This window comes from Lonchura striata, chromosome 27, assembly GCF_050655825.1.
Source record: "Lonchura striata isolate lonStrDom1 chromosome 27, ASM5065582v1, whole genome shotgun sequence".
In the NCBI taxonomy this organism is placed as follows: domain Eukaryota; kingdom Metazoa; phylum Chordata; class Aves; order Passeriformes; family Estrildidae; genus Lonchura; species Lonchura striata.
The window spans coordinates 4,713,223-4,784,917 of NC_140729.1; positions in this window are offsets into that span (position 1 = coordinate 4,713,223).

The following is a 71,695-nucleotide window of genomic DNA, read 5'->3' on the forward strand; positions in this document are numbered from 1 at the left end:
ATCTGTGCCAGAGGGTCTGGCAGGGCAGGGAGGGCAGTCACCAGGGATTGGCAGACGTTGGAAACTCCTTATCCCTCTCTCTGGCCCCTGGTTTTCCTTGTTTTATGGAATGGAAGAACACATGTCCAACTCCTCCCAGTATCTCCTTCACTGGAAATCCTCCGTGCTTTGATTCCTTCTCTGACATTCTGCTGCACCTGGGGAATGCAGTGGGAAAACCCAAGGCTTTGTGTGAAGGTCACTCCCTCAGCACTTCACCTGAGGTGCACAGGAAGGCTGCCCTGGCTCTACCACACCTCATCCAGAACACCTGGAAGCTCTTCCCTCCCCATTCACACACTCCCCTGCCTTGTCCTCCTCATCCCACAGGGATGCACAGAGGGGCTACCACACTTCACGGTTTGGTAGCCCTGATACCACACTCCTGACTGGAATGGGGTGACCCTGGGGCAGTTTTGGCCTGCATCAGTTCCATGTCCTGCCTCAGCACACCCAGGTTCTCTGTTGGCGTTTGTGCTCATCTCTGCAGCTTTGCTGTCCTGCACCAGGAGTTTGCTGAATAAAATCATCCTCTAGAAAGGACATGTGACACAAGCCCAGGAGTAAGCAGCACCATGGGAGAGTTCAGCAAGGTGCCCTGGGGACAGCCAGGCCAGGCAGGGGAAGGTGGGGGGACCACGGCCTCACTGAAGCAGCCACATTGTACAGCACAAAAAATAAAGCTAAATAAATGCTGGGATGAAATACAGCACTGCTGGGACTGCTCCATTTAGCAAATAACAGTTGTGGGGGAGATTTACAGATGTACTGGGTACATCTGGGAACTGGGGCTCCTGCTGGAAGTCTTCAATCTTGAAGCTCCCAGTTCCCAAAGCTGGTAAATCCTTCCCAGCAATGGCTCCTGAGGCAGGGAGAGGGGTGGAAAGCCAAGGATGGGGCAGAGATCAGAAGGAGCTGGGGAGCTCAGAGAGGTCTTCAAGGGGAAGAGGATTTGTCTGAAAGGCCCTCACTTTTCTGGTCATCTTGGCAACTCTGGCAGGTTTAACAGGAGGTTTGTCTGGAAACAAGACAGGGACATATTGGCATGATGGGTGCTGGCATATTCCAGTCTTAGGCTTTGCAGAGAGAGATTTGCTGTTTCCCCATAGGCCACAGAGGATTTTAATATGAGGTGAACTCCCCAAGCTTGCATCCACCCTGTTCCATGGCCTCTGGCTCTGAGAAATGCTCTCCTGTGCACCCTGCTTCATTCCCTCAGATCAATGGCTGATGTGCCAGCAGCTCCTGCTCCAGAAGGGCAGCACATGATGAAGGTGCCACCCCTGCAGCTGAAAAGAAGGTTCCTTTTGCCATGGCATTCCAGGAGGTCATAAGACACATCATCAATGGAGTCTGAAAAAAAGAAAAATTAGAAGTTGAGGCAGCTGCATTTACCAGTGTGGGCAGTCCAGAGAGAACTGCCTGGACCTGACCCAGTTTGTGGATCAGAGCCAGAAATAGGTTCCCTTAGCTAGAAATGAGACCTCTCTACCCAGAGAGCCAGCTGCTTGCCATTCCATTGCTCCCTGGCCACAAGCAGCACTTCATCCATGAGCTCTCACCCCACAGAGCCCCTAGGTAACCCTGAAAAGACTCCTTCAGTATCAGGGGCTGCAAGAGACCTCTAGATGAGCAGCTAGAGGATTAGGTGAGGAGAAGAACTGAAATAAAATGCGTGTTTTTCCCTGGATTTGTGGAAGACAACAAGAAAGAAATACAGGACCCCAAAAAACAAACCCACTCGATGGGAGAGGCAGGTGAGCACCTCTGGTTCAGGAATTACAGAATGCACTCAACTGCAGCTTGCAGGCAAGGATCCTGGCACGTTCCAGCAGCCAGCACTGCCACCTGATCCCAGCATCCCTCTGCCCCATGGATTTACACAGGACCCCAAAGCCCCAGTGGTCAGTGAAAGGAAAACATCCAACTGTCCACACTTGGCAACCTACTCCTGGGTTCTGCAGCCTGTGGAGAAAGACAAATTCCCTCACTAGAAAACTAAGCAGGTTTGAGCTGGGCTTTCTCAAAGCACACTAAAGGCAGAGGTGGGCTTCTCCGTGCTGTTTGGGAAGTGGCACATGAACCACACGGGAATCAGAGAGAGATTATCAACTCCAGAGGCACTGCTGAGCGCAGCCTCTCCTGACTCCAGCTGGGCTCCAGCCCCGAGGTGACCTGTGCCTCCAAACAGAGGGGCCAGAGTGACCTGCACTGACCAGGCTGGCCACAGCTCCGTGTCACACTGACCACTGCAGCGTCCAGCCAGTCCCTCCAGAGGCTCTTCCAATCTCCACCTCCACCTTACAGGGGCATGGAACGCCGCTGATCACACCCGCTGCTCCCTGACCTGCAGCCAGAGGAAGATTTCCTCATTTGCTGCTGTGGCCAGTGGCACCTCTCTGTAGCAGGTTTTGCGTCCTGCTCGGTGCCCCAGTGCTCCAGACAGGCTGGCTCCGTGCTGCTGGGCCTCTCCCGGTCCCTCTGAGCAGGGCTGCAGCCGAGTCTTCAGAACAGCCCCAATTCCCCAAAACAGCCCCCAAAACAGCCCGGCGCTGTCTGTGTGGGGAACATCAAACCCACACCAAGGAATGGCTTTGCCCAGTGCCCCGGGATGGAGCAGCCCCGGCCTGCTCCACCAGAGCCCAGGGCGGCTCTGGGAGCCCTGAGGGCACGAGAGAAGGAAACTTCAGCGTGAGGGTCTGCAGCGGCCAGGGGAACACCAGCGCCTCCGAGCCGCCCTGCCAGACACGTACGGCCCTCCACCACCCTCGCAGTGGTGCGGGAATGTGCTCGCTGCTGAGGGCGGCCTCGCGGCTCGGCGAGCAGCTCGGGCAGGGCCGCCGCTGTCCGCTCCGTGCGGAGCGCAGCCTCCTCCGGACGCGGCCGTGAGGCGGTCTGGGCCCTCGGGTGTCGCCTCCGGCAGAATCAGCGGCTCGGTGGAGCTCACACGAAGCTCTCCCTGGGGCGGGACAGCCCTTGCCCGTGGGGTGTCGGGCGGGCCCCGGGCCGGCCGAGGGTTGCCCGGCTGAGCCCGGGGCCGCCCCTGACGTGGGGCTCTGGGGCAGAGTCCGGCCCGCGGTGCCCAGCAGGGATGCGCGGTTCTGTCTGTGCTCGGGCAGCACCAGAGTAGAGTTTTTCCCTGCTACAGTACCTACGCTACCCCGCGAAAGAGCATCGCTCAGGTTTGACAGGAGGAGAAATCTGTGTGGCCGTCAGCTATCACCTATGGCCCGGTCAGGATACTGATGGATTTTCTGACCTATTCGCTAGGGTCGTGTAAAATGTTAAACTGCAGATGCTTTCTGAAAGCAACTAGTGCTTTGAATGGTACAATCTGGATTACAGAAGCTTTATGTAGTGTTAGGCTGTGAACCACAATAGGTTTATTCTACAAGTTAATAGGGATATGCCAGATCATGTTACACTTCTGTTTTATCTTCTGTTTTGACCCTATGGCAAGCATCAGTTGGGTTTATTTAGCTCTTTATTAGCCCTTTATTTAGCTCTTAGCATTTTTCACATTTTGTGTGAAAAATGAATTAACTTTTAGGTAGATATTTTTAAAGAGGAAAAATGTATTTGTGCCTATTGATGCTGCAGTGATTTGTGGTTTTGAGACCCATCTTGCAAAATACCACATGCTGAGGCTGATTGTCATAGCTCTGAAGCCAGCCCTGGGTATGGAATGCTTTTCATTCTTTGGAGTGTTCATTCCAGGCAGTTCTGTGTAACGAGATCTTTACAGAGCATGGAAGATGCCTCTAGGGGAAGTCTCCATTTTGATTGCTGTGCCTAGACTAATTCTGATACTCCTGAGTTTGCTGTCAGGTTTTTACGATGCTGAAATGTGTGTTTTCCAGGTTCCTGTGTGGGCTATTTTTCACTAAGAATCTAGAAAATATCTTGGCTTTTCGTGGGGTTTAGTGCAAAATAGGTTTGACTGTAGGAACCACATTGTTGCAAAGATGAAGCATGCAATTAAAGTTCTTTCTAATAATTTGAGATGATTTAAATATATGTCAAATGAAATGCCATAGTCAAGGAACCAAAGCAGTCGAATGAATTGCCTATAAATTCCTTTGGCATGAAGCGTGTTGAGTGAAATGTTTATTTCTTCTAAGCAATAGGTCATAAGAGTGTTTAAATAAAGGTATAGTATATATAATGCACTGGAGCACAATCCATGGATTAGAGTGAAATTTCAACACTCAGTTCCTTTACTTAGAGAAGTCCACCTATGCCCAGATGGATTAATTAATTGTAGTGGTAGAAAATACAGGGTGTAAAACACAGCTGACTGTTGAGCTTAGTATATCACTATGTTGTAGAGAAACTCAAGAATCAAGAAAATTCTAAATAAGTAAATGCTAATTTGTCATGCAGTACTATGGTATTTTCAGGCAGCTAATCAAGAAAATTTGAATTGGAAGACCGTCAAACTTGTTTCATACAATAAAACTCTGAGAGACTTATCTACAAATAGAAACACAAGGAGCATCCTTTTTTGTACTCAGCAAAGAGCTGGAGTATGTTGTGCTGTTACGGAGGTTTATTTTTATAAACTACTCCAATGAATTTTATAAGCATGTAAAAGATTGTAAGTGCCCTGAAACATGTTTATTCTTGGACTGGCAATTACATACATGGATTCAGTTTTGATTTTCTTTAAAATAAAAATAAAAATATTTCTCTGGAGTAATTTGCTCTCGGTAACAAGAGTCATCTGCAAGAGAAATATCCAAACCAATTTCTGGGCAGTGGAAGTAGCTTTATTTTTTATAACATTCTTAGTACCTGTGACCAGGGTTGGTAGAGTGCCAGTCCTGCCAGCTTTAAGGAGCTGCATGTAAGTGTACCCTCGTTTCCTCAGAATCCCAGGGATGTGGACATTTCTTTGAGATGAGCTTTTAGGAAGCCCCAGAACATCTGGTGGTGTGACATCTTCCTGCATGCTCTGTTTCTGCACGTGATGTTTTCCAGTGCTTTCAAACATCCCTTCCCTTCTGTTTTTTCAGATGGTTATTTAGACCTATCTTGAGAGCTACTCTCTTCAGCCTCAGCTTTATCCAAGATACAATATGGTTATTATATAACCTAGTATTTTTTCATTTTACTTCCATTTCATTACATAACCTAGTATTTTACATTGTTACTTGCACAGCAGAATAACTGCAGAACTCTGCTCGATCCAGGTTATACTGAAAACTAAAACAAATGCTATTTTTACATGCCTGACATTTTTCTTGCATATTTGAGCTTAGGTATTATGTTTGCTCATTTCAGGAGTGCTTCTGAACCACAGTCCAGAAAGAAGAAAAATCTTCTTGGTTGAAGTTGAACATTTGTCTCTAAGAGTAAGAACAAAGCCATGCCAGTGCTTTCAGAAGACTCAGGTAATTCAGCTGCATGCTTTCAACAGAGCAGTGACTGAAATCTTGTCATACCTGTTTCACACATAAAAATAATTTAAATAGGAGTAAAATGTAATAGAATTAAGATAATTCAACTGAAGTTTCTGAGCAATTACCTACAAGAAGGAAGGTGGAATGTAAAAGGTGAAAATTAATAAAGTTTGTCAGGATCAGTTTCCTACTAACCCTAGAGCACCCAAATATACTCTGATAGACCTGAATATACTCTGATAGACTTGAATATATTCTGATAGATCTGAATATATTCTGATAGACCTGAATATATTCTGATAGGCAGAATTGGACCCCTCAGTGTAACAGTGCCTTCTACATGTGCTTACTAAAGATCAGCCCATATATCTCTGCTGCTTGCTGTGTCATTTCTTAATATTTTCTGAACAGGGGTTGATAAACATTGTAAATATCCTTCCTTTTAACTTAAAATAAGTGTCTTTGTTCAAGGCTACTTTACTAGCTTCTCCAGTATGCTGCCCAGGAGAAGTCACAGATAATAAATGATGCTTAGGATTAAAGCAGGAGTGAGTTTGAGTCTCCTGGATCAAAATCCACTCTAAGGTTCGTGGAGAGAATAGCCACAGGAATAGATTTGAACCCCCTCCACCTTTTTATATTTCCTGTTTTGTTTTGGTCCTGTGTTCCCAGACATGGTTCACCGGGAAAAATCTGGCCTTTGTCTGGCTCTGTGTGTTGCAAAATTGGGATATTTAAATATTTTTTTAGAAAACTAGCCACAAGCTTTGATTCCACCACAATGGAAATCTACACTTTATCCTTTCTTCCTCTGGTCAGGCCTGGCTTTTTATAGGTGCCTCAGAGTGGAAGGGGCAGGATAACACTTGTAAGCAAAGCTGCTGGGGAGGTAGAGCTGCTACCTGTGCAAAAAAAGGTCATTCAATCAGTTTGAGAGTCTGCTGTGGTACTAAAATTTCAAATTTGTAAGAGGGGAAACAAAGGGTTCTGGAAACAAGGAGTAATAAACATGAAGTGTTAAATGTGAAAGATAATTTCTTAAGAAATATATATTGCTTTGTTAGATTTTGCCTTAATATGATGGTGTGCTTGACACTTATGAGGGGAGTGTTGCAAAATGAGCTGTGGATAAACACGAGATAATCACAAGTCTCTGCAAATGTGATGATCATCAATGTGATACCCAAATAAATGTAGTGACTGTTAAGACTGCAGTAGAAGGTCCTGTGAGAAATGCTGTGTAGAATGTTTTTGTTCTGTCCTGAATCTAAATTTAGGGTTGCATGAAACTTTGGCCCTTTTGACATCTCAGCTAAGACCTGATTCAAATCATAAAGAGGAAATGGGATTCCTTAGGGATGTCTTCAGTGAAAGAAGTCTCAGCTACCTGATGAAGGTAAAAGTTTGTATTTATTTATGTACATTCTCCTTACAGTTTACTTTTTCTCTGTTCCCTTGATTTATCAACCATTTACTTTGCCAAACCTTTTTTTTAAGAATTCTGTACTGACCAAAGCATATGTGTGCTTAAGAACAAACACTAATAATGTTTGACAATTAATATGTTGAACATATTAAAACCGAGATCAAGGAGTAGAATGTTGCTGGCAGAGGTTCCAAAAAGTGCAAGAGGCTCCAGGGAATGGGGAAAATATGCAGATGGGATAGAAAACCTAATATCCCATTGAGTATGGGATAGAAAACTTCATATATGGGATAGAAAACCTCACATGCCATTGAATATGGGACAGAAACCCTCACATATGGGATAGAAAACCTCACATTCCATTGCATATGGGATAGAAAACCTAACACCCAACCTATAATAAAATCCCCTAATATAACTTTAGTTGCCAAGTATTGGTTATGCAAAAGCCAGATGATGCCTCTTCACAGAGATAATCTAGTTTATGAATGTATGGGAAATTAATTCAATAGTCCAGTTTTAATTTTTTAATGTGGAGGTGGGTTTTTTTGGGGGTGTTATTTGGTGGGGGTGTTTTGTTTTAATTTTGGTTCTGAGTTTCTTTGGGGTGGGTGTGCTAGGGAAGAAGTAAAGGGTTTGGGTTTGGGTGTTTGCTTTCCAGCCTTAGCACAGGGATGTGGCTTCCTCAGAGAGGGTGGTAAGGATGCTCAGTAGGGGAACATGAGGCACTTTGCCAAAATATTCCTTATGTCTTTGACAGATGTGGAGTCAGTCTGAGTGCCAGCAGTGTCTGCAGGGGAGCTGTGGACAGTTCATCTATCACAACACTGGGGGTGGCACAAAGCTCTTCTGGTCTGCCCACTGCTCAGAAATCCTTGCTCCTGGCTGTGGAACTTCTGGCTGTGGAACTCCTCCTCAGCCTGTGTCCGGCCAATCTTCAGCCTTGAGACTTTCTAGAACGGTGTTCCCTGAGTCATGAGAGTTGAGTTTCAAGTCCCGCACCCAGGGATTCCACTGCTGGGCAGCATAAAACAGTGTTCCCAACTGCTGTCCTCAAGAGCTGTAGCCCCCTGTGACCTGTGTCCCTTCTCCCATCAGAGCTTTGTTTTGCTGGTGCCTGGCTTGGGAGTCCTTGCCTTGCACAGGAGACTGGACTGGACTACAAACACATGCTAACAGTGGTAACAGGCAACTTTATTTACACAACTAAATAAATTTCAGCATTTGTGCATGCAGAGGAGGAAGATTGGCAGGACAGAGGACGCCTTTGACCTGAGGCTGCCTTTGGACGAGCAGGCACTGCCCCAGTATGTAATGGTCATGGTCCACTGCAGCCTGCAGTGGATCCTGTTCATCCTGCTGCCCATGTCTTTTTTCTCATGAGGCCCAGCAGTATCTGGTGCACCCGAGTTAAGAATTTCACCACTATCTGGTATGGATGTGGAGCAGGCAAGAGAGGTTGCCTTGACATTGGCTCCTCAGAGGGGTTTGAGGTCGACTCTGGCTCTGGTGTGGCTGTTGCAGTTGAGTGATCAGGAGTGGGAGTACAGCAGCCTGACTCTGTTGGTGCTGACTCTGGCTGCTCCAAGGGGGCTGAGCTGAAGGTTGGCTCTGGTCTTGGAGTAGCTGTTTCAGCTGACTCAGGATATGGAGTGGGAGTAGAGCAGCCTGACTCTGTTGGTGTTGGCTCTGGCTGCTCAAAAGGGGTTGAGCTGAAGGTTGGCTCTGGTGCTGGAGTGGCTGTTTCAGCTGACTCTGGACATGGAGTGGGAGTAGAGCAGCCTGACTCTGTTGGTGTTGGCTCTGGCTGCTCAAAAGAGGTTGAGCTGAAGGTTGGCTCTGGTGCTGGAGTAGCTGTTTCAGCTGACTCTGGACATGGAGTGGGAGTAGAGCAGCCTGACTCTGTTGGTGTTGGCTCTGGCTGCTCAAAAGGGGTTGAGCTGAAGGTTGGCTCTGGTGCTGGAGTGGCTGTTTCAGCTGACTCTGGACATGGAGTGGGAGTGGAGCAGCCTGACTCTGTTGGTGTTGGCTCTGGCTGCTCAAAAGGGGTTGAGCTGAAGGTTGGCTCTGGTGCTGGAGTGGCTGTTTCAGCTGACTCTGGACATGGAGTGGGAGTAGAGCAGCCTGACTCTGTTGGTGCTGACTCTGGCTGCTCAAAAGGGGTTGAGCTGAAGGTTGGCTCTGGTGCTGGAGTGGCTGTTTCAGCTGACTCAGGATATGGAGTGGGAGTAGAGCAGTTTGACTCTGTCAGTGTTGGCTCTGGCTGCTCAAGAGGGGTTGAGATGTAGGTTGTCTCTGGTGCTAGAGTGTCTGTTCCAGGTGGACGCATGCCCATCTGAATCAGGATCCAGTTGTAGAAGTACTGAGTGGAGGTGTAGACTCCCGGGCGTTTTGTTCTGACACAGCCTTTTCCCCAGCTGGTCACTCCAACAAGCCAAAAGTAGCCAGCATGGTTATCTTTGCACACCAGAGGCCCTCCACTGTCACCCTGCAACAGAGGAAAGAGGATTAGGGTGCTGTTGGGTGGCTGCTGTCAGCACTAGAGGCCTGTTTCTCTCTTGCAGCCCCTGCCACAGCTGTATTCATGGTACAAAAAGGCTTTGCTCAGGTGCTGGAGTCTCAAGAACCTTAGCTGGGAACAGGGTGGGTGTCTGTGAAGGCCCCCTTTTGTATCTGCACAGTGATCCTGGATGGGCAGAGCATAGATCATCCAGAATCTGGATCTGTGGGCTGCTGAGAACACTGGATGGGCTTTCTGGGCAGAGGGGCAGGCCTGGGGAACACGGTCACTTGGCAAGGAAACTCCAGCAGTGGAGGAAAAGTGGTTTGCCAGACAAAGCCCATGGTGACGGGGTACCTTCGCTGCTGGCTCCCAGCACTCATACCTGGCAGGTGTCCATGCCACCCCGTGGGTAGCCAGCACACAGGTTGTGGGTGTGGATGGCCCCAGCGTACCGACGGCTGCTGTTAACCAGCCGGATATCCAGGAGACGGACCTTGGCTTCCTGCAGGACATCACTCGGACCCTGAGCTGCAAGCACAGGAAGGAATGGGCACCCAGCAGCTCTTTGCCAGTTCCACTCCCCTGTCTGGGGGTGAACTCATTCCCTAGGGCTTGGCTTTGCCTCTGGAGCAGTTGTTGAAGCGCTGTGTCCTTTCTGTCTGCCTTTGGGGAGCAGGCCAGGCCCAGCTCTCCAGAGGCATACATCCTACAGCCTGACTTTGGTTTGTGCTGTCAGGAAGCCAAACCCATCTTGCTGGTGTGCCCAGCTCACCCTCAGGGCCCTTTTTGGGAACTCACCTTTTGCAGTGGCAGAACCCCAGCCAGCAATGTAGCAGGTTTTCAGCTCTGACACTGTGAGCGAGGCGTTGGGCACGCAGGCAAGCTGGACGTAGTCACTGCACTCCACGGGCTTGTCCAGCTCCAGCAGGGCGATGTCGTTCTGCTGGGAATCAGCCGTGTACTCCTGGTGGGCCAGGAGCCGCTTGATGTGGCGCACCTGAGTTTCAGGGCCCAGATGGGTCAGCTTGGTGGCCCCGATCAGCACACGCCACATGGTGACATTCCTGCAAGGCAGAGAGGGGTCTGAGGAAGAGCAGAGCCGTGTGCTGTTGATGCCTTAGGATTTTAGCTTTTGTATTTTTCATCCATTTGTAATCCTGCAGTTTTTTACTGTATAACTAAATTCTGCACACAGTGTGAGCTGCTGCTGCTTTCCCATTCTGGTCACAAAAATTCCTCTCCAGGCCTGGCAATCAAGGATACCTCACTGCCTCAGGCCTCGAGAGATGGAAACAAAAGTGAGTTGAGGGGAGCAAACTGGGGGTAAATGACTTCATTACCTGAAGCTGTAATTAGAAGATTAACCCTAAATATGCAAATGGACCAAATTTATAGGTGTGAAAACCTTTGACCCGTGGTCAATTTTGGGTTGTAGCACTTGGGGGGGTCTTTTGTTTTGCCTAAAATGGACCTGGAGGCCCTTCAATAAATATAATCACTTTTTATTCCTTGTCTGGCCTGTTTTTAGGTAGTCCTGAAAAGGCATCACTGTGGCAGCTCAGCACTTCCCTTCCTTCTGCTTCTCAAGGCAGAGAGGAAAGCAGGGCAATGAGGAGTGTGACTGCCCTAGCATGCCTTAGGCTCCAGGAATGCCACACTGGAGGCTGCTGGGCAGCAGTGGCACGAGCCCAGCCTTCTGAGCAGTCCCTCAGTTGGGCCCCGTAGTATTGAGGTGCTGCAGGCTGGGCAACTGTTTGTGTGGTGAGGATACCCTCATTCCCTGCTCCTCCTTACCTGGCCTGGAGGAAGCAATGGGCTGCTGTGAGGACCCACTGTGGGCTGATGAGGGACCCTCCACATGTATGGCCGGTGCCTATTTTCCTGGGGTCCTGGATGCTGACAATCCAGGGCCAGGCCCCTGGCAGGGCACCTGTGCCAGTCACAATTCGGTAGTCAGCATCTATGGAGTTGTAGTCAGAAGCCATGGGCCGGAGCCCACAGGTCCCTCTGGAAGCACAAAATCATTACTGTCCTTCTGTTCCAGTACCTGGGTGCTGGCAAGGAGGCTCCCACATGGGGTTTGGGGTGTGGCAATGGGGGACAAGCACCCTCCTAGAGCCTGGGGCCATACCTGCAGTTGCCCCAGGTACCATGTGCAGGTCTGTACACAGCCAGCAGGATGAAGAGGTACAGGTACAGAAGATTCATCGCTGTCAGCAGCATCTGTCAGCTGAAAGAGACAAAAGCTTGTCTCTTCCAGTGCAGTCTCTGACGAGTGCTGCAGCAACTGCACTGTCCATGGCACCTGGGGCTGATGTCACAGAGTGGGTGGTTCCAGGTTCTGGGCACAGTGTCCTCAGAGGGCAGGGAAAGGCCACAGCCTCACAGAACCACAGAATGGTTTGGGCTGGAAGGGACCTTGAAGGTTGTGAAAGGCAAAAGGGGTCCCTTGCCTCGCACATGCAAAACGACACCATGGGCAGACAAATCTGGCACAGAGGGAAAGTCACTCCAAAGGCAGTGTTTGGTCAGAGAGGGTGCTCAGAGCCACCACACGATGGAGAAAACTAGCACATCAAAGCTAGAAAGAGGACAGGAAGGAACAATGCCATGTGCAAACTACTTGGGGGGATGCTTCAAGGCACATAAGCCTTAGCTGATGGAACAAACCTGGAAACTCCTGAGTGTTGCAAGAGGAATTGCTGACCATGGCAGAGTGCGAGAAGCTGACAGGAGTTTCAATGCCATGAGGAAGCCCTTCTGAGTCTGTTTATACATTCTCCATGTCTGGAGCAGGGTGAGTACTGCAAATGCCTCAGTGCTGCCTCTTGCTTTGGAGACTGGTGCTGGAGGTCATGGCTGCAGAAAACAAGGGACTGAGATGGAGAGTGCTCATGCACTCACTTTTGTGGTTTGGGAATGGCATTCCCCAGTCTGGTGTTTCCACTGGAACACTGCAAACCACTGCTCCTCACTCCCTTCTCCCTCTCCCCTCCCTTCTCTGGTGGGCTTGAGAATAGAACTGGAAGCACAAAAGTTAAAGACTGTGGGTTGAGACAAGAACAATATAATGGAAACAGCAATGAAACAAGAAAATGAGCAGTAACCGCAACAATATTAATAATGGACTGGGACAATTCACATGCAACCATCCACCCCATAGAGCCTGGCAGTACCCAACCAGGCTGTCATGCATGTTATCCAGCGGAGATTTCTTCCCCTGTCCCTGGAAAATGTTGTGGAGTGGTTCAGAACAACCTCCACGTCCTGGCCATGCCCTGTCCTGGTTATGGCAAAAATTTACCCCATCCTGGCCAGAACCAGGACATTCACCCTCATGATCTGCCCCACAGCTTTGGAATCTGTGCCAGAGGGTCTGGCAGGGCAGGGAGGGCAGTCACCAGGGATTGGCAGACGTTGGAAACTCCTTATCCCTCTCTCTGGCCCCTGGTTTTCCTTGTTTTATGGAATGGAAGAACACATGTCCAACTCCTCCCAGTATCTCCTTCACTGGAAATCCTCCGTGCTTTGATTCCTTCTCTGACATTCTGCTGCACCTGGGGAATGCAGTGGGAAAACCCAAGGCTTTGTGTGAAGGTCACTCCCTCAGCACTTCACCTGAGGTGCACAGGAAGGCTGCCCTGGCTCTACCACACCTCATCCAGAACACCTGGAAGCTCTTCCCTCCCCATTCACACACTCCCCTGCCTTGTCCTCCTCATCCCACAGGGATGCACAGAGGGGCTACCACACTTCACGGTTTGGTAGCCCTGATACCACACTCCTGACTGGAATGGGGTGACCCTGGGGCAGTTTTGGCCTGCATCAGTTCCATGTCCTGCCTCAGCACACCCAGGTTCTCTGTTGGCGTCTGTGCTCATCTCTGCAGCTTTGCTGTCCTGCACCAGGAGTTTGCTGAATAAAATCATCCTCTAGAAAGGACATGTGACACAAGCCCAGGAGTAAGCAGCACCATGGGAGACTTCAGCAAGGTGCCCTGGGGACAGCCAGGCCAGGCAGGGGAAGGTGGGGGGACCACGGCCTCACTGAAGCAGCCACATTGTACAGCACAAAAAATAAAGCTAAATAAATGCTGGGATGAAATACAGCACTGCTGGGACTGCTCCATTTAGCAAATAACAGTTGTGGGGGAGATTTACAGATGTACTGGGTACATCTGGGAACTGGGGCTCCTGCTGGAAGTCTTCAATCTTGAAGCTCCCAGTTCCCAAAGCTGGTAAATCCTTCCCAGCAATGGCTCCTGAGGCAGGGAGAGGGGTGGAAAGCCAAGGATGGGGCAGAGATCAGAAGGAGCTGGGGAGCTCAGAGAGGTCTTCAAGGGGAAGAGGATTTGTCTGAAAGGCCCTCACTTTTCTGGTCATCTTGGCAACTCTGGCAGGTTTAACAGGAGGTTTGTCTGGAAACAAGACAGGGACATATTGGCATGATAGGTGCTGGCATATTCCAGTCTTAGGCTTTGCAGAGAGAGATTTGCTGTTTCCCCATAGGCCACAGAGGATTTTAATATGAGGTGAACTCCCCAAGCTTGCATCCACCCTGTTCCATGGCCTCTGGCTCTGAGAAATGCTCTCCTGTGCACCCTGCTTCATTCCCTCAGATCAATGGCTGATGTGCCAGCAGCTCCTGCTCCAGAAGGGCAGCACATGATGAAGGTGCCACCCCTGCAGCTGAAAAGAAGGTTCCTTTTGCCATGGCATTCCAGGAGGTCATAAGACACATCATCAATGGAGTCTGAAAAAAAGAAAAATTAGAAGTTGAGGCAGCTGCATTTACCAGTGTGGGCAGTCCAGAGAGAACTGCCTGGACCTGACCCAGTTTGTGGATCAGAGCCAGAAATAGGTTCCCTTAGCTAGAAATGAGACCTCTCTACCCAGAGAGCCAGCTGCTTGCCATTCCATTGCTCCCTGGCCACAAGCAGCACTTCATCCATGAGCTCTCACCCCACAGAGCCCCTAGGTAACCCTGAAAAGACTCCTTCAGTATCAGGGGCTGCAAGAGACCTCTAGATGAGCAGCTAGAGGATTAGGTGAGGAGAAGAACTGAAATAAAATGCGTGTTTTTCCCTGGATTTGTGGAAGACAACAAGAAAGAAATACAGGACCCCAAAAAACAAACCCACTCGATGGGAGAGGCAGGTGAGCACCTCTGGTTCAGGAATTACAGAATGCACTCAACTGCAGCTTGCAGACAAGGATCCTGGCACGTTCCAGCAGCCAGCACTGCCACCTGATCCCAGCATCCCTCTGCCCCATGGATTTACACAGGACCCCAAAGCCCCAGTGGTCAGTGAAAGGAAAACATCCAACTGTCCACACTTGGCAACCTACTCCTGGGTTCTGCAGCCTGTGGAGAAAGACAAATTCCCTCACTAGAAAACTAAGCAGGTTTGAGCTGGGCTTTCTCAAAGCACACTAAAGGCAGAGGTGGGCTTCTCCGTGCTGTTTGGGAAGTGGCACATGAACCACACGGGAATCAGAGAGAGATTATCAACTCCAGAGGCACTGCTGAGCGCAGCCTCTCCTGACTCCAGCTGGGCTCCAGCCCCGAGGTGACCTGTGCCTCCAAACAGAGGGGCCAGAGTGACCTGCACTGACCAGGCCGGCCACAGCTCCGTGTCACACTGACCACTGCAGCGTCCAGCCAGTCCCTCCAGAGGCTCTTCCAATCTCCACCTCCACCTTACAGGGGCATGGAACGCCGCTGATCACACCCGCTGCTCCCTGACCTGCAGCCAGAGGAAGATTTCCTCATTTGCTGCTGTGGCCAGTGGCACCTCTCTGTAGCAGGTTTTGCGTCCTGCTCGGTGCCCCAGTGCTCCAGACAGGCTGGCTCCGTGCTGCTGGGCCTCTCCCGGTCCCTCTGAGCAGGGCTGCAGCCGAGTCTTCAGAACAGCCCCAATTCCCCAAAACAGCCCCCAAAACAGCCCGGCGCTGTCTGTGTGGGGAACATCAAACCCACACCAAGGAATGGCTTTGCCCAGTGCCCCGGGATGGAGCAGCCCCGGCCTGCTCCACCAGAGCCCAGGGCGGCTCTGGGAGCCCTGAGGGCACGAGAGAAGGAAACTTCAGCGTGAGGGTCTGCAGCGGCCAGGGGAACACCAGCGCCTCCGAGCCGCCCTGCCAGACACGTACGGCCCTCCACCACCCTCGCAGTGGTGCGGGAATGTGCTCGCTGCTGAGGGCGGCCTCGCGGCTCGGCGAGCAGCTCGGGCAGGGCCGCCGCTGTCCGCTCCGTGCGGAGCGCAGCCTCCTCCGGACGCGGCCGTGAGGCGGTCTGGGCCCTCGGGTGTCGCCTCCGGCAGAATCAGCGGCTCGGTGGAGCTCACACGAAGCTCTCCCTGGGGCGGACAGCCCTTGCCCGTGGGGTGTCGGGCGGGCCCCGGGCCGGCCGAGGGTTGCCCGGCTGAGCCCGGGGCCGCCCCTGACGTGGGGCTCTGGGGCAGAGTCCGGCCCGCGGTGCCCAGCAGGGATGCGCGGTTCTGTCTGTGCTCGGGCAGCACCAGAGTAGAGTTTTTCCCTGCTACAGTACCTACGCTACCCCGCGAAAGAGCATCGCTCAGGTTTGACAGGAGGAGAAATCTGTGTGGCCGTCAGCTATCACCTATGGCCCGGTCAGGATACTGATGGATTTTCTGACCTATTCGCTAGGGTCGTGTAAAATGTTAAACTGCAGATGCTTTCTGAAAGCAACTAGTGCTTTGAATGGTACAATCTGGATTACAGAAGCTTTATGCAGTGTTAGGCTGTGAACCACAATAGGTTTATTCTACAAGTTAATAGGGATATGCCAGATCATGTTACACTTCTGTTTTATCTTCTGTTTTGACCCTATGGCAAGCATCAGTTGGGTTTATTTAGCTCTTTATTAGCCCTTTATTTAGCTCTTAGCATTTTTCACATTTTGTGTGAAAAATGAATTAACTTTTAGGTAGATATTTTTAAAGAGGAAAAATGTATTTGTGCCTATTGATGCTGCAGTGATTTGTGGTTTTGAGACCCATCTTGCAAAATACCACATGCTGAGGCTGATTGTCATAGCTCTGAAGCCAGCCCTGGGTATGGAATGCTTTTCATTCTTTGGAGTGTTCATTCCAGGCAGTTCTGTGTAACGAGATCTTTACAGAGCATGGAAGATGCCTCTAGGGGAAGTCTCCATTTTGATTGCTGTGCCTAGACTAATTCTGATACTCCTGAGTTTGCTGTCAGGTTTTTACGATGCTGAAATGTGTGTTTTCCAGGTTCCTGTGTGGGCTATTTTTCACTAAGAATCTAGAAAATATCTTGGCTTTTCGTGGGGTTTAGTGCAAAATAGGTTTGACTGTAGGAACCACATTGTTGCAAAGATGAAGCATGCAATTAAAGTTCTTTCTAATAATTTGAGATGATTTAAATATATGTCAAATGAAATGCCATAGTCAAGGAACCAAAGCAGTCGAATGAATTGCCTATAAATTCCTTTGGCATGAAGCGTGTTGAGTGAAATGTTTATTTCTTCTAAGCAATAGGTCATAAGAGTGTTTAAATAAAGGTATAGTATATATAATGCACTGGAGCACAATCCATGGATTAGAGTGAAATTTCAACACTCAGTTCCTTTACTTAGAGAAGTCCACCTATGCCCAGATGGATTAATTAATTGTAGTGGTAGAAAATACAGGGTGTAAAACACAGCTGACTGTTGAGCTTAGTATATCACTATGTTGTAGAGAAACTCAAGAATCAAGAAAATTCTAAATAAGTAAATGCTAATTTGTCATGCAGTACTATGGTATTTTCAGGCAGCTAATCAAGAAAATTTGAATTGGAAGACCGTCAAACTTGTTTCATACAATAAAACTCTGAGAGACTTATCTACAAATAGAAACACAAGGAGCATCCTTTTTTGTACTCAGCAAAGAGCTGGAGTATGTTGTGCTGTTACGGAGGTTTATTTTTATAAACTACTCCAATGAATTTTATAAGCATGTAAAAGATTGTAAGTGCCCTGAAACATGTTTATTCTTGGACTGGCAATTACATACATGGATTCAGTTTTGATTTTCTTTAAAATAAAAATAAAAATATTTCTCTGGAGTAATTTGCTCTCGGTAACAAGAGTCATCTGCAAGAGAAATATCCAAACCAATTTCTGGGCAGTGGAAGTAGCTTTATTTTTTATAACATTCTTAGTACCTGTGACCAGGGTTGGTAGAGTGCCAGTCCTGCCAGCTTTAAGGAGCTGCATGTAAGTGTACCCTCGTTTCCTCAGAATCCCAGGGATGTGGACATTTCTTTGAGATGAGCTTTTAGGAAGCCCCAGAACATCTGGTGGTGTGACATCTTCCTGCATGCTCTGTTTCTGCACGTGATGTTTTCCAGTGCTTTCAAACATCCCTTCCCTTCTGTTTTTTCAGATGGTTATTTAGACCTATCTTGAGAGCTACTCTCTTCAGCCTCAGCTTTATCCAAGATACAATATGGTTATTATATAACCTAGTATTTTTTCATTTTACTTACATTTCATTACATAACCTAGTATTTTACATTGTTACTTGCACAGCAGAATAACTGCAGAACTCTGCTCGATCCAGGTTATACTGAAAACTAAAAAAAATGGTATTTTTACATGCCTGACATTTTTCTTGCATATTTGAGCTTAGGTATTATGTTTGCTCATTTCAGGAGTGCTTCTGAACCACAGTCCAGAAAGAAGAAAAATCTTCTTGGTTGAAGTTGAACATTTGTCTCTAAGAGTAAGAACAAAGCCATGCCAGTGCTTTCAGAAGACTCAGGTAATTCAGCTGCATGCTTTCAACAGAGCAGTGACTGAAATCTTGTCATACCTGTTTCACACATAAAAATAATTTAAATAGGAGTAAAATGTAATAGAATTAAGATAATTCAACTGAAGTTTCTGAGCAATTACCTACAAGAAGGAAGGTGGAATGTAAAAGGTGAAAATTAATAAAGTTTGTCAGGATCAGTTTCCTACTAACCCTAGAGCACCCAAATATACTCTGATAGACCTGAATATACTCTGATAGACTTGAATATATTCTGATAGATCTGAATATATTCTGATAGACCTGAATATATTCTGATAGGCAGAATTGGACCCCTCAGTGTAACAGTGCCTTCTACATGTGCTTACTAAAGATCAGCCCATATATCTCTGCTGCTTGCTGTGTCATTTCTTAATATTTTCTGAACAGGGGTTGATAAACATTGTAAATATCCTTCCTTTTAACTTAAAATAAGTGTCTTTGTTCAAGGCTACTTTACTAGCTTCTCCAGTATGCTGCCCAGGAGAAGTCACAGATAATAAATGATGCTTAGGATTAAAGCAGGAGTGAGTTTGAGTCTCCTGGATCAAAATCCACTCTAAGGTTCGTGGAGAGAATAGCCACAGGAATAGATTTGAACCCCCTCCACCTTTTTATATTTCCTGTTTTGTTTTGGTCCTGTGTTCCCAGACATGGTTCACCGGGAAAAATCTGGCCTTTGTCTGGCTCTGTGTGTTGCAAAATTGGGATATTTAAATATTTTTTTAGAAAACTAGCCACAAGCTTTGATTCCACCACAATGGAAATCTACACTTTATCCTTTCTTCCTCTGGTCAGGCCTGGCTTTTTATAGGTGCCTCAGAGTGGAAGGGGCAGGATAACACTTGTAAGCAAAGCTGCTGGGGAGGTAGAGCTGCTACCTGTGCAAAAAAAGGTCATTCAATCAGTTTGAGAGTCTGCTGTGGTACTAAAATTTCAAATTTGTAAGAGGGGAAACAAAGGGTTCTGGAAACAAGGAGTAATAAACATGAAGTGTTAAATGTGAAAGATAATTTCTTAAGAAATATATATTGCTTTGTTAGATTTTGCCTTAATATGATGGTGTGCTTGACACTTATGAGGGGAGTGTTGCAAAATGAGCTGTGGATAAACACGAGATAATCACAAGTCTCTGCAAATGTGATGATCATCAATGTGATACCCAAATAAATGTAGTGACTGTTAAGACTGCAGTAGAAGGTCCTGTGAGAAATGCTGTGTAGAATGTTTTTGTTCTGTCCTGAATCTAAATTTAGGGTTGCATGAAACTTTGGCCCTTTTGACATCTCAGCTAAGACCTGATTCAAATCATAAAGAGGAAATGGGATTCCTTAGGGATGTCTTCAGTGAAAGAAGTCTCAGCTACCTGATGAAGGTAAAAGTTTGTATTTATTTATGTACATTCTCCTTACAGTTTACTTTTTCTCTGTTCCCTTGATTTATCAACCATTTACTTTGCCAAACCTTTTTTTTAAGAATTCTGTACTGACCAAAGCATATGTGTGCTTAAGAACAAACACTAATAATGTTTGACAATTAATATGTTGAACATATTAAAACCGAGATCAAGGAGTAGAATGTTGCTGGCAGAGGTTCCAAAAAGTGCAAGAGGCTCCAGGGAATGGGGAAAATATGCAGATGGGATAGAAAACCTAATATCCCATTGAGTATGGGATAGAAAACTTCATATATGGGATAGAAAACCTCACATGCCATTGAATATGGGACAGAAACCCTCACATATGGGATAGAAAACCTCACATTCCATTGCATATGGGATAGAAAACCTAACACCCAACCTATAATAAAATCCCCTAATATAACTTTAGTTGCCAAGTATTGGTTATGCAAAAGCCAGATGATGCCTCTTCACAGAGATAATCTAGTTTATGAATGTATGGGAAATTAATTCAATAGTCCAGTTTTAATTTTTTAATGTGGAGGTGGGTTTTTTTGGGGGTGTTATTTGGTGGGGGTGTTTTGTTTTAATTTTGGTTCTGAGTTTCTTTGGGGTGGGTGTGCTAGGGAAGAAGTAAAGGGTTTGGGTTTGGGTGTTTGCTTTCCAGCCTTAGCACAGGGATGTGGCTTCCTCAGAGAGGGTGGTAAGGATGCTCAGTAGGGGAACATGAGGCACTTTGCCAAAATATTCCTTATGTCTTTGACAGATGTGGAGTCAGTCTGAGTGCCAGCAGTGTCTGCAGGGGAGCTGTGGACAGTTCATCTATCACAACACTGGGGGTGGCACAAAGCTCTTCTGGTCTGCCCACTGCTCAGAAATCCTTGCTCCTGGCTGTGGAACTTCTGGCTGTGGAACTCCTCCTCAGCCTGTGTCTGGCCAATCTTCAGCCTTGAGACTTTCTAGAACGGTGTTCCCTGAGTCATGAGAGTTGAGTTTCAAGTCCCGCACCCAGGGATTCCACTGCTGGGCAGCATAAAACAGTGTTCCCAACTGCTGTCCTCAAGAGCTGTAGCCCCCTGTGACCTGTGTCCCTTCTCCCATCAGAGCTTTGTTTTGCTGGTGCCTGGCTTGGGAGTCCTTGCCTTGCACAGGAGACTGGACTGGACTACAAACACATGCTAACAGTGGTAACAGGCAACTTTATTTACACAACTAAATAAATTTCAGCATTTGTGCATGCAGAGGAGGAAGATTGGCAGGACAGAGGACGCCTTTGACCTGAGGCTGCCTTTGGACGAGCAGGCACTGCCCCAGTATGTAATGGTCATGGTCCACTGCAGCCTGCAGTGGATCCTGTTCATCCTGCTGCCCATGTCTTTTTTCTCATGAGGCCCAGCAGTATCTGGTGCACCCGAGTTAAGAATTTCACCACTATCTGGTATGGATGTGGAGCAGGCAAGAGAGGTTGCATTGACATTGGCTCCTCAGAGGGGTTTGAGGTCGACTCTGGCTCTGGTGTGGCTGTTGCAGTTGAGTGATCAGGAGTGGGAGTACAGCAGCCTGACTCTGTTGGTGCTGACTCTGGCTGCTCCAAGGGGGCTGAGCTGAAGGTTGGCTCTGGTCTTGGAGTAGCTGTTTCAGCTGACTCAGGATATGGAGTGGGAGTAGAGCAGCCTGACTCTGTTGGTGTTGGCTCTGGCTGCTCAAAAGAGGTTGAGCTGAAGGTTGGCTCTGGTGCTGGAGTGGCTGTTTCAGCTGACTCTGGACATGGAGTGGGAGTAGAGCAGCCTGACTCTGTTGGTGTTGGCTCTGGCTGCTCAAAAGAGGTTGAGCTGAAGGTTGGCTCTGGTGCTGGAGTAGCTGTTTCAGCTGACTCTGGACATGGAGTGGGAGTAGAGCAGCCTGACTCTGTTGGTGTTGGCTCTGGCTGCTCAAAAGGGGTTGAGCTGAAGGTTGGCTCTGGTGCTGGAGTGGCTGTTTCAGCTGACTCTGGACATGGAGTGGGAGTGGAGCAGCCTGACTCTGTTGGTGTTGGCTCTGGCTGCTCAAAAGGGGTTGAGCTGAAGGTTGGCTCTGGTGCTGGAGTGGCTGTTTCAGCTGACTCTGGACATGGAGTGGGAGTAGAGCAGCCTGACTCTGTTGGTGCTGACTCTGGCTGCTCAAAAGGGGTTGAGCTGAAGGTTGGCTCTGGTGCTGGAGTGGCTGTTTCAGCTGACTCAGGATATGGAGTGGGAGTAGAGCAGTTTGACTCTGTCAGTGTTGGCTCTGGCTGCTCAAGAGGGGTTGAGATGTAGGTTGTCTCTGGTGCTAGAGTGTCTGTTCCAGGTGGACGCATGCCCATCTGAATCAGGATCCAGTTGTAGAAGTACTGAGTGGAGGTGTAGACTCCCGGGCGTTTTGTTCTGACACAGCCTTTTCCCCAGCTGGTCACTCCAACAAGCCAAAAGTAGCCAGCATGGTTATCTTTGCACACCAGAGGCCCTCCACTGTCACCCTGCAACAGAGGAAAGAGGATTAGGGTGCTGTTGGGTGGCTGCTGTCAGCACTAGAGGCCTGTTTCTCTCTTGCAGCCCCTGCCACAGCTGTATTCATGGTACAAAAAGGCTTTGCTCAGGTGCTGGAGTCTCAAGAACCTTAGCTGGGAACAGGGTGGGTGTCTGTGAAGGCCCCCTTTTGTATCTGCACAGTGATCCTGGATGGGCAGAGCATAGATCATCCAGAATCTGGATCTGTGGGCTGCTGAGAACACTGGATGGGCTTTCTGGGCAGAGGGGCAGGCCTGGGGAACACGGTCACTTGGCAAGGAAACTCCAGCAGTGGAGGAAAAGTGGTTTGCCAGACAAAGCCCATGGTGACGGGGTACCTTCGCTGCTAGCTCCCAGCACTCATACCTGGCAGGTGTCCATGCCACCCCGTGGGTAGCCAGCACACAGGTTGTGGGTGTGGATGGCCCCAGCGTACCGACGGCTGCTGTTAACCAGCCGGATATCCAGGAGACGGACCTTGGCTTCCTGCAGGACATCACTCGGACCCTGAGCTGCAAGCACAGGAAGGAATGGGCACCCAGCAGCTCTTTGCCAGTTCCACTCCCCTGTCTGGGGGTGAACTCATTCCCTAGGGCTTGGCTTTGCCTCTGGAGCAGTTGTTGAAGCGCTGTGTCCTTTCTGTCTGCCTTTGGGGAGCAGGCCAGGCCCAGCTCTCCAGAGGCATACATCCTACAGCCTGACTTTGGTTTGTGCTGTCAGGAAGCCAAACCCATCTTGCTGGTGTGCCCAGCTCACCCTCAGGGCCCTTTTTGGGAACTCACCTTTTGCAGTGGCAGAACCCCAGCCAGCAATGTAGCAGGTTTTCAGCTCTGACACTGTGAGCGAGGCGTTGGGCACGCAGGCAAGCTGGACGTAGTCACTGCACTCCACGGGCTTGTCCAGCTCCAGCAGGGCGATGTCGTTCTGCTGGGAATCAGCCGTGTACTCCTGGTGGGCCAGGAGCCGCTTGATGTGGCGCACCTGAGTTTCAGGGCCCAGATGGGTCAGCTTGGTGGCCCCGATCAGCACACGCCACATGGTGACATTCCTGCAAGGCAGAGAGGGGTCTGAGGAAGAGCAGAGCCGTGTGCTGTTGATGCCTTAGGATTTTAGCTTTTGTATTTTTCATCCATTTGTAATCCTGCAGTTTTTTACTGTATAACTAAATTCTGCACACAGTGTGAGCTGCTGCTGCTTTCCCATTCTGGTCACAAAAATTCCTCTCCAGGCCTGGCAATCAAGGATACCTCACTGCCTCAGGCCTCGAGAGATGGAAACAAAAGTGAGTTGAGGGGAGCAAACTGGGGGTAAATGACTTCATTACCTGAAGCTGTAATTAGAAGATTAACCCTAAATATGCAAATGGACCAAATTTATAGGTGTGAAAACCTTTGACCCGTGGTCAATTTTGGGTTGTAGCACTTGGGGGGGTCTTTTGTTTTGCCTAAAATGGACCTGGAGGCCCTTCAATAAATATAATCACTTTTTATTCCTTGTCTGGCCTGTTTTTAGGTAGTCCTGAAAAGGCATCACTGTGGCAGCTCAGCACTTCCCTTCCTTCTGCTTCTCAAGGCAGAGAGGAAAGCAGGGCAATGAGGAGTGTGACTGCCCTAGCATGCCTTAGGCTCCAGGAATGCCACACTGGAGGCTGCTGGGCAGCAGTGGCACGAGCCCAGCCTTCTGAGCAGTCCCTCAGTTGGGCCCCGTAGTATTGAGGTGCTGCAGGCTGGGCAACTGTTTGTGTGGTGAGGATACCCTCATTCCCTGCTCCTCCTTACCTGGCCTGGAGGAAGCAATGGGCTGCTGTGAGGACCCACTGTGGGCTGATGAGGGACCCTCCACATGTATGGCCGGTGCCTATTTTCCTGGGGTCCTGGATGCTGACAATCCAGGGCCAGGCCCCTGGCAGGGCACCTGTGCCAGTCACAATTCGGTAGTCAGCATCTATGGAGTTGTAGTCAGAAGCCATGGGCCGGAGCCCACAGGTCCCTCTGGAAGCACAAAATCATTACTGCCCTTCTGTTCCAGTACCTGGGTGCTGGCAAGGAGGCTCCCACATGGGGTTTGGGGTGTGGCAATGGGGGACAAGCACCCTCCTAGAGCCTGGGGCCATACCTGCAGTTGCCCCAGGTACCATGTGCAGGTCTGTACACAGCCAGCAGGATGAAGAGGTACAGGTACAGAAGATTCATCGCTGTCAGCAGCATCTGTCAGCTGAAAGAGACAAAAGCTTGTCTCTTCCAGTGCAGTCTCTGACGAGTGCTGCAGCAACTGCACTGTCCATGGCACCTGGGGCTGATGTCACAGAGTGGGTGGTTCCAGGTTCTGGGCACAGTGTCCTCAGAGGGCAGGGAAAGGCCACAGCCTCACAGAACCACAGAATGGTTTGGGCTGGAAGGGACCTTGAAGGTTGTGAAAGGCAAAAGGGGTCCCTTGCCTCGCACATGCAAAACGACACCATGGGCAGACAAATCTGGCACAGAGGGAAAGTCACTCCAAAGGCAGTGTTTGGTCAGAGAGGGTGCTCAGAGCCACCACACGATGGAGAAAACTAGCACATCAAAGCTAGAAAGAGGACAGGAAGGAACAATGCCATGTGCAAACTACTTGGGGGGATGCTTCAAGGCACATAAGCCTTAGCTGATGGAACAAACCTGGAAACTCCTGAGTGTTGCAAGAGGAATTGCTGACCATGGCAGAGTGCGAGAAGCTGACAGGAGTTTCAATGCCATGAGGAAGCCCTTCTGAGTCTGTTTATACATTCTCCATGTCTGGAGCAGGGTGAGTACTGCAAATGCCTCAGTGCTGCCTCTTGCTTTGGAGACTGGTGCTGGAGGTCATGGCTGCAGAAAACAAGGGACTGAGATGGAGAGTGCTCATGCACTCACTTTTGTGGTTTGGGAATGGCATTCCCCAGTCTGGTGTTTCCACTGGAACACTGCAAACCACTGCTCCTCACTCCCTTCTCCCTCTCCCCTCCCTTCTCTGGTGGGCTTGAGAATAGAACTGGAAGCACAAAAGTTAAAGACTGTGGGTTGAGACAAGAACAATATAATGGAAACAGCAATGAAACAAGAAAATGAGCAGTAACCGCAACAATATTAATAATGGACTGGGACAATTCACATGCAACCATCCACCCCATAGAGCCTGGCAGTACCCAACCAGGCTGTCATGCATGTTATCCAGCGGAGATTTCTTCCCCCGTCCCTGGAAAATGTTGTGGAGTGGTTCAGAACAACCTCCACGTCCTGGCCATGCCCTGTCCTGGTTATGGCAAAAATTTACCCCATCCTGGCCAGAACCAGGACATTCACCCTCATGATCTGCCCCACAGCTTTGGAATCTGTGCCAGAGGGTCTGGCAGGGCAGGGAGGGCAGTCACCAGGGATTGGCAGACGTTGGAAACTCCTTATCCCTCTCTCTGGCCCCTGGTTTTCCTTGTTTTATGGAATGGAAGAACACATGTCCAACTCCTCCCAGTATCTCCTTCACTGGAAATCCTCCGTGCTTTGATTCCTTCTCTGACATTCTGCTGCACCTGGGGAATGCAGTGGGAAAACCCAAGGCTTTGTGTGAAGGTCACTCCCTCAGCACTTCACCTGAGGTGCACAGGAAGGCTGCCCTGGCTCTACCACACCTCATCCAGAACACCTGGAAGCTCTTCCCTCCCCATTCACACACTCCCCTGCCTTGTCCTCCTCATCCCACAGGGATGCACAGAGGGGCTACCACACTTCACGGTTTGGTAGCCCTGATACCACACTCCTGACTGGAATGGGGTGACCCTGGGGCAGTTTTGGCCTGCATCAGTTCCATGTCCTGCCTCAGCACACCCAGGTTCTCTGTTGGCGTCTGTGCTCATCTCTGCAGCTTTGCTGTCCTGCACCAGGAGTTTGCTGAATAAAATCATCCTCTAGAAAGGACATGTGACACAAGCCCAGGAGTAAGCAGCACCATGGGAGAGTTCAGCAAGGTGCCCTGGGGACAGCCAGGCCAGGCAGGGGAAGGTGGGGGGACCACGGCCTCACTGAAGCAGCCACATTGTACAGCACAAAAAATAAAGCTAAATAAATGCTGGGATGAAATACAGCACTGCTGGGACTGCTCCATTTAGCAAATAACAGTTGTGGGGGAGATTTACAGATGTACTGGGTACATCTGGGAACTGGGGCTCCTGCTGGAAGTCTTCAATCTTGAAGCTCCCAGTTCCCAAAGCTGGTAAATCCTTCCCAGCAATGGCTCCTGAGGCAGGGAGAGGGGTGGAAAGCCAAGGATGGGGCAGAGATCAGAAGGAGCTGGGGAGCTCAGAGAGGTCTTCAAGGGGAAGAGGATTTGTCTGAAAGGCCCTCACTTTTCTGGTCATCTTGGCAACTCTGGCAGGTTTAACAGGAGGTTTGTCTGGAAACAAGACAGGGACATATTGGCATGATGGGTGCTGGCATATTCCAGTCTTAGGCTTTGCAGAGAGAGATTTGCTGTTTCCCCATAGGCCACAGAGGATTTTAATATGAGGTGAACTCCCCAAGCTTGCATCCACCCTGTTCCATGGCCTCTGGCTCTGAGAAATGCTCTCCTGTGCACCCTGCTTCATTCCCTCAGATCAATGGCTGATGTGCCAGCAGCTCCTGCTCCAGAAGGGCAGCACATGATGAAGGTGCCACCCCTGCAGCTGAAAAGAAGGTTCCTTTTGCCATGGCATTCCAGGAGGTCATAAGACACATCATCAATGGAGTCTGAAAAAAAGAAAAATTAGAAGTTGAGGCAGCTGCATTTACCAGTGTGGGCAGTCCAGAGAGAACTGCCTGGACCTGACCCAGTTTGTGGATCAGAGCCAGAAATAGGTTCCCTTAGCTAGAAATGAGACCTCTCTACCCAGAGAGCCAGCTGCTTGCCATTCCATTGCTCCCTGGCCACAAGCAGCACTTCATCCATGAGCTCTCACCCCACAGAGCCCCTAGGTAACCCTGAAAAGACTCCTTCAGTATCAGGGGCTGCAAGAGACCTCTAGATGAGCAGCTAGAGGATTAGGTGAGGAGAAGAACTGAAATAAAATGCGTGTTTTTCCCTGGATTTGTGGAAGACAACAAGAAAGAAATACAGGACCCCAAAAAACAAACCCACTCGATGGGAGAGGCAGGTGAGCACCTCTGGTTCAGGAATTACAGAATGCACTCAACTGCAGCTTGCAGACAAGGATCCTGGCACGTTCCAGCAGCCAGCACTGCCACCTGATCCCAGCATCCCTCTGCCCCATGGATTTACACAGGACCCCAAAGCCCCAGTGGTCAGTGAAAGGAAAACATCCAACTGTCCACACTTGGCAACCTACTCCTGGGTTCTGCAGCCTGTGGAGAAAGACAAATTCCCTCACTAGAAAACTAAGCAGGTTTGAGCTGGGCTTTCTCAAAGCACACTAAAGGCAGAGGTGGGCTTCTCCGTGCTGTTTGGGAAGTGGCACATGAACCACACGGGAATCAGAGAGAGATTATCAACTCCAGAGGCACTGCTGAGCGCAGCCTCTCCTGACTCCAGCTGGGCTCCAGCCCCGAGGTGACCTGTGCCTCCAAACAGAGGGGCCAGAGTGACCTGCACTGACCAGGCCGGCCACAGCTCCGTGTCACACTGACCACTGCAGCGTCCAGCCAGTCCCTCCAGAGGCTCTTCCAATCTCCACCTCCACCTTACAGGGGCATGGAACGCCGCTGATCACACCCGCTGCTCCCTGACCTGCAGCCAGAGGAAGATTTCCTCATTTGCTGCTGTGGCCAGTGGCACCTCTCTGTAGCAGGTTTTGCGTCCTGCTCGGTGCCCCAGTGCTCCAGACAGGCTGGCTCCGTGCTGCTGGGCCTCTCCCGGTCCCTCTGAGCAGGGCTGCAGCCGAGTCTTCAGAACAGCCCCAATTCCCCAAAACAGCCCCCAAAACAGCCCGGCGCTGTCTGTGTGGGGAACATCAAACCCACACCAAGGAATGGCTTTGCCCAGTGCCCCGGGATGGAGCAGCCCCGGCCTGCTCCACCAGAGCCCAGGGCGGCTCTGGGAGCCCTGAGGGCACGAGAGAAGGAAACTTCAGCGTGAGGGTCTGCAGCGGCCAGGGGAACACCAGCGCCTCCGAGCCGCCCTGCCAGACACGTACGGCCCTCCACCACCCTCGCAGTGGTGCGGGAATGTGCTCGCTGCTGAGGGCGGCCTCGCGGCTCGGCGAGCAGCTCGGGCAGGGCCGCCGCTGTCCGCTCCGTGCGGAGCGCAGCCTCCTCCGGACGCGGCCGTGAGGCGGTCTGGGCCCTCGGGTGTCGCCTCCGGCAGAATCAGCGGCTCGGTGGAGCTCACACGAAGCTCTCCCTGGGGCGGGACAGCCCTTGCCCGTGGGGTGTCGGGCGGGCCCCGGGCCGGCCGAGGGTTGCCCGGCTGAGCCCGGGGCCGCCCCTGACGTGGGGCTCTGGGGCAGAGTCCGGCCCGCGGTGCCCAGCAGGGATGCGCGGTTCTGTCTGTGCTCGGGCAGCACCAGAGTAGAGTTTTTCCCTGCTACAGTACCTACGCTACCCCGCGAAAGAGCATCGCTCAGGTTTGACAGGAGGAGAAATCTGTGTGGCCGTCAGCTATCACCTATGGCCCGGTCAGGATACTGATGGATTTTCTGACCTATTCGCTAGGGTCGTGTAAAATGTTAAACTGCAGATGCTTTCTGAAAGCAACTAGTGCTTTGAATGGTACAATCTGGATTACAGAAGCTTTATGTAGTGTTAGGCTGTGAACCACAATAGGTTTATTCTACAAGTTAATAGGGATATGCCAGATCATGTTACACTTCTGTTTTATCTTCTGTTTTGACCCTATGGCAAGCATCAGTTGGGTTTATTTAGCTCTTTATTAGCCCTTTATTTAGCTCTTAGCATTTTTCACATTTTGTGTGAAAAATGAATTAACTTTTAGGTAGATATTTTTAAAGAGGAAAAATGTATTTGTGCCTATTGATGCTGCAGTGATTTGTGGTTTTGAGACCCATCTTGCAAAATACCACATGCTGAGGCTGATTGTCATAGCTCTGAAGCCAGCCCTGGGTATGGAATGCTTTTCATTCTTTGGAGTGTTCATTCCAGGCAGTTCTGTGTAACGAGATCTTTACAGAGCATGGAAGATGCCTCTAGGGGAAGTCTCCATTTTGATTGCTGTGCCTAGACTAATTCTGATACTCCTGAGTTTGCTGTCAGGTTTTTACGATGCTGAAATGTGTGTTTTCCAGGTTCCTGTGTGGGCTATTTTTCACTAAGAATCTAGAAAATATCTTGGCTTTTCGTGGGGTTTAGTGCAAAATAGGTTTGACTGTAGGAACCATGAAGAGAGCCTGACAGAGGAATGGTTGAACGACAAGGGACATGATACTGTAAAATTAATCCAAATAGGGAGGGCTACGTGACTTCTGCAAAGTTTGCATGGCCCTGAAGAGTAGATAGTGTGCAGAAAACAGGATATTGAAACTGCTTGGTATGTAGAAGTAGATAGAGAAGAACAAAAGAGTACTAAGCTGTTCTAACTGCAAGGCCAGCTGGACAGGCATGTATCGATCATAAAGATACTTTTAAGATAATAGTACAAGTCACATAGCAACCAATCATGAGCTTGGCTTTTGCAATATGTATGAGCTAATTAACGAACATATATAAACTGTGTAATCTGTCACAATAAACTGAGACTTGATGATCATGATATCATGAGTCTTGTCTCCCGCGGCATTTTCCCTCTAACAACTGGCGCCCGAAAGCAGGGACCTGATCCGAGCCTAAGGCGAGAGGGGTGCTGCGTTGGAGTGCGGGTCCTGCGGCTGGAAGGACGGCGAAAATAAAGAGAAGAGGCGAAACGCTCTGCTCCGCGCCCTGAGTGACCGTAGAAGCGGGCTCAGCCGATACGTGCTGCCGAAGCCTGAAGGAGCCAGCAACGGTACGGACGTAATCATGGAAAGGCAAGCAGCATATGATTTATTTAGTGCTTCTCTTAGAAAAAGGCAGATTAGGGGGATTGACTTAGATAAGGATCTCCCTTCGCTATTGCATCATGCTGAGTCTTACGGCTTTTTCGTTAACCCCCATAGTGTTCATAAACTTTCAAAATGGAGAAGATATAGGGATAAGTTGTGGGAATTAGTGTTAGATGAGGATAAACCGGGCAAGAAAATGAGTAAACTTTGGAGAGTGGTTGATAACGAATTGTTAATGTGTCAGGCAGAAAAGAGGGCGGTGGAAGTGATACGGACAGCTCTGGAGAAAAATAAGGAATGTAAACCCTCGCTTCTCTCCAGTGAGCCAAACCCTCCGGTTCTCACAAATTTTCCCATTCCCATCTCTGCTTCTGAAATGCCTGTACCTCCCATAGACACTAGTAGCATTGAGGTGCTGGAAATTGAGATCCAAATTGCTTTATGGCAACGGGACTGGGATCCCAAATTCACTTTTTGTGAACGGGAATCAGGTAGAACGGAGCGGGCGCGGGGCCAGACAGAGCGGGGCCGGCCAGCACCGAGCCGGAGGCGAGCCCGGGGCGGAGCGGACATCAGCCGAGAGACGGAAGGCTCCTTGCTGCCGAGCAGCAGCGCAAGGGGGGAGAGGGGCGTTCCTGGGGCTCAGCCGCGCTGGAGCCGGAGCAGGCGGGGCGCGGCCGTGGCGGGGGTGTCTCTTCTCCCATCCACAAGGTGGCGCAACAAGGACGGGAGCGAGGCGGCGCCGCCCCTCATCTCCCCGCAGCGCCCAGCAATGGCGGCGGAGATGGCGGCACAGTCCTGGTTGCCATGGCAGCGACAACGCCGAGAGCAGCAGCGCCACCGGTGGCGGGATCGCAACACTACAGCAAAAATTTCAACAGCATCTTCCCAATTTCTTACAAGAGTCAGAGACGTAATGAAAAAGTACAGCAATACCGAGTGTTTTCCAAGATACCAAGAAGGATGAACATTATGTGAATCAATGTTATTTCAAATATGATATAGATAAAAATCACTGTATAAAGATAGAAATTTTAGTAATTATTTAATTACCAAAAATGTCTCTGAAAACAAAGAGTTAAGAAAATGTCATCTGATGGAATTTTAGTATTGAGTTTGTAATCTCCGTCTTTGGGTTTTTATAGATAATAATATAAGTAATAGTAATTTTTAAGTTTTATAGATAATACGATAAATAGTGATTGTTAAGTTTTTGTAAGTAATGATAAGTAGTGATTGTTACTAATGTTATATGAGTGCTTTAAAAGGATTGTCTTAAACTATTTTAAACATTTCTTGTTAATAGGTTGATCATAAAATGCGAGTTGTCTGATTTTTGTGATAAGAATTATTATTAAGGTATTAAGGTATTAAGGTGTTGTTATAGTATTTACAGTCAGTTTTCATATGTTTTATTGTCTCTTTAGGTGATTGATTACAAGATATTTTTTCAGGATCCTGTGTTTTTGATTTTTTAACTACTCATGTGTTTTCTTTATCCAATATTTTATGCAGCTGCAATTCATCTTCCTTTAAAAATTCATTGTCCAAATTTTAGTTCAAGATTTCAGACTTCAAATTTTCAGATTTCTGAAGAAAGGGTTTGTTGTATTTAGAGAATTTTTGTCTTGAAAGAGATTTTAGACAGGTTCAATTATTTGATAGTTTGATAAAGTTTTAATAATAAGGTTTTTTACTTATAACTGTTATTTCTAGGACTTTTGTTTTATAATGTGTTAAAACATATCCTCCAATTAGAGTTTGAGCTCTGGCCAAGCTCTGGCTCTACGTGGATGGTGTGATTGACCCAGGTGTTTTCTGCATCAAAAAGTATTCAAGTCCTTTTGGCTTGACAATTTGACCATGTAGGGCAGCTGAGCCTCAAAGGGAGTTTTGGAGAGACATGATCCGGACATGTTTTATCCAAATCTCTGTTGTTTTAAGGTTTATCAGCTGCTGCAGACTCTGGGATGACAATTTGATAGTGTAGCACTTGGTAACTGTGATTTTATATGTAATATTAATTGTGTATTATCTGATTGATTTTTATTTGTTGTTAGTTTCTTTACTATATGCATTGTTTTGTTCTTGATGTTTTTTCATGTTTATTATAAAGATGTTGATATTTCCATTTCTTCATGCAAATTTTAGGAAACAGAATTGAGAGAGGACCCTCCAGTCCCTGTGGGGAGTGTTGAGTTTGTTTGTGTTTTAGCAGGTGCAGAATCTGGATAGATTTCATTGAAGAATGTTAAACTTATCAATTTCAAGAGAACACTAATCTCTCCACAAGTAAATCAGAGGATGCACAGCAAAAGTGGATTGTGCAAAGATTTGTGTTTCACCCACAGAAAATTGTAGACTTTAGGTTTTTTCATAAGTGTGTTTTTAATTATGTTATAGACTTTTTTTACTAAGTTTTAATGAGTTTTAGTAATGCCTGTGATTTTTCTGTTCATTTTACCATTGCTTTTCAATGGCAAAAGAAAAAGAGGGACAATCAATTAAATAATCAAAAGCATAACATTAAGTTTATCATAAATATAGTTTGTATTTAGAATTAAGTTTGTTCCTTTCATGTTAAACAGAACAATCAAAACCATGAGAAATATGAAGTGGGGTGCACTTCTGTAATACTAACCTCATTTTTCACCCCACGAGTTGCTTCAGTGCAAGCTCTCACACAATTAAAAATCCTAGCCTACTGGACAGAAAAATAAATTAATATTTCATCTAAAATGTTAAGTGAGCTTGCCACAAATATAGGTAGTATCTGTCATGCAGTTCTGCAAAACAGAGCAGCTGCCACTAATTTACTTCTTCTAGCCCAAGGTCATAGTTGTGAAGAATTTGAAAGAATGTGCTGTATGAACTTATCTGATCACGCTACATCTATCCATAAGCAAATACGAAAATTGACCGAGCTAACTCAACAGTTAAAGGTAGAGGATAGATTAGGTTTAAAAAGATAGCTAAAAGGATTGGGGATCGGACCATAGTTAAGAGACATTATCAAATACGGCATAATAGTTCTAAGCATAATTGTGATACTTTTGCTTGTTTTGCCCTGTGTGTTTACTTGCTTGCAAGGCTTGATGCAGCAGCTTTTGCAGAAAATGCTGAATGCACACCTTCTTGTACAAAAGGAAAACGGGAGAGATGAAGAGAGCCTGACAGAGGAATGGTTGAACGACAAGGGACATGATACTGTAAAATTAATCCAAATAGGGAGGGCTACGTGACTGCTGCAAAGTTTGCATGGCCCTGAAGAGTAGATAGTGTGCAGAAAACAGGATATTGAAACTGCTTGGTATGTAGAAGTAGATAGAGAAGAACAAAAGAGTACTAAGCTGTTCTAACTGCAAGGCCAGCTGGACAGGCATGTATCGATCATAAAGATACTTTTAAGATAATAGTACAAGTCACATAGCAACCAATCATGAGCTTGGCTTTTGCAATATGTATGAGCTAATTAACGAACATATATAAACTGTGTAATCTGTCACAATAAACTGAGACTTGATGATCATGATATCATGAGTCTTGTCTCCCGCGGCATTTTCCCTCTAACAGAACCACATTGTTGCAAAGATGAAGCATGCAATTAAAGTTCTTTCTAATAATTTGAGATGATTTAAATATATGTCAAATGAAATGCCATAGTCAAGGAACCAAAGCAGTCGAATGAATTGCCTATAAATTCCTTTGGCATGAAGCGTGTTGAGTGAAATGTTTATTTCTTCTAAGCAATAGGTCATAAGAGTGTTTAAATAAAGGTATAGTATATATAATGCACTGGAGCACAATCCATGGATTAGAGTGAAATTTCAACACTCAGTTCCTTTACTTAGAGAAGTCCACCTATGCCCAGATGGATTAATTAATTGTAGTGGTAGAAAATACAGGGTGTAAAACACAGCTGACTGTTGAGCTTAGTATATCACTATGTTGTAGAGAAACTCAAGAATCAAGAAAATTCTAAATAAGTAAATGCTAATTTGTCATGCAGTACTATGGTATTTTCAGGCAGCTAATCAAGAAAATTTGAATTGGAAGACCGTCAAACTTGTTTCATACAATAAAACTCTGAGAGACTTATCTACAAATAGAAACACAAGGAGCATCCTTTTTTGTACTCAGCAAAGAGCTGGAGTATGTTGTGCTGTTACGGAGGTTTATTTTTATAAACTACTCCAATGAATTTTATAAGCATGTAAAAGATTGTAAGTGCCCTGAAACATGTTTATTCTTGGACTGGCAATTACATACATGGATTCAGTTTTGATTTTCTTTAAAATAAAAATAAAAATATTTCTCTGGAGTAATTTGCTCTCGGTAACAAGAGTCATCTGCAAGAGAAATATCCAAACCAATTTCTGGGCAGTGGAAGTAGCTTTATTTTTTATAACATTCTTAGTACCTGTGACCAGGGTTGGTAGAGTGCCAGTCCTGCCAGCTTTAAGGAGCTGCATGTAAGTGTACCCTCGTTTCCTCAGAATCCCAGGGATGTGGACATTTCTTTGAGATGAGCTTTTAGGAAGCCCCAGAACATCTGGTGGTGTGACATCTTCCTGCATGCTCTGTTTCTGCACGTGATGTTTTCCAGTGCTTTCAAACATCCCTTCCCTTCTGTTTTTTCAGATGGTTATTTAGACCTATCTTGAGAGCTACTCTCTTCAGCCTCAGCTTTATCCAAGATACAATATGGTTATTATATAACCTAGTATTTTTTCATTTTACTTACATTTCATTACATAACCTAGTATTTTACATTGTTACTTGCACAGCAGAATAACTGCAGAACTCTGCTCGATCCAGGTTATACTGAAAACTAAAACAAATGCTATTTTTACATGCCTGACATTTTTCTTGCATATTTGAGCTTAGGTATTATGTTTGCTCATTTCAGGAGTGCTTCTGAACCACAGTCCAGAAAGAAGAAAAATCTTCTTGGTTGAAGTTGAACATTTGTCTCTAAGAGTAAGAACAAAGCCATGCCAGTGCTTTCAGAAGACTCAGGTAATTCAGCTGCATGCTTTCAACAGAGCAGTGACTGAAATCTTGTCATACCTGTTTCACACATAAAAATAATTTAAATAGGAGTAAAATGTAATAGAATTAAGATAATTCAACTGAAGTTTCTGAGCAATTACCTACAAGAAGGAAGGTGGAATGTAAAAGGTGAAAATTAATAAAGTTTGTCAGGATCAGTTTCCTACTAACCCTAGAGCACCCAAATATACTCTGATAGACCTGAATATACTCTGATAGACTTGAATATATTCTGATAGATCTGAATATATTCTGATAGACCTGAATATATTCTGATAGGCAGAATTGGACCCCTCAGTGTAACAGTGCCTTCTACATGTGCTTACTAAAGATCAGCCCATATATCTCTGCTGCTTGCTGTGTCATTTCTTAATATTTTCTGAACAGGGGTTGATAAACATTGTAAATATCCTTCCTTTTAACTTAAAATAAGTGTCTTTGTTCAAGGCTACTTTACTAGCTTCTCCAGTATGCTGCCCAGGAGAAGTCACAGATAATAAATGATGCTTAGGATTAAAGCAGGAGTGAGTTTGAGTCTCCTGGATCAAAATCCACTCTAAGGTTCGTGGAGAGAATAGCCACAGGAATAGATTTGAACCCCCTCCACCTTTTTATATTTCCTGTTTTGTTTTGGTCCTGTGTTCCCAGACATGGTTCACCGGGAAAAATCTGGCCTTTGTCTGGCTCTGTGTGTTGCAAAATTGGGATATTTAAATATTTTTTTAGAAAACTAGCCACAAGCTTTGATTCCACCACAATGGAAATCTACACTTTATCCTTTCTTCCTCTGGTCAGGCCTGGCTTTTTATAGGTGCCTCAGAGTGGAAGGGGCAGGATAACACTTGTAAGCAAAGCTGCTGGGGAGGTAGAGCTGCTACCTGTGCAAAAAAAGGTCATTCAATCAGTTTGAGAGTCTGCTGTGGTACTAAAATTTCAAATTTGTAAGAGGGGAAACAAAGGGTTCTGGAAACAAGGAGTAATAAACATGAAGTGTTAAATGTGAAAGATAATTTCTTAAGAAATATATATTGCTTTGTTAGATTTTGCCTTAATATGATGGTGTGCTTGACACTTATGAGGGGAGTGTTGCAAAATGAGCTGTGGATAAACACGAGATAATCACAAGTCTCTGCAAATGTGATGATCATCAATGTGATACCCAAATAAATGTAGTGACTGTTAAGACTGCAGTAGAAGGTCCTGTGAGAAATGCTGTGTAGAATGTTTTTGTTCTGTCCTGAATCTAAATTTAGGGTTGCATGAAACTTTGGCCCTTTTGACATCTCAGCTAAGACCTGATTCAAATCATAAAGAGGAAATGGGATTCCTTAGGGATGTCTTCAGTGAAAGAAGTCTCAGCTACCTGATGAAGGTAAAAGTTTGTATTTATTTATGTACATTCTCCTTACAGTTTACTTTTTCTCTGTTCCCTTGATTTATCAACCATTTACTTTGCCAAACCTTTTTTTTAAGAATTCTGTACTGACCAAAGCATATGTGTGCTTAAGAACAAACACTAATAATGTTTGACAATTAATATGTTGAACATATTAAAACCGAGATCAAGGAGTAGAATGTTGCTGGCAGAGGTTCCAAAAAGTGCAAGAGGCTCCAGGGAATGGGGAAAATATGCAGATGGGATAGAAAACCTAATATCCCATTGAGTATGGGATAGAAAACTTCATATATGGGATAGAAAACCTCACATGCCATTGAATATGGGACAGAAACCCTCACATATGGGATAGAAAACCTCACATTCCATTGCATATGGGATAGAAAACCTAACACCCAACCTATAATAAAATCCCCTAATATAACTTTAGTTGCCAAGTATTGGTTATGCAAAAGCCAGATGATGCCTCTTCACAGAGATAATCTAGTTTATGAATGTATGGGAAATTAATTCAATAGTCCAGTTTTAATTTTTTAATGTGGAGGTGGGTTTTTTTGGGGGTGTTATTTGGTGGGGGTGTTTTGTTTTAATTTTGGTTCTGAGTTTCTTTGGGGTGGGTGTGCTAGGGAAGAAGTAAAGGGTTTGGGTTTGGGTGTTTTGCTTTCCAGCCTTAGCACAGGGATGTGGCTTCCTCAGAGAGGGTGGTAAGGATGCTCAGTAGGGGAACATGAGGCACTTTGCCAAAATATTCCTTATGTCTTTGACAGATGTGGAGTCAGTCTGAGTGCCAGCAGTGTCTGCAGGGGAGCTGTGGACAGTTCATCTATCACAACACTGGGGGTGGCACAAAGCTCTTCTGGTCTGCCCACTGCTCAGAAATCCTTGCTCCTGGCTGTGGAACTTCTGGCTGTGGAACTCCTCCTCAGCCTGTGTCCGGCCAATCTTCAGCCTTGAGACTTTCTAGAACGGTGTTCCCTGAGTCATGAGAGTTGAGTTTCAAGTCCCGCACCCAGGGATTCCACTGCTGGGCAGCATAAAACAGTGTTCCCAACTGCTGTCCTCAAGAGCTGTAGCCCCCTGTGACCTGTGTCCCTTCTCCCATCAGAGCTTTGTTTTGCTGGTGCCTGGCTTGGGAGTCCTTGCCTTGCACAGGAGACTGGACTGGACTACAAACACATGCTAACAGTGGTAACAGGCAACTTTATTTACACAACTAAATAAATTTCAGCATTTGTGCATGCAGAGGAGGAAGATTGGCAGGACAGAGGACGCCTTTGACCTGAGGCTGCCTTTGGACGAGCAGGCACTGCCCCAGTATGTAATGGTCATGGTCCACTGCAGCCTGCAGTGGATCCTGTTCATCCTGCTGCCCATGTCTTTTTTCTCATGAGGCCCAGCAGTATCTGGTGCACCCGAGTTAAGAATTTCACCACTATCTGGTATGGATGTGGAGCAGGCAAGAGAGGTTGCATTGACATTGGCTCCTCAGAGGGGTTTGAGGTCGACTCTGGCTCTGGTGTGGCTGTTGCAGTTGAGTGATCAGGAGTGGGAGTACAGCAGCCTGACTCTGTTGGTGCTGACTCTGGCTGCTCCAAGGGGGCTGAGCTGAAGGTTGGCTCTGGTCTTGGAGTAGCTGTTTCAGCTGACTCAGGATATGGAGTGGGAGTAGAGCAGCCTGACTCTGTTGGTGTTGGCTCTGGCTGCTCAAAAGGGGTTGAGCTGAAGGTTGGCTCTGGTGCTGGAGTGGCTGTTTCAGCTGACTCTGGACATGGAGTGGGAGTAGAGCAGCCTGACTCTGTTGGTGTTGGCTCTGGCTGCTCAAAAGGGGTTGAGCTGAAGGTTGGCTCTGGTGCTGGAGTGGCTGTTTCAGCTGACTCTGGACATGGAGTGGGAGTGGAGCAGCCTGACTCTGTTGGTGTTGGCTCTGGCTGCTCAAAAGGGGTTGAGCTGAAGGTTGGCTCTGGTGCTGGAGTGGCTGTTTCAGCTGACTCTGGACATGGAGTGGGAGTAGAGCAGTTTGACTCTGTTGGTGTTGGCTCTGGCTGCTCAAAAGAGGTTGAGCTGAAGGTTGGCTCTGGTGCTGGAGTGGCTGTTTCAGCTGACTCTGGACATGGAGTGGGAGTAGAGCAGCCTGACTCTGTTGGTGCTGACTCTGGCTGCTCCAAGGGGGCTGAGCTGAAGGTTGGCTCTGGTCTTGGAGTAGCTGTTTCAGCTGACTCTGGACATGGAGTGGGAGTAGAGCAGCCTGACTCTGTTGGTGCTGACTCTGGCTGCTCCAAGGGGGCTGAGCTGAAGGTTGGCTCTGGTCTTGGAGTAGCTGTTTCAGCTGACTCAGGATATGGAGTGGGAGTAGAGCAGTTTGACTCTGTCAGTGTTGGCTCTGGCTGCTCAAGAGGGGTTGAGATGTAGGTTGTCTCTGGTGCTAGAGTGTCTGTTCCAGGTGGACGCATGCCCATCTGAATCAGGATCCAGTTGTAGAAGTACTGAGTGGAGGTGTAGACTCCCGGGCGTTTTGTTCTGACACAGCCTTTTCCCCAGCTGGTCACTCCAACAAGCCAAAAGTAGCCAGCATGGTTATCTTTGCACACCAGAGGCCCTCCACTGTCACCCTGCAACAGAGGAAAGAGGATTAGGGTGCTGTTGGGTGGCTGCTGTCAGCACTAGAGGCCTGTTTCTCTCTTGCAGCCCCTGCCACAGCTGTATTCATGGTACAAAAAGGCTTTGCTCAGGTGCTGGAGTCTCAAGAACCTTAGCTGGGAACAGGGTGGGTGTCTGTGAAGGCCCCCTTTTGTATCTGCACAGTGATCCTGGATGGGCAGAGCATAGATCATCCAGAATCTGGATCTGTGGGCTGCTGAGAACACTGGATGGGCTTTCTGGGCAGAGGGGCAGGCCTGGGGAACACGGTCACTTGGCAAGGAAACTCCAGCAGTGGAGGAAAAGTGGTTTGCCAGACAAAGCCCATGGTGACGGGGTACCTTCGCTGCTGGCTCCCAGCACTCATACCTGGCAGGTGTCCATGCCACCCCGTGGGTAGCCAGCACACAGGTTGTGGGTGTGGATGGCCCCAGCGTACCGACGGCTGCTGTTAACCAGCCGGATATCCAGGAGACGGACCTTGGCTTCCTGCAGGACATCACTCGGACCCTGAGCTGCAAGCACAGGAAGGAATGGGCACCCAGCAGCTCTTTGCCAGTTCCACTCCCCTGTCTGGGGGTGAACTCATTCCCTAGGGCTTGGCTTTGCCTCTGGAGCAGTTGTTGAAGCGCTGTGTCCTTTCTGTCTGCCTTTGGGGAGCAGGCCAGGCCCAGCTCTCCAGAGGCATACATCCTACAGCCTGACTTTGGTTTGTGCTGTCAGGAAGCCAAACCCATCTTGCTGGTGTGCCCAGCTCACCCTCAGGGCCCTTTTTGGGAACTCACCTTTTGCAGTGGCAGAACCCCAGCCAGCAATGTAGCAGGTTTTCAGCTCTGACACTGTGAGCGAGGCGTTGGGCACGCAGGCAAGCTGGACGTAGTCACTGCACTCCACGGGCTTGTCCAGCTCCAGCAGGGCGATGTCGTTCTGCTGGGAATCAGCCGTGTACTCCTGGTGGGCCAGGAGCCGCTTGATGTGGCGCACCTGAGTTTCAGGGCCCAGATGGATCAGCTTGGTGGCCCCGATCAGCACACGCCACATGGTGACATTCCTGCAAGGCAGAGAGGGGTCTGAGGAAGAGCAGAGCCGTGTGCTGTTGATGCCTTAGGATTTTAGCTTTTGTATTTTTCATCCATTTGTAATCCTGCAGTTTTTTACTGTATAACTAAATTCTGCACACAGTGTGAGCTGCTGCTGCTTTCCCATTCTGGTCACAAAAATTCCTCTCCAGGCCTGGCAATCAAGGATACCTCACTGCCTCAGGCCTCGAGAGATGGAAACAAAAGTGAGTTGAGGGGAGCAAACTGGGGGTAAATGACTTCATTACCTGAAGCTGTAATTAGAAGATTAACCCTAAATATGCAAATGGACCAAATTTATAGGTGTGAAAACCTTTGACCCGTGGTCAATTTTGGGTTGTAGCACTTGGGGGGGTCTTTTGTTTTGCCTAAAATGGACCTGGAGGCCCTTCAATAAATATAATCACTTTTTATTCCTTGTCTGGCCTGTTTTTAGGTAGTCCTGAAAAGGCATCACTGTGGCAGCTCAGCACTTCCCTTCCTTCTGCTTCTCAAGGCAGAGAGGAAAGCAGGGCAATGAGGAGTGTGACTGCCCTAGCATGCCTTAGGCTCCAGGAATGCCACACTGGAGGCTGCTGGGCAGCAGTGGCACGAGCCCAGCCTTCTGAGCAGTCCCTCAGTTGGGCCCCGTAGTATTGAGGTGCTGCAGGCTGGGCAACTGTTTGTGTGGTGAGGATACCCTCATTCCCTGCTCCTCCTTACCTGGCCTGGAGGAAGCAATGGGCTGCTGTGAGGACCCACTGTGGGCTGATGAGGGACCCTCCACATGTATGGCCGGTGCCTATTTTCCTGGGGTCCTGGATGCTGACAATCCAGGGCCAGGCCCCTGGCAGGGCACCTGTGCCAGTCACAATTCGGTAGTCAGCATCTATGGAGTTGTAGTCAGAAGCCATGGGCCGGAGCCCACAGGTCCCTCTGGAAGCACAAAATCATTACTGCCCTTCTGTTCCAGTACCTGGGTGCTGGCAAGGAGGCTCCCACATGGGGTTTGGGGTATGGCAATGGGGGACAAGCACCCTCCTAGAGCCTGGGGCCATACCTGCAGTTGCCCCAGGTACCATGTGCAGGTCTGTACACAGCCAGCAGGATGAAGAGGTACAGGTACAGAAGATTCATCGCTGTCAGCAGCATCTGTCAGCTGAAAGAGACAAAAGCTTGTCTCTTCCAGTGCAGTCTCTGACGAGTGCTGCAGCAACTGCACTGTCCATGGCACCTGGGGCTGATGTCACAGAGTGGGTGGTTCCAGGTTCTGGGCACAGTGTCCTCAGAGGGCAGGGAAAGGCCACAGCCTCACAGAACCACAGAATGGTTTGGGCTGGAAGGGACCTTGAAGGTTGTGAAAGGCAAAAGGGGTCCCTTGCCTCGCACATGCAAAACGACACCATGGGCAGACAAATCTGGCACAGAGGGAAAGTCACTCCAAAGGCAGTGTTTGGTCAGAGAGGGTGCTCAGAGCCACCACACGATGGAGAAAACTAGCACATCAAAGCTAGAAAGAGGACAGGAAGGAACAATGCCATGTGCAAACTACTTGGGGGGATGCTTCAAGGCACATAAGCCTTAGCTGATGGAACAAACCTGGAAACTCCTGAGTGTTGCAAGAGGAATTGCTGACCATGGCAGAGTGCGAGAAGCTGACAGGAGTTTCAATGCCATGAGGAAGCCCTTCTGAGTCTGTTTATACATTCTCCATGTCTGGAGCAGGGTGAGTACTGCAAATGCCTCAGTGCTGCCTCTTGCTTTGGAGACTGGTGCTGGAGGTCATGGCTGCAGAAAACAAGGGACTGAGATGGAGAGTGCTCATGCACTCACTTTTGTGGTTTGGGAATGGCATTCCCCAGTCTGGTGTTTCCACTGGAACACTGCAAACCACTGCTCCTCACTCCCTTCTCCCTCTCCCCTCCCTTCTCTGGTGGGCTTGAGAATAGAACTGGAAGCACAAAAGTTAAAGACTGTGGGTTGAGACAAGAACAATATAATGGAAACAGCAATGAAACAAGAAAATGAGCAGTAACCGCAACAATATTAATAATGGACTGGGACAATTCACATGCAACCATCCACCCCATAGAGCCTGGCAGTACCCAACCAGGCTGTCATGCATGTTATCCAGCGGAGATTTCTTCCCCTGTCCCTGGAAAATGTTGTGGAGTGGTTCAGAACAACCTCCACGTCCTGGCCATGCCCTGTCCTGGTTATGGCAAAAATTTACCCCATCCTGGCCAGAACCAGGACATTCACCCTCATGATCTGCCCCACAGCTTTGGAATCTGTGCCAGAGGGTCTGGCAGGGCAGGGAGGGCAGTCACCAGGGATTGGCAGACGTTGGAAACTCCTTATCCCTCTCTCTGGCCCCTGGTTTTCCTTGTTTTATGGAATGGAAGAACACATGTCCAACTCCTCCCAGTATCTCCTTCACTGGAAATCCTCCGTGCTTTGATTCCTTCTCTGACATTCTGCTGCACCTGGGGAATGCAGTGGGAAAACCCAAGGCTTTGTGTGAAGGTCACTCCCTCAGCACTTCACCTGAGGTGCACAGGAAGGCTGCCCTGGCTCTACCACACCTCATCCAGAACACCTGGAAGCTCTTCCCTCCCCATTCACACACTCCCCTGCCTTGTCCTCCTCATCCCACAGGGATGCACAGAGGGGCTACCACACTTCACGGTTTGGTAGCCCTGATACCACACTCCTGACTGGAATGGGGTGACCCTGGGGCAGTTTTGGCCTGCATCAGTTCCATGTCCTGCCTCAGCACACCCAGGTTCTCTGTTGGCGTCTGTGCTCATCTCTGCAGCTTTGCTGTCCTGCACCAGGAGTTTGCTGAATAAAATCATCCTCTAGAAAGGACATGTGACACAAGCCCAGGAGTAAGCAGCACCATGGGAGAGTTCAGCAAGGTGCCCTGGGGACAGCCAGGCCAGGCAGGGGAAGGTGGGGGGACCACGGCCTCACTGAAGCAGCCACATTGTACAGCACAAAAAATAAAGCTAAATAAATGCTGGGATGAAATACAGCACTGCTGGGACTGCTCCATTTAGCAAATAACAGTTGTGGGGGAGATTTACAGATGTACTGGGTACATCTGGGAACTGGGGCTCCTGCTGGAAGTCTTCAATCTTGAAGCTCCCAGTTCCCAAAGCTGGTAAATCCTTCCCAGCAATGGCTCCTGAGGCAGGGAGAGGGGTGGAAAGCCAAGGATGGGGCAGAGATCAGAAGGAGCTGGGGAGCTCAGAGAGGTCTTCAAGGGGAAGAGGATTTGTCTGAAAGGCCCTCACTTTTCTGGTCATCTTGGCAACTCTGGCAGGTTTAACAGGAGGTTTGTCTGGAAACAAGACAGGGACATATTGGCATGATGGGTGCTGGCATATTCCAGTCTTAGGCTTTGCAGAGAGAGATTTGCTGTTTCCCCATAGGCCACAGAGGATTTTAATATGAGGTGAACTCCCCAAGCTTGCATCCACCCTGTTCCATGGCCTCTGGCTCTGAGAAATGCTCTCCTGTGCACCCTGCTTCATTCCCTCAGATCAATGGCTGATGTGCCAGCAGCTCCTGCTCCAGAAGGGCAGCACATGATGAAGGTGCCACCCCTGCAGCTGAAAAGAAGGTTCCTTTTGCCATGGCATTCCAGGAGGTCATAAGACACATCATCAATGGAGTCTGAAAAAAAGAAAAATTAGAAGTTGAGGCAGCTGCATTTACCAGTGTGGGCAGTCCAGAGAGAACTGCCTGGACCTGACCCAGTTTGTGGATCAGAGCCAGAAATAGGTTCCCTTAGCTAGAAATGAGACCTCTCTACCCAGAGAGCCAGCTGCTTGCCATTCCATTGCTCCCTGGCCACAAGCAGCACTTCATCCATGAGCTCTCACCCCACAGAGCCCCTAGGTAACCCTGAAAAGACTCCTTCAGTATCAGGGGCTGCAAGAGACCTCTAGATGAGCAGCTAGAGGATTAGGTGAGGAGAAGAACTGAAATAAAATGCGTGTTTTTCCCTGGATTTGTGGAAGACAACAAGAAAGAAATACAGGACCCCAAAAAACAAACCCACTCGATGGGAGAGGCAGGTGAGCACCTCTGGTTCAGGAATTACAGAATGCACTCAACTGCAGCTTGCAGACAAGGATCCTGGCACGTTCCAGCAGCCAGCACTGCCACCTGATCCCAGCATCCCTCTGCCCCATGGATTTACACAGGACCCCAAAGCCCCAGTGGTCAGTGAAAGGAAAACATCCAACTGTCCACACTTGGCAACCTACTCCTGGGTTCTGCAGCCTGTGGAGAAAGACAAATTCCCTCACTAGAAAACTAAGCAGGTTTGAGCTGGGCTTTCTCAAAGCACACTAAAGGCAGAGGTGGGCTTCTCCGTGCTGTTTGGGAAGTGGCACATGAACCACACGGGAATCAGAGAGAGATTATCAACTCCAGAGGCACTGCTGAGCGCAGCCTCTCCTGACTCCAGCTGGGCTCCAGCCCCGAGGTGACCTGTGCCTCCAAACAGAGGGGCCAGAGTGACCTGCACTGACCAGGCCGGCCACAGCTCCGTGTCACACTGACCACTGCAGCGTCCAGCCAGTCCCTCCAGAGGCTCTTCCAATCTCCACCTCCACCTTACAGGGGCATGGAACGCCGCTGATCACACCCGCTGCTCCCTGACCTGCAGCCAGAGGAAGATTTCCTCATTTGCTGCTGTGGCCAGTGGCACCTCTCTGTAGCAGGTTTTGCGTCCTGCTCGGTGCCCCAGTGCTCCAGACAGGCTGGCTCCGTGCTGCTGGGCCTCTCCCGGTCCCTCTGAGCAGGGCTGCAGCCGAGTCTTCAGAACAGCCCCAATTCCCCAAAACAGCCCCCAAAACAGCCCGGCGCTGTCTGTGTGGGGAACATCAAACCCACACCAAGGAATGGCTTTGCCCAGTGCCCCGGGATGGAGCAGCCCCGGCCTGCTCCACCAGAGCCCAGGGCGGCTCTGGGAGCCCTGAGGGCACGAGAGAAGGAAACTTCAGCGTGAGGGTCTGCAGCGGCCAGGGGAACACCAGCGCCTCCGAGCTGCCCTGCCAGACACGTACGGCCCTCCACCACCCTCGCAGTGGTGCGGGAATGTGCTCGCTGCTGAGGGCGGCCTCGCGGCTCGGCGAGCAGCTCGGGCAGGGCCGCCGCTGTCCGCTCCGTGCGGAGCGCAGCCTCCTCCGGACGCGGCCGTGAGGCGGTCTGGGCCCTCGGGTGTCGCCTCCGGCAGAATCAGCGGCTCGGTGGAGCTCACACGAAGCTCTCCCTGGGGCGGGACAGCCCTTGCCCGTGGGGTGTCGGGCGGGCCCCGGGCCGGCCGAGGGTTGCCCGGCTGAGCCCGGGGCCGCCCCTGACGTGGGGCTCTGGGGCAGAGTCCGGCCCGCGGTGCCCAGCAGGGATGCGCGGTTCTGTCTGTGCTCGGGCAGCACCAGAGTAGAGTTTTTCCCTGCTACAGTACCTACGCTACCCCGCGAAAGAGCATCGCTCAGGTTTGACAGGAGGAGAAATCTGTGTGGCCGTCAGCTATCACCTATGGCCCGGTCAGGATACTGATGGATTTTCTGACCTATTCGCTAGGGTCGTGTAAAATGTTAAACTGCAGATGCTTTCTGAAAGCAACTAGTGCTTTGAATGGTACAATCTGGATTACAGAAGCTTTATGTAGTGTTAGGCTGTGAACCACAATAGGTTTATTCTACAAGTTAATAGGGATATGCCAGATCATGTTACACTTCTGTTTTATCTTCTGTTTTGACCCTATGGCAAGCATCAGTTGGGTTTATTTAGCTCTTTATTAGCCCTTTATTTAGCTCTTAGCATTTTTCACATTTTGTGTGAAAAATGAATTAACTTTTAGGTAGATATTTTTAAAGAGGAAAAATGTATTTGTGCCTATTGATGCTGCAGTGATTTGTGGTTTTGAGACCCATCTTGCAAAATACCACATGCTGAGGCTGATTGTCATAGCTCTGAAGCCAGCCCTGGGTATGGAATGCTTTTCATTCTTTGGAGTGTTCATTCCAGGCAGTTCTGTGTAACGAGATCTTTACAGAGCATGGAAGATGCCTCTAGGGGAAGTCTCCATTTTGATTGCTGTGCCTAGACTAATTCTGATACTCCTGAGTTTGCTGTCAGGTTTTTACGATGCTGAAATGTGTGTTTTCCAGGTTCCTGTGTGGGCTATTTTTCACTAAGAATCTAGAAAATATCTTGGCTTTTCGTGGGGTTTAGTGCAAAATAGGTTTGACTGTAGGAACCACATTGTTGCAAAGATGAAGCATGCAATTAAAGTTCTTTCTAATAATTTGAGATGATTTAAATATATGTCAAATGAAATGCCATAGTCAAGGAACCAAAGCAGTCGAATGAATTGCCTATAAATTCCTTTGGCATGAAGCGTGTTGAGTGAAATGTTTATTTCTTCTAAGCAATAGGTCATAAGAGTGTTTAAATAAAGGTATAGTATATATAATGCACTGGAGCACAATCCATGGATTAGAGTGAAATTTCAACACTCAGTTCCTTTACTTAGAGAAGTCCACCTATGCCCAGATGGATTAATTAATTGTAGTGGTAGAAAATACAGGGTGTAAAACACAGCTGACTGTTGAGCTTAGTATATCACTATGTTGTAGAGAAACTCAAGAATCAAGAAAATTCTAAATAAGTAAATGCTAATTTGTCATGCAGTACTATGGTATTTTCAGGCAGCTAATCAAGAAAATTTGAATTGGAAGACCGTCAAACTTGTTTCATACAATAAAACTCTGAGAGACTTATCTACAAATAGAAACACAAGGAGCATCCTTTTTTGTACTCAGCAAAGAGCTGGAGTATGTTGTGCTGTTACGGAGGTTTATTTTTATAAACTACTCCAATGAATTTTATAAGCATGTAAAAGATTGTAAGTGCCCTGAAACATGTTTATTCTTGGACTGGCAATTACATACATGGATTCAGTTTTGATTTTCTTTAAAATAAAAATAAAAATATTTCTCTGGAGTAATTTGCTCTCGGTAACAAGAGTCATCTGCAAGAGAAATATCCAAACCAATTTCTGGGCAGTGGAAGTAGCTTTATTTTTTATAACATTCTTAGTACCTGTGACCAGGGTTGGTAGAGTGCCAGTCCTGCCAGCTTTAAGGAGCTGCATGTAAGTGTACCCTCGTTTCCTCAGAATCCCAGGGATGTGGACATTTCTTTGAGATGAGCTTTTAGGAAGCCCCAGAACATCTGGTGGTGTGACATCTTCCTGCATGCTCTGTTTCTGCACGTGATGTTTTCCAGTGCTTTCAAACATCCCTTCCCTTCTGTTTTTTCAGATGGTTATTTAGACCTATCTTGAGAGCTACTCTCTTCAGCCTCAGCTTTATCCAAGATACAATATGGTTATTATATAACCTAGTATTTTTTCATTTTACTTACATTTCATTACATAACCTAGTATTTTACATTGTTACTTGCACAGCAGAATAACTGCAGAACTCTGCTCGATCCAGGTTATACTGAAAACTAAAAAAAATGCTATTTTTACATGCCTGACATTTTTCTTGCATATTTGAGCTTAGGTATTATGTTTGCTCATTTCAGGAGTGCTTCTGAACCACAGTCCAGAAAGAAGAAAAATCTTCTTGGTTGAAGTTGAACATTTGTCTCTAAGAGTAAGAACAAAGCCATGCCAGTGCTTTCAGAAGACTCAGGTAATTCAGCTGCATGCTTTCAACAGAGCAGTGACTGAAATCTTGTCATACCTGTTTCACACATAAAAATAATTTAAATAGGAGTAAAATGTAATAGAATTAAGATAATTCAACTGAAGTTTCTGAGCAATTACCTACAAGAAGGAAGGTGGAATGTAAAAGGTGAAAATTAATAAAGTTTGTCAGGATCAGTTTCCTACTAACCCTAGAGCACCCAAATATACTCTGATAGACCTGAATATACTCTGATAGACTTGAATATATTCTGATAGATCTGAATATATTCTGATAGACCTGAATATATTCTGATAGGCAGAATTGGACCCCTCAGTGTAACAGTGCCCTCTACATGTGCTTACTAAAGATCAGCCCATATAACTCTGCTGCTTGCTGTGTCATTTCTTAATATTTTCTGAACAGGGGTTGATAAACATTGTAAATATCCTTCCTTTTAACTTAAAATAAGTGTCTTTGTTCAAGGCTACTTTACTAGCTTCTCCAGTATGCTGCCCAGGAGAAGTCACAGATAATAAATGATGCTTAGGATTAAAGCAGGAGTGAGTTTGAGTCTCCTGGATCAAAATCCACTCTAAGGTTCGTGGAGAGAATAGCCACAGGAATAGATTTGAACCCCCTCAGCCTTTTCCTGTTTTGTTTTGGTCCTGTGTTCCCAGACATGGTTCACCGGGAAAAATCTGGCCTTTGTCTGGCTCTGTGTGTTGCAAAATTGGGATATTTAAATATTTTTTTAGAAAACTAGCCACAAGCTTTGATTCCACCACAATGGAAATCTACACTTTATCCTTTCTTCCTCTGGTCAGGCCTGGCTTTTTATAGGTGCCTCAGAGTGGAAGGGGCAGGATAACACTTGTAAGCAAAGCTGCTGGGGAGGTAGAGCTGCTACCTGTGCAAAAAAAGGTCATTCAATCAGTTTGAGAGTCTGCTGTGGTACTAAAATTTCAAATTTGTAAGAGGGGAAACAAAGGGTTCTGGAAACAAGGAGTAATAAACATGAAGTGTTAAATGTGAAAGATAATTTCTTAAGAAATATATATTGCTTTGTTAGATTTTGCCTTAATATGATGGTGTGCTTGACACTTATGAGGGGAGTGTTGCAAAATGAGCTGTGGATAAACACGAGATAATCACAAGTCTCTGCAAATGTGATGATCATCAATGTGATACCCAAATAAATGTAGTGACTGTTAAGACTGCAGTAGAAGGTCCTGTGAGAAATGCTGTGTAGAATGTTTTTGTTCTGTCCTGAATCTAAATTTAGGGTTGCATGAAACTTTGGCCCTTTTGACATCTCAGCTAAGACCTGATTCAAATCATAAAGAGGAAATGGGATTCCTTAGGGATGTCTTCAGTGAAAGAAGTCTCAGCTACCTGATGAAGGTAAAAGTTTGTATTTATTTATGTACATTCTCCTTACAGTTTACTTTTTCTCTGTTCCCTTGATTTATCAACCATTTACTTTGCCAAACCTTTTTTTTAAGAATTCTGTACTGACCAAAGCATATGTGTGCTTAAGAACAAACACTAATAATGTTTGACAATTAATATGTTGAACATATTAAAACCGAGATCAAGGAGTAGAATGTTGCTGGCAGAGGTTCCAAAAAGTGCAAGAGGCTCCAGGGAATGGGGAAAATATGCAGATGGGATAGAAAACCTAATATCCCATTGAGTATGGGATAGAAAACTTCATATATGGGATAGAAAACCTCACATGCCATTGAATATGGGACAGAAACCCTCACATATGGGATAGAAAACCTCACATTCCATTGCATATGGGATAGAAAACCTAACACCCAACCTATAATAAAATCCCCTAATATAACTTTAGTTGCCAAGTATTGGTTATGCAAAAGCCAGATGATGCCTCTTCACAGAGATAATCTAGTTTATGAATGTATGGGAAATTAATTCAATAGTCCAGTTTTAATTTTTTAATGTGGAGGTGGGTTTTTTTGGGGGTGTTATTTGGTGGGGGTGTTTTGTTTTAATTTTGGTTCTGAGTTTCTTTGGGGTGGGTGTGCTAGGGAAGAAGTAAAGGGTTTGGGTTTGGGTGTTTGCTTTCCAGCCTTAGCACAGGGATGTGGCTTCCTCAGAGAGGGTGGTAAGGATGCTCAGTAGGGGAACATGAGGCACTTTGCCAAAATATTCCTTATGTCTTTGACAGATGTGGAGTCAGTCTGAGTGCCAGCAGTGTCTGCAGGGGAGCTGTGGACAGTTCATCTATCACAACACTGGGGGTGGCACAAAGCTCTTCTGGTCTGCCCACTGCTCAGAAATCCTTGCTCCTGGCTGTGGAACTTCTGGCTGTGGAACTCCTCCTCAGCCTGTGTCCGGCCAATCTTCAGCCTTGAGACTTTCTAGAACGGTGTTCCCTGAGTCATGAGAGTTGAGTTTCAAGTCCCGCACCCAGGGATTCCACTGCTGGGCAGCATAAAACAGTGTTCCCAACTGCTGTCCTCAAGAGCTGTAGCCCCCTGTGACCTGTGTCCCTTCTCCCATCAGAGCTTTGTTTTGCTGGTGCCTGGCTTGGGAGTCCTTGCCTTGCACAGGAGACTGGACTGGACTACAAACACATGCTAACAGTGGTAACAGGCAACTTTATTTACACAACTAAATAAATTTCAGCATTTGTGCATGCAGAGGAGGAAGATTGGCAGGACAGAGGACGCCTTTGACCTGAGGCTGCCTTTGGACGAGCAGGCACTGCCCCAGTATGTAATGGTCATGGTCCACTGCAGCCTGCAGTGGATCCTGTTCATCCTGCTGCCCATGTCTTTTTTCTCATGAGGCCCAGCAGTATCTGGTGCACCCGAGTTAAGAATTTCACCACTATCTGGTATGGATGTGGAGCAGGCAAGAGAGGTTGCATTGACATTGGCTCCTCAGAGGGGTTTGAGGTCGACTCTGGCTCTGGTGTGGCTGTTGCAGTTGAGTGATCAGGAGTGGGAGTACAGCAGCCTGACTCTGTTGGTGCTGACTCTGGCTGCTCCAAGGGGGCTGAGCTGAAGGTTGGCTCTGGTCTTGGAGTAGCTGTTTCAGCTGACTCAGGATATGGAGTGGGAGTAGAGCAGCCTGACTCTGTTGGTGCTGGCTCTGGCTGCTCAAAAGAGGTTGAGCTGAAGGTTGGCTCTGGTGCTGGAGTGGCTGTTTCAGCTGACTCTGGACATGGAGTGGGAGTAGAGCAGCCTGACTCTGTTGGTGTTGGCTCTGGCTGCTCAAAAGGGGTTGAGCTGAAGGTTGGCTCTGGTGCTGGAGTGGCTGTTTCAGCTGACTCTGGACATGGAGTGGGAGTAGAGCAGCCTGACTCTGTTGGTGTTGGCTCTGGCTGCTCAAAAGGGGTTGAGCTGAAGGTTGGCTCTGGTGCTGGAGTGGCTGTTTCAGCTGACTCTGGACATGGAGTGGGAGTGGAGCAGCCTGACTCTGTTGGTGTTGGCTCTGGCTGCTCAAAAGGGGTTGAGCTGAAGGTTGGCTCTGGTGCTGGAGTGGCTGTTTCAGCTGACTCTGGACATGGAGTGGGAGTAGAGCAGTTTGACTCTGTTGGTGTTGGCTCTGGCTGCTCAAAAGAGGTTGAGCTGAAGGTTGGCTCTGGTGCTGGAGTGGCTGTTTCAGCTGACTCTGGACATGGAGTGGGAGTAGAGCAGCCTGACTCTGTTGGTGCTGACTCTGGCTGCTCCAAGGGGGCTGAGCTGAAGGTTGGCTCTGGTGCTGGAGTGGCTGTTTCAGCTGACTCAGGATATGGAGTGGGAGTAGAGCAGTTTGACTCTGTCAGTGTTGGCTCTGGCTGCTCAAGAGGGGTTGAGATGTAGGTTGTCTCTGGTGCTAGAGTGTCTGTTCCAGGTGGACGCATGCCCATCTGAATCAGGATCCAGTTGTAGAAGTACTGAGTGGAGGTGTAGACTCCCGGGCGTTTTGTTCTGACACAGCCTTTTCCCCAGCTGGTCACTCCAACAAGCCAAAAGTAGCCAGCATGGTTATCTTTGCACACCAGAGGCCCTCCACTGTCACCCTGCAACAGAGGAAAGAGGATTAGGGTGCTGTTGGGTGGCTGCTGTCAGCACTAGAGGCCTGTTTCTCTCTTGCAGCCCCTGCCACAGCTGTATTCATGGTACAAAAAGGCTTTGCTCAGGTGCTGGAGTCTCAAGAACCTTAGCTGGGAACAGGGTGGGTGTCTGTGAAGGCCCCCTTTTGTATCTGCACAGTGATCCTGGATGGGCAGAGCATAGATCATCCAGAATCTGGATCTGTGGGCTGCTGAGAACACTGGATGGGCTTTCTGGGCAGAGGGGCAGGCCTGGGGAACACGGTCACTTGGCAAGGAAACTCCAGCAGTGGAGGAAAAGTGGTTTGCCAGACAAAGCCCATGGTGACGGGGTACCTTCGCTGCTGGCTCCCAGCACTCATACCTGGCAGGTGTCCATGCCACCCCGTGGGTAGCCAGCACACAGGTTGTGGGTGTGGATGGCCCCAGCGTACCGACGGCTGCTGTTAACCAGCCGGATATCCAGGAGACGGACCTTGGCTTCCTGCAGGACATCACTCGGACCCTGAGCTGCAAGCACAGGAAGGAATGGGCACCCAGCAGCTCTTTGCCAGTTCCACTCTCCTGTCTGGGGGTGAACTCATTCCCTAGGGCTTGGCTTTGCCTCTGGAGCAGTTGTTGAAGCGCTGTGTCCTTTCTGTCTGCCTTTGGGGAGCAGGCCAGGCCCAGCTCTCCAGAGGCATACATCCTACAGCCTGACTTTGGTTTGTGCTGTCAGGAAGCCAAACCCATCTTGCTGGTGTGCCCAGCTCACCCTCAGGGCCCTTTTTGGGAACTCACCTTTTGCAGTGGCAGAACCCCAGCCAGCAATGTAGCAGGTTTTCAGCTCTGACACTGTGAGCGAGGCGTTGGGCACGCAGGCAAGCTGGACGTAGTCACTGCACTCCACGGGCTTGTCCAGCTCCAGCAGGGCGATGTCGTTCTGCTGGGAATCAGCCGCGTACTCCTGGTGGGCCAGGAGCCGCTTGATGTGGCGCACCTGAGTTTCAGGGCCCAGATGGGTCAGCTTGGTGGCCCCGATCAGCACACGCCACATGGTGACATTCCTGCAAGGCAGAGAGGGGTCTGAGGAAGAGCAGAGCCGTGTGCTGTTGATGCCTTAGGATTTTAGCTTTTGTATTTTTCATCCATTTGTAATCCTGCAGTTTTTTACTGTATAACTAAATTCTGCACACAGTGTGAGCTGCTGCTGCTTTCCCATTCTGGTCACAAAAATTCCTCTCCAGGCCTGGCAATCAAGGATACCTCACTGCCTCAGGCCTCGAGAGATGGAAACAAAAGTGAGTTGAGGGGAGCAAACTGGGGGTAAATGACTTCATTACCTGAAGCTGTAATTAGAAGATTAACCCTAAATATGCAAATGGACCAAATTTATAGGTGTGAAAACCTTTGACCCGTGGTCAATTTTGGGTTGTAGCACTTGGGGGGGTCTTTTGTTTTGCCTAAAATGGACCTGGAGGCCCTTCAATAAATATAATCACTTTTTATTCCTTGTCTGGCCTGTTTTTAGGTAGTCCTGAAAAGGCATCACTGTGGCAGCTCAGCACTTCCCTTCCTTCTGCTTCTCAAGGCAGAGAGGAAAGCAGGGCAATGAGGAGTGTGACTGCCCTAGCATGCCTTAGGCTCCAGGAATGCCACACTGGAGGCTGCTGGGCAGCAGTGGCACGAGCCCAGCCTTCTGAGCAGTCCCTCAGTTGGGCCCCGTAGTATTGAGGTGCTGCAGGCTGGGCAACTGTTTGTGTGGTGAGGATACCCTCATTCCCTGCTCCTCCTTACCTGGCCTGGAGGAAGCAATGGGCTGCTGTGAGGACCCACTGTGGGCTGATGAGGGACCCTCCACATGTATGGCCGGTGCCTATTTTCCTGGGGTCCTGGATGCTGACAATCCAGGGCCAGGCCCCTGGCAGGGCACCTGTGCCAGTCACAATTCGGTAGTCAGCATCTATGGAGTTGTAGTCAGAAGCCATGGGCCGGAGCCCACAGGTCCCTCTGGAAGCACAAAATCATTACTGCCCTTCTGTTCCAGTACCTGGGTGCTGGCAAGGAGGCTCCCACATGGGGTTTGGGGTGTGGCAATGGGGGACAAGCACCCTCCTAGAGCCTGGGGCCATACCTGCAGTTGCCCCAGGTACCATGTGCAGGTCTGTACACAGCCAGCAGGATGAAGAGGTACAGGTACAGAAGATTCATCGCTGTCAGCAGCATCTGTCAGCTGAAAGAGACAAAAGCTTGTCTCTTCCAGTGCAGTCTCTGACGAGTGCTGCAGCAACTGCACTGTCCATGGCACCTGGGGCTGATGTCACAGAGTGGGTGGTTCCAGGTTCTGGGCACAGTGTCCTCAGAGGGCAGGGAAAGGCCACAGCCTCACAGAACCACAGAATGGTTTGGGCTGGAAGGGACCTTGAAGGTTGTGAAAGGCAAAAGGGGTCCCTTGCCTCGCACATGCAAAACGACACCATGGGCAGACAAATCTGGCACAGAGGGAAAGTCACTCCAAAGGCAGTGTTTGGTCAGAGAGGGTGCTCAGAGCCACCACACGATGGAGAAAACTAGCACATCAAAGCTAGAAAGAGGACAGGAAGGAACAATGCCATGTGCAAACTACTTGGGGGGATGCTTCAAGGCACATAAGCCTTAGCTGATGGAACAAACCTGGAAACTCCTGAGTGTTGCAAGAGGAATTGCTGACCATGGCAGAGTGCGAGAAGCTGACAGGAGTTTCAATGCCATGAGGAAGCCCTTCTGAGTCTGTTTATACATTCTCCATGTCTGGAGCAGGGTGAGTACTGCAAATGCCTCAGTGCTGCCTCTTGCTTTGGAGACTGGTGCTGGAGGTCATGGCTGCAGAAAACAAGGGACTGAGATGGAGAGTGCTCATGCACTCACTTTTGTGGTTTGGGAATGGCATTCCCCAGTCTGGTGTTTCCACTGGAACACTGCAAACCACTGCTCCTCACTCCCTTCTCCCTCTCCCCTCCCTTCTCTGGTGGGCTTGAGAATAGAACTGGAAGCACAAAAGTTAAAGACTGTGGGTTGAGACAAGAACAATATAATGGAAACAGCAATGAAACAAGAAAATGAGCAGTAACCGCAACAATATTAATAATGGACTGGGACAATTCACATGCAACCATCCACCCCATAGAGCCTGGCAGTACCCAACCAGGCTGTCATGCATGTTATCCAGCGGAGATTTCTTCCCCTGTCCCTGGAAAATGTTGTGGAGTGGTTCAGAACAACCTCCACGTCCTGGCCATGCCCTGTCCTGGTTATGGCAAAAATTTACCCCATCCTGGCCAGAACCAGGACATTCACCCTCATGATCTGCCCCACAGCTTTGGAATCTGTGCCAGAGGGTCTGGCAGGGCAGGGAGGGCAGTCACCAGGGATTGGCAGACGTTGGAAACTCCTTATCCCTCTCTCTGGCCCCTGGTTTTCCTTGTTTTATGGAATGGAAGAACACATGTCCAACTCCTCCCAGTATCTCCTTCACTGGAAATCCTCCGTGCTTTGATTCCTTCTCTGACATTCTGCTGCACCTGGGGAATGCAGTGGGAAAACCCAAGGCTTTGTGTGAAGGTCACTCCCTCAGCACTTCACCTGAGGTGCACAGGAAGGCTGCCCTGGCTCTACCACACCTCATCCAGAACACCTGGAAGCTCTTCCCTCCCCATTCACACACTCCCCTGCCTTGTCCTCCTCATCCCACAGGGATGCACAGAGGGGCTACCACACTTCACGGTTTGGTAGCCCTGATACCACACTCCTGACTGGAATGGGGTGACCCTGGGGCAGTTTTGGCCTGCATCAGTTCCATGTCCTGCCTCAGCACACCCAGGTTCTCTGTTGGCGTCTGTGCTCATCTCTGCAGCTTTGCTGTCCTGCACCAGGAGTTTGCTGAATAAAATCATCCTCTAGAAAGGACATGTGACACAAGCCCAGGAGTAAGCAGCACCATGGGAGAGTTCAGCAAGGTGCCCTGGGGACAGCCAGGCCAGGCAGGGGAAGGTGGGGGGACCACGGCCTCACTGAAGCAGCCACATTGTACAGCACAAAAAATAAAGCTAAATAAATGCTGGGATGAAATACAGCACTGCTGGGACTGCTCCATTTAGCAAATAACAGTTGTGGGGGAGATTTACAGATGTACTGGGTACATCTGGGAACTGGGGCTCCTGCTGGAAGTCTTCAATCTTGAAGCTCCCAGTTCCCAAAGCTGGTAAATCCTTCCCAGCAATGGCTCCTGAGGCAGGGAGAGGGGTGGAAAGCCAAGGATGGGGCAGAGATCAGAAGGAGCTGGGGAGCTCAGAGAGGTCTTCAAGGGGAAGAGGATTTGTCTGAAAGGCCCTCACTTTTCTGGTCATCTTGGCAACTCTGGCAGGTTTAACAGGAGGTTTGTCTGGAAACAAGACAGGGACATATTGGCATGATGGGTGCTGGCATATTCCAGTCTTAGGCTTTGCAGAGAGAGATTTGCTGTTTCCCCATAGGCCACAGAGGATTTTAATATGAGGTGAACTCCCCAAGCTTGCATCCACCCTGTTCCATGGCCTCTGGCTCTGAGAAATGCTCTCCTGTGCACCCTGCTTCATTCCCTCAGATCAATGGCTGATGTGCCAGCAGCTCCTGCTCCAGAAGGGCAGCACATGATGAAGGTGCCACCCCTGCAGCTGAAAAGAAGGTTCCTTTTGCCATGGCATTCCAGGAGGTCATAAGACACATCATCAATGGAGTCTGAAAAAAAGAAAAATTAGAAGTTGAGGCAGCTGCATTTACCAGTGTGGGCAGTCCAGAGAGAACTGCCTGGACCTGACCCAGTTTGTGGATCAGAGCCAGAAATAGGTTCCCTTAGCTAGAAATGAGACCTCTCTACCCAGAGAGCCAGCTGCTTGCCATTCCATTGCTCCCTGGCCACAAGCAGCACTTCATCCATGAGCTCTCACCCCACAGAGCCCCTAGGTAACCCTGAAAAGACTCCTTCAGTATCAGGGGCTGCAAGAGACCTCTAGATGAGCAGCTAGAGGATTAGGTGAGGAGAAGAACTGAAATAAAATGCGTGTTTTTCCCTGGATTTGTGGAAGACAACAAGAAAGAAATACAGGACCCCAAAAAACAAACCCACTCGATGGGAGAGGCAGGTGAGCACCTCTGGTTCAGGAATTACAGAATGCACTCAACTGCAGCTTGCAGACAAGGATCCTGGCACGTTCCAGCAGCCAGCACTGCCACCTGATCCCAGCATCCCTCTGCCCCATGGATTTACACAGGACCCCAAAGCCCCAGTGGTCAGTGAAAGGAAAACATCCAACTGTCCACACTTGGCAACCTACTCCTGGGTTCTGCAGCCTGTGGAGAAAGACAAATTCCCTCACTAGAAAACTAAGCAGGTTTGAGCTGGGCTTTCTCAAAGCACACTAAAGGCAGAGGTGGGCTTCTCCGTGCTGTTTGGGAAGTGGCACATGAACCACACGGGAATCAGAGAGAGATTATCAACTCCAGAGGCACTGCTGAGCGCAGCCTCTCCTGACTCCAGCTGGGCTCCAGCCCCGAGGTGACCTGTGCCTCCAAACAGAGGGGCCAGAGTGACCTGCACTGACCAGGCCGGCCACAGCTCCGTGTCACACTGACCACTGCAGCGTCCAGCCAGTCCCTCCAGAGGCTCTTCCAATCTCCACCTCCACCTTACAGGGGCATGGAACGCCGCTGATCACACCCGCTGCTCCCTGACCTGCAGCCAGAGGAAGATTTCCTCATTTGCTGCTGTGGCCAGTGGCACCTCTCTGTAGCAGGTTTTGCGTCCTGCTCGGTGCCCCAGTGCTCCAGACAGGCTGGCTCCGTGCTGCTGGGCCTCTCCCGGTCCCTCTGAGCAGGGCTGCAGCCGAGTCTTCAGAACAGCCCCAATTCCCCAAAACAGCCCCCAAAACAGCCCGGCGCTGTCTGTGTGGGGAACATCAAACCCACACCAAGGAATGGCTTTGCCCAGTGCCCCGGGATGGAGCAGCCCCGGCCTGCTCCACCAGAGCCCAGGGCGGCTCTGGGAGCCCTGAGGGCACGAGAGAAGGAAACTTCAGCGTGAGGGTCTGCAGCGGCCAGGGGAACACCAGCGCCTCCGAGCCGCCCTGCCAGACACGTACGGCCCTCCACCACCCTCGCAGTGGTGCGGGAATGTGCTCGCTGCTGAGGGCGGCCTCGCGGCTCGGCGAGCAGCTCGGGCAGGGCCGCCGCTGTCCGCTCCGTGCGGAGCGCAGCCTCCTCCGGACGCGGCCGTGAGGCGGTCTGGGCCCTCGGGTGTCGCCTCCGGCAGAATCAGCGGCTCGGTGGAGCTCACACGAAGCTCTCCCTGGGGCGGGACAGCCCTTGCCCGTGGGGTGTCGGGCGGGCCCCGGGCCGGCCGAGGGTTGCCCGGCTGAGCCCGGGGCCGCCCCTGACGTGGGGCTCTGGGGCAGAGTCCGGCCCGCGGTGCCCAGCAGGGATGCGCGGTTCTGTCTGTGCTCGGGCAGCACCAGAGTAGAGTTTTTCCCTGCTACAGTACCTACGCTACCCCGCGAAAGAGCATCGCTCAGGTTTGACAGGAGGAGAAATCTGTGTGGCCGTCAGCTATCACCTATGGCCCGGTCAGGATACTGATGGATTTTCTGACCTATTCGCTAGGGTCGTGTAAAATGTTAAACTGCAGATGCTTTCTGAAAGCAACTAGTGCTTTGAATGGTACAATCTGGATTACAGAAGCTTTATGTAGTGTTAGGCTGTGAACCACAATAGGTTTATTCTACAAGTTAATAGGGATATGCCAGATCATGTTACACTTCTGTTTTATCTTCTGTTTTGACCCTATGGCAAGCATCAGTTGGGTTTATTTAGCTCTTTATTAGCCCTTTATTTAGCTCTTAGCATTTTTCACATTTTGTGTGAAAAATGAATTAACTTTTAGGTAGATATTTTTAAAGAGGAAAAATGTATTTGTGCCTATTGATGCTGCAGTGATTTGTGGTTTTGAGACCCATCTTGCAAAATACCACATGCTGAGGCTGATTGTCATAGCTCTGAAGCCAGCCCTGGGTATGGAATGCTTTTCATTCTTTGGAGTGTTCATTCCAGGCAGTTCTGTGTAACGAGATCTTTACAGAGCATGGAAGATGCCTCTAGGGGAAGTCTCCATTTTGATTGCTGTGCCTAGACTAATTCTGATACTCCTGAGTTTGCTGTCAGGTTTTTACGATGCTGAAATGTGTGTTTTCCAGGTTCCTGTGTGGGCTATTTTTCACTAAGAATCTAGAAAATATCTTGGCTTTTCGTGGGGTTTAGTGCAAAATAGGTTTGACTGTAGGAACCACATTGTTGCAAAGATGAAGCATGCAATTAAAGTTCTTTCTAATAATTTGAGATGATTTAAATATATGTCAAATGAAATGCCATAGTCAAGGAACCAAAGCAGTCGAATGAATTGCCTATAAATTCCTTTGGCATGAAGCGTGTTGAGTGAAATGTTTATTTCTTCTAAGCAATAGGTCATAAGAGTGTTTAAATAAAGGTATAGTATATATAATGCACTGGAGCACAATCCATGGATTAGAGTGAAATTTCAACACTCAGTTCCTTTACTTAGAGAAGTCCACCTATGCCCAGATGGATTAATTAATTGTAGTGGTAGAAAATACAGGGTGTAAAACACAGCTGACTGTTGAGCTTAGTATATCACTATGTTGTAGAGAAACTCAAGAATCAAGAAAATTCTAAATAAGTAAATGCTAATTTGTCATGCAGTACTATGGTATTTTCAGGCAGCTAATCAAGAAAATTTGAATTGGAAGACCGTCAAACTTGTTTCATACAATAAAACTCTGAGAGACTTATCTACAAATAGAAACACAAGGAGCATCCTTTTTTGTACTCAGCAAAGAGCTGGAGTATGTTGTGCTGTTACGGAGGTTTATTTTTATAAACTACTCCAATGAATTTTATAAGCATGTAAAAGATTGTAAGTGCCCTGAAACATGTTTATTCTTGGACTGGCAATTACATACATGGATTCAGTTTTGATTTTCTTTAAAATAAAAATAAAAATATTTCTCTGGAGTAATTTGCTCTCGGTAACAAGAGTCATCTGCAAGAGAAATATCCAAACCAATTTCTGGGCAGTGGAAGTAGCTTTATTTTTTATAACATTCTTAGTACCTGTGACCAGGGTTGGTAGAGTGCCAGTCCTGCCAGCTTTAAGGAGCTGCATGTAAGTGTACCCTCGTTTCCTCAGAATCCCAGGGATGTGGACATTTCTTTGAGATGAGCTTTTAGGAAGCCCCAGAACATCTGGTGGTGTGACATCTTCCTGCATGCTCTGTTTCTGCACGTGATGTTTTCCAGTGCTTTCAAACATCCCTTCCCTTCTGTTTTTTCAGATGGTTATTTAGACCTATCTTGAGAGCTACTCTCTTCAGCCTCAGCTTTATCCAAGATACAATATGGTTATTATATAACCTAGTATTTTTTCATTTTACTTACATTTCATTACATAACCTAGTATTTTACATTGTTACTTGCACAGCAGAATAACTGCAGAACTCTGCTCGATCCAGGTTATACTGAAAACTAAAAAAAATGCTATTTTTACATGCCTGACATTTTTCTTGCATATTTGAGCTTAGGTATTATGTTTGCTCATTTCAGGAGTGCTTCTGAACCACAGTCCAGAAAGAAGAAAAATCTTCTTGGTTGAAGTTGAACATTTGTCTCTAAGAGTAAGAACAAAGCCATGCCAGTGCTTTCAGAAGACTCAGGTAATTCAGCTGCATGCTTTCAACAGAGCAGTGACTGAAATCTTGTCATACCTGTTTCACACATAAAAATAATTTAAATAGGAGTAAAATGTAATAGAATTAAGATAATTCAACTGAAGTTTCTGAGCAATTACCTACAAGAAGGAAGGTGGAATGTAAAAGGTGAAAATTAATAAAGTTTGTCAGGATCAGTTTCCTACTAACCCTAGAGCACCCAAATATACTCTGATAGACCTGAATATACTCTGATAGACTTGAATATATTCTGATAGATCTGAATATATTCTGATAGACCTGAATATATTCTGATAGGCAGAATTGGACCCCTCAGTGTAACAGTGCCTTCTACATGTGCTTACTAAAGATCAGCCCATATATCTCTGCTGCTTGCTGTGTCATTTCTTAATATTTTCTGAACAGGGGTTGATAAACATTGTAAATATCCTTCCTTTTAACTTAAAATAAGTGTCTTTGTTCAAGGCTACTTTACTAGCTTCTCCAGTATGCTGCCCAGGAGAAGTCACAGATAATAAATGATGCTTAGGATTAAAGCAGGAGTGAGTTTGAGTCTCCTGGATCAAAATCCACTCTAAGGTTCGTGGAGAGAATAGCCACAGGAATAGATTTGAACCCCCTCCGCCTTTTTATATTTCCTGTTTTGTTTTGGTCCTGTGTTCCCAGACATGGTTCACCGGGAAAAATCTGGCCTTTGTCTGGCTCTGTGTGTTGCAAAATTGGGATATTTAAATATTTTTTTAGAAAACTAGCCACAAGCTTTGATTCCACCACAATGGAAATCTACACTTTATCCTTTCTTCCTCTGGTCAGGCCTGGCTTTTTATAGGTGCCTCAGAGTGGAAGGGGCAGGATAACACTTGTAAGCAAAGCTGCTGGGGAGGTAGAGCTGCTACCTGTGCAAAAAAAGGTCATTCAATCAGTTTGAGAGTCTGCTGTGGTACTAAAATTTCAAATTTGTAAGAGGGGAAACAAAGGGTTCTGGAAACAAGGAGTAATAAACATGAAGTGTTAAATGTGAAAGATAATTTCTTAAGAAATATATATTGCTTTGTTAGATTTTGCCTTAATATGATGGTGTGCTTGACACTTATGAGGGGAGTGTTGCAAAATGAGCTGTGGATAAACACGAGATAATCACAAGTCTCTGCAAATGTGATGATCATCAATGTGATACCCAAATAAATGTAGTGACTGTTAAGACTGCAGTAGAAGGTCCTGTGAGAAATGCTGTGTAGAATGTTTTTGTTCTGTCCTGAATCTAAATTTAGGGTTGCATGAAACTTTGGCCCTTTTGACATCTCAGCTAAGACCTGATTCAAATCATAAAGAGGAAATGGGATTCCTTAGGGATGTCTTCAGTGAAAGAAGTCTCAGCTACCTGATGAAGGTAAAAGTTTGTATTTATTTATGTACATTCTCCTTACAGTTTACTTTTTCTCTGTTCCCTTGATTTATCAACCATTTACTTTGCCAAACCTTTTTTTTAAGAATTCTGTACTGACCAAAGCATATGTGTGCTTAAGAACAAACACTAATAATGTTTGACAATTAATATGTTGAACATATTAAAACCGAGATCAAGGAGTAGAATGTTGCTGGCAGAGGTTCCAAAAAGTGCAAGAGGCTCCAGGGAATGGGGAAAATATGCAGATGGGATAGAAAACCTAATATCCCATTGAGTATGGGATAGAAAACTTCATATATGGGATAGAAAACCTCACATGCCATTGAATATGGGACAGAAACCCTCACATATGGGATAGAAAACCTCACATTCCATTGCATATGGGATAGAAAACCTAACACCCAACCTATAATAAAATCCCCTAATATAACTTTAGTTGCCAAGTATTGGTTATGCAAAAGCCAGATGATGCCTCTTCACAGAGATAATCTAGTTTATGAATGTATGGGAAATTAATTCAATAGTCCAGTTTTAATTTTTTAATGTGGAGGTGGGTTTTTTTGGGGGTGTTATTTGGTGGGGGTGTTTTGTTTTAATTTTGGTTCTGAGTTTCTTTGGGGTGGGTGTGCTAGGGAAGAAGTAAAGGGTTTGGGTTTGGGTGTTTGCTTTCCAGCCTTAGCACAGGGATGTGGCTTCCTCAGAGAGGGTGGTAAGGATGCTCAGTAGGGGAACATGAGGCACTTTGCCAAAATATTCCTTATGTCTTTGACAGATGTGGAGTCAGTCTGAGTGCCAGCAGTGTCTGCAGGGGAGCTGTGGACAGTTCATCTATCACAACACTGGGGGTGGCACAAAGCTCTTCTGGTCTGCCCACTGCTCAGAAATCCTTGCTCCTGGCTGTGGAACTTCTGGCTGTGGAACTCCTCCTCAGCCTGTGTCCGGCCAATCTTCAGCCTTGAGACTTTCTAGAACGGTGTTCCCTGAGTCATGAGAGTTGAGTTTCAAGTCCCGCACCCAGGGATTCCACTGCTGGGCAGCATAAAACAGTGTTCCCAACTGCTGTCCTCAAGAGCTGTAGCCCCCTGTGACCTGTGTCCCTTCTCCCATCAGAGCTTTGTTTTGCTGGTGCCTGGCTTGGGAGTCCTTGCCTTGCACAGGAGACTGGACTGGACTACAAACACATGCTAACAGTGGTAACAGGCAACTTTATTTACACAACTAAATAAATTTCAGCATTTGTGCATGCAGAGGAGGAAGATTGGCAGGACAGAGGACGCCTTTGACCTGAGGCTGCCTTTGGACGAGCAGGCACTGCCCCAGTATGTAATGGTCATGGTCCACTGCAGCCTGCAGTGGATCCTGTTCATCCTGCTGCCCATGTCTTTTTTCTCATGAGGCCCAGCAGTATCTGGTGCACCCGAGTTAAGAATTTCACCACTATCTGGTATGGATGTGGAGCAGGCAAGAGAGGTTGCATTGACATTGGCTCCTCAGAGGGGTTTGAGGTCGACTCTGGCTCTGGTGTGGCTGTTGCAGTTGAGTGATCAGGAGTGGGAGTACAGCAGCCTGACTCTGTTGGTGCTGACTCTGGCTGCTCCAAGGGGGCTGAGCTGAAGGTTGGCTCTGGTCTTGGAGTAGCTGTTTCAGCTGACTCAGGATATGGAGTGGGAGTAGAGCAGCCTGACTCTGTTGGTGCTGGCTCTGGCTGCTCAAAAGAGGTTGAGCTGAAGGTTGGCTCTGGTGCTGGAGTGGCTGTTTCAGCTGACTCTGGACATGGAGTGGGAGTAGAGCAGCCTGACTCTGTTGGTGTTGGCTCTGGCTGCTCAAAAGGGGTTGAGCTGAAGGTTGGCTCTGGTGCTGGAGTGGCTGTTTCAGCTGACTCTGGACATGGAGTGGGAGTAGAGCAGCCTGACTCTGTTGGTGTTGGCTCTGGCTGCTCAAAAGGGGTTGAGCTGAAGGTTGGCTCTGGTGCTGGAGTGGCTGTTTCAGCTGACTCTGGACATGGAGTGGGAGTGGAGCAGCCTGACTCTGTTGGTGTTGGCTCTGGCTGCTCAAAAGGGGTTGAGCTGAAGGTTGGCTCTGGTGCTGGAGTGGCTGTTTCAGCTGACTCTGGACATGGAGTGGGAGTAGAGCAGTTTGACTCTGTTGGTGTTGGCTCTGGCTGCTCAAAAGAGGTTGAGCTGAAGGTTGGCTCTGGTGCTGGAGTGGCTGTTTCAGCTGACTCTGGACATGGAGTGGGAGTAGAGCAGCCTGACTCTGTTGGTGCTGACTCTGGCTGCTCCAAGGGGGCTGAGCTGAAGGTTGGCTCTGGTGCTGGAGTGGCTGTTTCAGCTGACTCAGGATATGGAGTGGGAGTAGAGCAGTTTGACTCTGTCAGTGTTGGCTCTGGCTGCTCAAGAGGGGTTGAGATGTAGGTTGTCTCTGGTGCTAGAGTGTCTGTTCCAGGTGGACGCATGCCCATCTGAATCAGGATCCAGTTGTAGAAGTACTGAGTGGAGGTGTAGACTCCCGGGCGTTTTGTTCTGACACAGCCTTTTCCCCAGCTGGTCACTCCAACAAGCCAAAAGTAGCCAGCATGGTTATCTTTGCACACCAGAGGCCCTCCACTGTCACCCTGCAACAGAGGAAAGAGGATTAGGGTGCTGTTGGGTGGCTGCTGTCAGCACTAGAGGCCTGTTTCTCTCTTGCAGCCCCTGCCACAGCTGTATTCATGGTACAAAAAGGCTTTGCTCAGGTGCTGGAGTCTCAAGAACCTTAGCTGGGAACAGGGTGGGTGTCTGTGAAGGCCCCCTTTTGTATCTGCACAGTGATCCTGGATGGGCAGAGCATAGATCATCCAGAATCTGGATCTGTGGGCTGCTGAGAACACTGGATGGGCTTTCTGGGCAGAGGGGCAGGCCTGGGGAACACGGTCACTTGGCAAGGAAACTCCAGCAGTGGAGGAAAAGTGGTTTGCCAGACAAAGCCCATGGTGACGGGGTACCTTCGCTGCTGGCTCCCAGCACTCATACCTGGCAGGTGTCCATGCCACCCCGTGGGTAGCCAGCACACAGGTTGTGGGTGTGGATGGCCCCAGCGTACCGACGGCTGCTGTTAACCAGCCGGATATCCAGGAGACGGACCTTGGCTTCCTGCAGGACATCACTCGGACCCTGAGCTGCAAGCACAGGAAGGAATGGGCACCCAGCAGCTCTTTGCCAGTTCCACTCCCCTGTCTGGGGGTGAACTCATTCCCTAGGGCTTGGCTTTGCCTCTGGAGCAGTTGTTGAAGCGCTGTGTCCTTTCTGTCTGCCTTTGGGGAGCAGGCCAGGCCCAGCTCTCCAGAGGCATACATCCTACAGCCTGACTTTGGTTTGTGCTGTCAGGAAGCCAAACCCATCTTGCTGGTGTGCCCAGCTCACCCTCAGGGCCCTTTTTGGGAACTCACCTTTTGCAGTGGCAGAACCCCAGCCAGCAATGTAGCAGGTTTTCAGCTCTGACACTGTGAGCGAGGCGTTGGGCACGCAGGCAAGCTGGACGTAGTCACTGCACTCCACGGGCTTGTCCAGCTCCAGCAGGGCGATGTCGTTCTGCTGGGAATCAGCCGCGTACTCCTGGTGGGCCAGGAGCCGCTTGATGTGGCGCACCTGAGTTTCAGGGCCCAGATGGGTCAGCTTGGTGGCCCCGATCAGCACACGCCACATGGTGACATTCCTGCAAGGCAGAGAGGGGTCTGAGGAAGAGCAGAGCCGTGTGCTGTTGATGCCTTAGGATTTTAGCTTTTGTATTTTTCATCCATTTGTAATCCTGCAGTTTTTTACTGTATAACTAAATTCTGCACACAGTGTGAGCTGCTGCTGCTTTCCCATTCTGGTCACAAAAATTCCTCTCCAGGCCTGGCAATCAAGGATACCTCACTGCCTCAGGCCTCGAGAGATGGAAACAAAAGTGAGTTGAGGGGAGCAAACTGGGGGTAAATGACTTCATTACCTGAAGCTGTAATTAGAAGATTAACCCTAAATATGCAAATGGACCAAATTTATAGGTGTGAAAACCTTTGACCCGTGGTCAATTTTGGGTTGTAGCACTTGGGGGGGTCTTTTGTTTTGCCTAAAATGGACCTGGAGGCCCTTCAATAAATATAATCACTTTTTATTCCTTGTCTGGCCTGTTTTTAGGTAGTCCTGAAAAGGCATCACTGTGGCAGCTCAGCACTTCCCTTCCTTCTGCTTCTCAAGGCAGAGAGGAAAGCAGGGCAATGAGGAGTGTGACTGCCCTAGCATGCCTTAGGCTCCAGGAATGCCACACTGGAGGCTGCTGGGCAGCAGTGGCACGAGCCCAGCCTTCTGAGCAGTCCCTCAGTTGGGCCCCGTAGTATTGAGGTGCTGCAGGCTGGGCAACTGTTTGTGTGGTGAGGATACCCTCATTCCCTGCTCCTCCTTACCTGGCCTGGAGGAAGCAATGGGCTGCTGTGAGGACCCACTGTGGGCTGATGAGGGACCCTCCACATGTATGGCCGGTGCCTATTTTCCTGGGGTCCTGGATGCTGACAATCCAGGGCCAGGCCCCTGGCAGGGCACCTGTGCCAGTCACAATTCGGTAGTCAGCATCTATGGAGTTGTAGTCAGAAGCCATGGGCCGGAGCCCACAGGTCCCTCTGGAAGCACAAAATCATTACTGCCCTTCTGTTCCAGTACCTGGGTGCTGGCAAGGAGGCTCCCACATGGGGTTTGGGGTGTGGCAATGGGGGACAAGCACCCTCCTAGAGCCTGGGGCCATACCTGCAGTTGCCCCAGGTACCATGTGCAGGTCTGTACACAGCCAGCAGGATGAAGAGGTACAGGTACAGAAGATTCATCGCTGTCAGCAGCATCTGTCAGCTGAAAGAGACAAAAGCTTGTCTCTTCCAGTGCAGTCTCTGACGAGTGCTGCAGCAACTGCACTGTCCATGGCACCTGGGGCTGATGTCACAGAGTGGGTGGTTCCAGGTTCTGGGCACAGTGTCCTCAGAGGGCAGGGAAAGGCCACAGCCTCACAGAACCACAGAATGGTTTGGGCTGGAAGGGACCTTGAAGGTTGTGAAAGGCAAAAGGGGTCCCTTGCCTCGCACATGCAAAACGACACCATGGGCAGACAAATCTGGCACAGAGGGAAAGTCACTCCAAAGGCAGTGTTTGGTCAGAGAGGGTGCTCAGAGCCACCACACGATGGAGAAAACTAGCACATCAAAGCTAGAAAGAGGACAGGAAGGAACAATGCCATGTGCAAACTACTTGGGGGGATGCTTCAAGGCACATAAGCCTTAGCTGATGGAACAAACCTGGAAACTCCTGAGTGTTGCAAGAGGAATTGCTGACCATGGCAGAGTGCGAGAAGCTGACAGGAGTTTCAATGCCATGAGGAAGCCCTTCTGAGTCTGTTTATACATTCTCCATGTCTGGAGCAGGGTGAGTACTGCAAATGCCTCAGTGCTGCCTCTTGCTTTGGAGACTGGTGCTGGAGGTCATGGCTGCAGAAAACAAGGGACTGAGATGGAGAGTGCTCATGCACTCACTTTTGTGGTTTGGGAATGGCATTCCCCAGTCTGGTGTTTCCACTGGAACACTGCAAACCACTGCTCCTCACTCCCTTCTCCCTCTCCCCTCCCTTCTCTGGTGGGCTTGAGAATAGAACTGGAAGCACAAAAGTTAAAGACTGTGGGTTGAGACAAGAACAATATAATGGAAACAGCAATGAAACAAGAAAATGAGCAGTAACCGCAACAATATTAATAATGGACTGGGACAATTCACATGCAACCATCCACCCCATAGAGCCTGGCAGTACCCAACCAGGCTGTCATGCATGTTATCCAGCGGAGATTTCTTCCCCTGTCCCTGGAAAATGTTGTGGAGTGGTTCAGAACAACCTCCACGTCCTGGCCATGCCCTGTCCTGGTTATGGCAAAAATTTACCCCATCCTGGCCAGAACCAGGACATTCACCCTCATGATCTGCCCCACAGCTTTGGAATCTGTGCCAGAGGGTCTGGCAGGGCAGGGAGGGCAGTCACCAGGGATTGGCAGACGTTGGAAACTCCTTATCCCTCTCTCTGGCCCCTGGTTTTCCTTGTTTTATGGAATGGAAGAACACATGTCCAACTCCTCCCAGTATCTCCTTCACTGGAAATCCTCCGTGCTTTGATTCCTTCTCTGACATTCTGCTGCACCTGGGGAATGCAGTGGGAAAACCCAAGGCTTTGTGTGAAGGTCACTCCCTCAGCACTTCACCTGAGGTGCACAGGAAGGCTGCCCTGGCTCTACCACACCTCATCCAGAACACCTGGAAGCTCTTCCCTCCCCATTCACACACTCCCCTGCCTTGTCCTCCTCATCCCACAGGGATGCACAGAGGGGCTACCACACTTCACGGTTTGGTAGCCCTGATACCACACTCCTGACTGGAATGGGGTGACCCTGGGGCAGTTTTGGCCTGCATCAGTTCCATGTCCTGCCTCAGCACACCCAGGTTCTCTGTTGGCGTCTGTGCTCATCTCTGCAGCTTTGCTGTCCTGCACCAGGAGTTTGCTGAATAAAATCATCCTCTAGAAAGGACATGTGACACAAGCCCAGGAGTAAGCAGCACCATGGGAGAGTTCAGCAAGGTGCCCTGGGGACAGCCAGGCCAGGCAGGGGAAGGTGGGGGGACCACGGCCTCACTGAAGCAGCCACATTGTACAGCACAAAAAATAAAGCTAAATAAATGCTGGGATGAAATACAGCACTGCTGGGACTGCTCCATTTAGCAAATAACAGTTGTGGGGGAGATTTACAGATGTACTGGGTACATCTGGGAACTGGGGCTCCTGCTGGAAGTCTTCAATCTTGAAGCTCCCAGTTCCCAAAGCTGGTAAATCCTTCCCAGCAATGGCTCCTGAGGCAGGGAGAGGGGTGGAAAGCCAAGGATGGGGCAGAGATCAGAAGGAGCTGGGGAGCTCAGAGAGGTCTTCAAGGGGAAGAGGATTTGTCTGAAAGGCCCTCACTTTTCTGGTCATCTTGGCAACTCTGGCAGGTTTAACAGGAGGTTTGTCTGGAAACAAGACAGGGACATATTGGCATGATGGGTGCTGGCATATTCCAGTCTTAGGCTTTGCAGAGAGAGATTTGCTGTTTCCCCATAGGCCACAGAGGATTTTAATATGAGGTGAACTCCCCAAGCTTGCATCCACCCTGTTCCATGGCCTCTGGCTCTGAGAAATGCTCTCCTGTGCACCCTGCTTCATTCCCTCAGATCAATGGCTGATGTGCCAGCAGCTCCTGCTCCAGAAGGGCAGCACATGATGAAGGTGCCACCCCTGCAGCTGAAAAGAAGGTTCCTTTTGCCATGGCATTCCAGGAGGTCATAAGACACATCATCAATGGAGTCTGAAAAAAAGAAAAATTAGAAGTTGAGGCAGCTGCATTTACCAGTGTGGGCAGTCCAGAGAGAACTGCCTGGACCTGACCCAGTTTGTGGATCAGAGCCAGAAATAGGTTCCCTTAGCTAGAAATGAGACCTCTCTACCCAGAGAGCCAGCTGCTTGCCATTCCATTGCTCCCTGGCCACAAGCAGCACTTCATCCATGAGCTCTCACCCCACAGAGCCCCTAGGTAACCCTGAAAAGACTCCTTCAGTATCAGGGGCTGCAAGAGACCTCTAGATGAGCAGCTAGAGGATTAGGTGAGGAGAAGAACTGAAATAAAATGCGTGTTTTTCCCTGGATTTGTGGAAGACAACAAGAAAGAAATACAGGACCCCAAAAAACAAACCCACTCGATGGGAGAGGCAGGTGAGCACCTCTGGTTCAGGAATTACAGAATGCACTCAACTGCAGCTTGCAGACAAGGATCCTGGCACGTTCCAGCAGCCAGCACTGCCACCTGATCCCAGCATCCCTCTGCCCCATGGATTTACACAGGACCCCAAAGCCCCAGTGGTCAGTGAAAGGAAAACATCCAACTGTCCACACTTGGCAACCTACTCCTGGGTTCTGCAGCCTGTGGAGAAAGACAAATTCCCTCACTAGAAAACTAAGCAGGTTTGAGCTGGGCTTTCTCAAAGCACACTAAAGGCAGAGGTGGGCTTCTCCGTGCTGTTTGGGAAGTGGCACATGAACCACACGGGAATCAGAGAGAGATTATCAACTCCAGAGGCACTGCTGAGCGCAGCCTCTCCTGACTCCAGCTGGGCTCCAGCCCCGAGGTGACCTGTGCCTCCAAACAGAGGGGCCAGAGTGACCTGCACTGACCAGGCCGGCCACAGCTCCGTGTCACACTGACCACTGCAGCGTCCAGCCAGTCCCTCCAGAGGCTCTTCCAATCTCCACCTCCACCTTACAGGGGCATGGAACGCCGCTGATCACACCCGCTGCTCCCTGACCTGCAGCCAGAGGAAGATTTCCTCATTTGCTGCTGTGGCCAGTGGCACCTCTCTGTAGCAGGTTTTGCGTCCTGCTCGGTGCCCCAGTGCTCCAGACAGGCTGGCTCCGTGCTGCTGGGCCTCTCCCGGTCCCTCTGAGCAGGGCTGCAGCCGAGTCTTCAGAACAGCCCCAATTCCCCAAAACAGCCCCCAAAACAGCCCGGCGCTGTCTGTGTGGGGAACATCAAACCCACACCAAGGAATGGCTTTGCCCAGTGCCCCGGGATGGAGCAGCCCCGGCCTGCTCCACCAGAGCCCAGGGCGGCTCTGGGAGCCCTGAGGGCACGAGAGAAGGAAACTTCAGCGTGAGGGTCTGCAGCGGCCAGGGGAACACCAGCGCCTCCGAGCCGCCCTGCCAGACACGTACGGCCCTCCACCACCCTCGCAGTGGTGCGGGAATGTGCTCGCTGCTGAGGGCGGCCTCGCGGCTCGGCGAGCAGCTCGGGCAGGGCCGCCGCTGTCCGCTCCGTGCGGAGCGCAGCCTCCTCCGGACGCGGCCGTGAGGCGGTCTGGGCCCTCGGGTGTCGCCTCCGGCAGAATCAGCGGCTCGGTGGAGCTCACACGAAGCTCTCCCTGGGGCGGGACAGCCCTTGCCCGTGGGGTGTCGGGCGGGCCCCGGGCCGGCCGAGGGTTGCCCGGCTGAGCCCGGGGCCGCCCCTGACGTGGGGCTCTGGGGCAGAGTCCGGCCCGCGGTGCCCAGCAGGGATGCGCGGTTCTGTCTGTGCTCGGGCAGCACCAGAGTAGAGTTTTTCCCTGCTACAGTACCTACGCTACCCCGCGAAAGAGCATCGCTCAGGTTTGACAGGAGGAGAAATCTGTGTGGCCGTCAGCTATCACCTATGGCCCGGTCAGGATACTGATGGATTTTCTGACCTATTCGCTAGGGTCGTGTAAAATGTTAAACTGCAGATGCTTTCTGAAAGCAACTAGTGCTTTGAATGGTACAATCTGGATTACAGAAGCTTTATGTAGTGTTAGGCTGTGAACCACAATAGGTTTATTCTACAAGTTAATAGGGATATGCCAGATCATGTTACACTTCTGTTTTATCTTCTGTTTTGACCCTA